The 54,900-nt window shown below is 46.6% G+C and overlaps 1 protein-coding gene across 12 annotated transcripts; it reads left to right on the forward strand.

The window, feature by feature from the left end:
• The first annotated feature begins 15,854 nt into the window (after positions 1-15,854).
• Positions 15,855-53,270, forward strand: SLC6A13 (solute carrier family 6 member 13). 12 transcript variants are annotated; one of them, XR_008663179.1, is made up of 15 exons: positions 15,855-15,946; positions 18,254-18,460; positions 30,369-30,503; positions 33,982-34,122; positions 38,068-38,152; positions 38,810-38,942; positions 39,829-39,963; positions 46,136-46,239; positions 47,146-47,270; positions 49,499-49,611; positions 49,944-50,081; positions 50,858-50,960; positions 51,432-51,532; positions 51,943-52,077; positions 52,443-52,576. XR_008663179.1 is itself a non-coding variant. In XM_055315592.1 (15 exons), the coding sequence occupies exons 2-15, from the start codon at positions 18,259-18,261 to the stop codon at positions 53,034-53,036; spliced, it is 1,809 nt and encodes a 602-aa protein (XP_055171567.1). In that variant the 5' UTR covers positions 15,855-15,946; positions 18,254-18,258; the 3' UTR covers positions 53,037-53,270. The 12 variants fall into 12 exon arrangements, 11 of the variants coding, with proteins under 11 accessions (XP_055171567.1, XP_055171569.1, XP_055171568.1 ...); XM_055315592.1 differs by lacking the exon at positions 51,943-52,077 and adding an exon at positions 52,914-53,270 and having other exon boundaries at positions 52,443-52,613; XM_055315595.1 differs by lacking the exons at positions 15,855-15,946; positions 18,254-18,460; positions 51,943-52,077 and adding exons at positions 19,787-19,919; positions 20,423-20,557; positions 52,914-53,270 and having other exon boundaries at positions 52,443-52,613.
• Positions 53,271-54,900: the final 1,630 nt, after the last annotated feature.

Consider the following 54,900-nt stretch of genomic DNA (forward strand, 5'->3'; position numbering starts at 1 on the left):
CCCTCCTCCATTCAGTGGAACAAATCTTTTCTGCTTCTTAAAGAAATAGAAATTTCCAAATCTTATCACATCTATTTCTATGTGTTCTAAGTTCCTTGACCCTACTGGTAATTCTTTTCTGAACACATTCCAAATTGTTCATATCCTTTTTAATGTCTATGCAAAGCATTCTTTTTAATCTTTATAATTCTGGAGGGAGGAATCAAATTTCCTTGAATTTTCTAATTCAAAAGATTCACAGTATGCATAGCTAAGAGGCTTGGCAAATTTGTTTCCTCTCCATACATTTTCTTGTCTTCTGTAGCTTCATGCTTTTGGAGGCTAGCCAGCAAAAATTGCTGTACTTTCCATTTCTAATTTTCATTCACAAATATGGGAATGTGAGGTTTCCCTCATCATTGAAATTGCACTTTTGTCTTTTCTGTGTATCCTGAGAGTTTCTATTTTGTTTTTAGGGATGTTTTAGTTGGGAGTTTTATAAACTGATTTCTTGATATGTGTTAATAAAAGATAGGAGACAAGGGACTGGAAGCAGAATTCAGAATTTTAAAATTTCCCACCCAAGTTTGTAAATTAATAGTAATTCCTTCCCCAGGTAGTCAGATTTCCATATCTGCTACTGATAGGTGATTCCTATATATTTACTTGCCTATAGACCTTTTTATACCTCAGCAAGGGCATAGTCAGTGCTGGCTCTGTGTGTTGTTTTGCAGTTCTTTTCTGGGGAATATTTAACATTCTGCCTTAAGTTCTAGATATGTTTGCACATATATACATATATCCTAAATCATGTCTCAGAATAACATAGCCCTAACATTTCCAGGCATCCGAATGTCAACTTTTTTATGCTTCTCCTGCCAATACAGTAGCATCTAAATCATTTCTAAAACATGGCTAATGCTTGCATGAAAAATGTGTCTGGAAATATTATGTATAAATAGCCTAGTTCCACTCTTGTTTTTTCTAATATTTCTAATTAAGCTATCATTGTACAGTCAATATTTGTTTACCAAGCAAAGCTTTGTCTGGTTTGTGGGATGTGTTGAGATTGTGGGAGATGATGAATGGACAGGTGAGGGGAGGAGATACTATGGTGAGTTCACATGATATTGCCGGGTTTGAAGGTGTTCTCTGTTAAGCTATGTTTGTCCATAGTTGTATCTGCACCCTCTCTGCTTTGCAGGGGAGGGGAGAGGAAAGAGAAAAAAAAATTGCTTTCATTAAAAAACAGGGATTTGATAACTAAGGTCATGATAAAGAACAGATTTTTTTAAAGATTTTATTTATTCATGAGAGAGAAGCAGAGACATAGGCAGAGAGAGAAGCATGCAGGGAGCCTGATGTGGAACTCGATCCCAGAACAACGGGACCGTGGACCTGAGACAAGGCAGATGCTCAACCGCTTAGCTACCCAGGCGTCCCAAGAACAGTAGATTTTAAAAATAGTGTTAGAGGGATGCCTGGGTGGCTCAGTTGGTTAGACATCTGTGTTCAGCTCAGGTCATGATCTCAGGGTCCTAGGATTGAGTCCTGCATTGGGGCTCCCTGATGCTCATTGAAGAGCCTGCTTCTCCCTCTCTCCCTTCACCCCACTCATGCTCTCTCTCTCTCTCTCTCTCTCTCTCTTTTCCTCTATCTCTTTTTTGCCCAAGATTTTATTTATTTATTCATGACAGACACAGAAAGGCAGAGACAAGAGAAGCAGGCTCCATGCAAGGAGCCCAATATAGGACTCAATCCCAGGACTCCAGTATCACGCCCTGAGCTGAAGGCAGATGCTCAACCACTGAGCCACCCAGGTATCCCTCTTTTTCTCTGTCTCAAATAAATAAATAAAATCTTTAAAAAAAATAGTGTTAGAATATTTTGGTGTGTTTATAGAAGAAGCTGGAATGACATGTGAAAAACTCTGGCATTAGGACCTAACAGAAGCTAAGGTATAAGATGCTCCTCCCTCTTCCCCCCTCACCCCTCTTTTTAAGGTACTCCTTCTAATCAAGAAGCATTGCTTTTCTGGCTACAAAAAGAACTGAAGCCCATTGCCAAAGCAACTGTAGGTTCTGGTCCAGAGAGCAGACTGAAAGAGGCGGCAGGAGGGGCAGAGCAGAGTCATTATCACGGTTCAGGTGCAAATAGAGATCTATGAAACTCAGTATAGGGGGGCATACTACAGGTTGAAACTCAATCTAATAGGCCTACCACAGGGAGAGAGGAAATCCACAGCCTGTCACAAGAGAAGGACACTGTGAGTACAAAATAGAAGTGGAAAAATAATGAGTGATCCATGTTCACAGGGCACAAGGTGAAACCATATGCTATGATATCTTTAAAGTAGCATCAGAGCCTCCTAGAGCAGAAAGCCAGCAAAGATTCTTCTTGAATTCATGTCTAAAAAATGTTCTCAGGTTGAAATTACTAAACAAGATAGTGTTTATGCTAACTTGGGAAGCTGTGTTCAGGGGTTGATGTAAGTTTTGCAGGACCTGACGTTTTGGCAATTGTGGCAGGCCCTCTTTATGAAAAGTAGTGAAAGATTAAGGATTTAAAACTGGGCACAGAGGATTGAAAGGCACCTATGCAAGTGAGGGGCCCTGAAACATTAATTTAATGGCATATCTATCTCTGCTGGGTGAGGCAGAAGGATCCGGGGGAGCCTCGAACTCGAATCCAACTCTGTCACTTAGTAGCTTTGGAATCTTGGGCATTTACTTCTCTCTGAAGCTCTCTGAGGCTTACCTATAAAATGAGAATAATATCAATATCTCTGGTTTATCAGTACAGCCTATATAAGAGACTAGATGTTAAAATGCCTAGCTCAGTGCTATAACTGCTGATATTGATGACAGTGGGTTTGTTTTGTTTTTTTTTCCCTAGCACTTGTAGTTTATTCTTTTTTATGACTCTTTTAATTTTTAAAATATTTTCTTTAAATTCAATTTGCCAACATGTGGTATAACACCCAGTGCTCATCCCGTCAAGTGCCCCCATCAGTACCCGTCACCTAGTCACCCCACGCCCCCGCCCACCTCCCCTTCCACGACCCCTTGTTCGTTTCCCAGAGTTAGGAGTCTCTCATGATTTGTCTCCCTCTCTAATTTTTCCCCACTCATTTTCCCTCCTTTCCCCTTTAATCCCTTTCACTATTTCTTATATTCCGTATGAGTGAAACCATGTGATGATTGTCCTTCTCTGATGGACTGACTTCACTCAGCATAATACCCTCCAGGTCCATCCAAGTCGAAGCAAATGGTGGGTATTTGTCGTTTCTAATGGCTGAGGAATATCCCATTGTATACATAGACCACATCTTCTTTATCCATCATCTTTCGATGGACACCGAGGTTCCTTCCACAGTTTGGCTACTGTGGACATTGCTGCTATAAACCCTGGGGTGCAGGTGTCCTGCCGTTTCACTGCATCTGTATCTTTCGGGTAAGTCCCCAGCAGTGCAATTGCTGGGTCATAGGGCAGATCTATTTTTAACTCTGAGGAACCTCCACACAGTTTTCCAGAGTGGCTGCACCAGTTCACATTCCCACCAACAGTGCAAGAGGGTTCCCCTTTCTCCACATCCTCTCCAACATTTGTTGTTTCCTGTCTTGTTAATTTTCCCCATTCTTACTGGTGTGAGTTGGGATCTCATTGTGGTTTTGACTTGTATTTCCCTGATGGCCAGTGATGTGGGGCATTTTCTCATGTGCTTGTTGGCCATGTCTATGTCTTCCTCTGTGAGATTTCTCTTCATGTTTTTTGCCCATTTCATGATTGGATTGTTTGTTTCTTGGGTGTTGAGTTTAATAAGTTCTTTATAGATCTTGGATACTAGTCCTTCATCTGATACGTCATTTGCAAATATCTTCTCCCATTCTGTAGGTTGTCTTTTAGTTTTGTTGACTGTTTCTTTTGCTGTGCAGAAGCTTCTTATCTTGATGAAGTCCCAATAATTCATTTTTGCTTTTGTTTCCCTTGCCTTCATGTATGTATCTTGTAAGAAGTTGCTGTGGCCAAGTTCAAAAAGGGTGTTGCCTGTTCTTCTCTAGGATTTTGATGGAATCTTGTCTCACATTTAGATCTTTCATCCATTTTGAATTTCTCTTTGTGTCTGGTGCAAGAGAATGGTCTAGTTTCCTTCTTCTGCACATGGCTGTCCAATGTTCCCAGCACCATTTATTGAAGAGACTGTCCTTTTTCCAGTGGATAGTCTTTTTTTTTTTTTTTTTTTTACGATAGTCATACAGAGAGAGAGAGAGAGAGAGGCAGAGACACAGGCAGAGGGAGAAGCAGGCTCCATGCACCGGGAGCCCGACGCGGGATTCGATCCCGGGTCTCCAGGATCGCGCCCTGGGCCAAAGGCAGGCGCCAAACCGCTGCGCCACCCAGGGATCCCTCCAGTGGATAGTCTTTCCTGCTTTGTCAAATATTAGTTGACCATAAAGTTGAGGGTCGGGATCCCTGGGTGGCTCAGCGGTTCAGCACTGCCTTGGGCCCAGAGCCTGATCCTGGAGTCCTAGGATCAAGTCCCACGTCGGGCTCCCTGCATGGAGCCTGCCTCCCCCTCCGCCCGTGTCTCTGCCTCTCTCTCTCTCTCTCTGTATCTCTCACAAATAAATAAATTTTTAAAAAAAGTTGAGGGTCCACTTCTGGATTCTCTATTCTGTTCCATTGATCTATGTGTCTGTTTTTGTGCCAGTACCACACTGTCTTGATTACCACAGCTTTGTAGTACAACCTGAAATCTGGCATTGTGATGCCCCCAGCTCTGGTTTTCTCTTTCAACATTCACCTGGCTATTCGGGGTCTTTTCTGATTCCACACAAATCTTTTATTTTATTTTTTTTAATTTTTATTTATTTATGATAGTCACAGAGAGAGAGAGAGAGAGAGAGAGAGAAGCAGAGACATAGGCAGAGGGAGAAGCAGGCTCCATGCACCGGGAGCCTGACGTGGGATTCGATCCCGGGTCTCCAGGATCATGCCCTGGGCCAAAGGCAGGCGCCAAACCGCTGTGCCACCCAGGGATCCCTGATTCCACACAAATCTTAAGATGATTTGTTCCAACTCTCTGAAGAAAGTCCATGGTATTTTGATAGGGATTGCACTGAACGTGTAAATTGCCCTGGGTAGCATTGACATTTTCACAATATTCTTCCAATCCATGAGCATGTAATATTTTTCCATCTCTTTGTGTCTTCTTCAATTTCTTTCAGAAGTGTTCTATAGTTTTTAGGGTATAGATCCTTTACCTCTTTGGTTAGGTTTATTCCTAGGTATCTTATTGATGACAGTGTTGATGACGAATATTGCTAATATTGATGACCTTGTGGTGCTAAGTTTTGACAGGTACAGTTGTTGATAAAGAGGTGAACACTGATTATTCTGGTCATTCATATTTTAGAGCTCTATTTTTTTTAAAGACTTTATTTATTCATGACAGACACAGAGAGAGAGAGAGGCAGAGACACAGGCAGAGGGAGAAGCAGGCTCCTCGCATGGAGCCCAATGTGGGACTTGATCCTGGTACTCCGGGATCACTCCCTGAGCTGAAGGTGGATGCTCAACCGCTGAGCCACCCAGGCGTCCCTAGAGCTCTAATTCTTAAAGATAGAGGTATGTGTGTCTTTGACTCATTTAAATGTTTCAAGGATTTGCTGAGTTGATTGAGACTGTTTCTATATTTAGGAGATGGCACTGCATTGTCTTAGAAAAGCTGTCTTTCTAATGGTGCTAGGTCTAGACTGTAATCTGTAATCATTGACATCCGAATTGGGAAAATAATATCTCTTGGAATGACTGGAGCTTCCAGGAGAAAGAACTGTGGGCAGATTGGATAGAGAATCACAAAAAAGAAAAAAGAGAAAGAAAAGAAAAGAAAAGAAAGAAAGAAAAAGAAAGAAAAGAAAAGAAAAGAAAAGAAAAGAAAGAAAAGAAAAGAAAAAAAGAAAAGAAAAGAAAAGAAAAGAAAAGAAAAGAAAAAAGAATCATCAGACTGGCTCTCTATTTTCTATTACAGCCTGAGGTCAGCTCTGGAAGATTCAGAGCTGAATTGAAACCTTCAGATGATCCAGTCTTACCATCTGAGTTTACATATGAGCAACTAAATCCTAGAAAGGTGAAGTAGAGCCTTCAAGGCTGTGTGGCTAATTAGAGTCATTTCTAGGACTAGGATCTTGGGACTTTTGGCTTCTAGGTTATCCGTTTTTTCCGTCACACTGAAATGTGTTCTTCCCTCATTCTGCACTTATGCCCTTTCCTTTTGCCTCCTCTGCACACCCACCATTGGTCACCTGGAAGAACGTAACCACCCGATCCTAATAGTCGCTTCAATTGCTGGATTCCTTGATTGGTGGAAACCAAGAATTGAGTCAGCAATGCAGAGCCACTATGGAAGCAAACACAACTGGAACCAGTCAACGGCAATATGGCATGGTGGAATCAGGAGGAAGTTTTGGGCACTCTGGCTTGCAGAGATGTTAAGAGCCTGGAGAGCATCCAGAGGACAGCAGTAAAAACAGTGGGTGGAGTAGAAAGGAGAACTCTTAGAAAAGATAAAAGGAATTGTGATTATTTATCTTGGAGAAGAAAAGGCTAAGCGTGGCTTTGAAAAAGAGTTTCAGGGTGGGCTGGGGCGGGCCTCAGCAGTTTAGTGCTGCCTTCAGCCCGGGGCCTGATCCTGGAGACCTGGGATCGAGTCCCATGTCGGCCTCCCTGCATGGAGCCTGCTTCTCCCTCTGCCTGTGTCTCTGCCTCTCTTGTGTCTCTCATTAATAAATAAGTAAAATTTGTAAAAAATGAAAAAGAGTTTCAAATATAAGGCCAGTTATAGTACATCCTCCCTGAGAATAGAATGAGAAATAAGATGATGGCAGGAAGAGGATTTTGGCTACAGAGGTCTTCAATGTGCGCTGCCCATTAGAATCATCAGGGGAGCTTTTTAAAAAGTCTATGGCCAAGGGACACCTGGGTGGCTCAGTTAAGTGTCTGCCTTTGGCTCAGGTCATGATCCTGGGGTCCTGAGACCGAGCCCATGTGGGGCTCCCTGCTCAGTGGGGAGTCTGCTTCTCTTTCTCCCTCTCCCTCTGCCCCTCCCCCTGCTTCTGTGTACATTCCTTCTCCCAAATAAATAAAATCTGAAAAAAAAAAAAAAAAGCCAATGGCACTTCAGAACAATGAAATCAGGGGATCCCTGGGTGGCGCAGTGGTTTAGCGCCTGCCTTTGGCCCAGGGCGCGATCCTGGAGACCCGGGATCGAATCCCACATCGGGCTCCCAGTGCATGGAGCCTGCTTCTCCCTCTGCCTGTGTCTCTGCCTCTCTCTCTCTCTCTGTGTGACTATCATAAATAAATTTTAAAAAATTAAAAAAAACACAACAATGAAATCAGAATCTTTAGGGTTGGGAGCCAAACGTTAGGAATGTTTGTTTGTTTTTTTTTTAAGATTTTCTATTTATTCATGGGAGACAGAGAAAGAGGCACAGACACAGGCAGAGGGAGAAGCAGGCTCCATGCAGGGAGCCCCACACGGGACTTGACCCCGGGTCTCCAGAATCAGGCCCCAGGCTGAAGGCAGCGCTAAACCACTGAGCCACACAGGTTGCCCCAGGAGTTTTTAAAATGTTTTCCAGATGAGCCCAATGGGGAAACAAGGTTAAAAACGTGGGCTAAGAGTGAAGATAAAAGCTCCTTTCCTGCTAAGGGTGATGTGATTTGGGAGGGGACCCTAAGTGGAGGGTGTGGTCTTCCTACTTGGAAATGCTTTAAATATATAATAGGCCCTTAGCTTCTTGGGGTGTAGATAGATAGACAGCTACATCTGTACAGGTAGCTGTCTATATCTACATCTGTCTCTAAATCCCTTAGAGATAGGTTTTGATGTGGTAGCCTTCTTCAGATGTAGTAGTTCTCAACCCTGGTTGTGCATCAAGTTTATCTTTGTGAGAATCAAGATCATATTGTAGAGCTTTAAAAATACAGAGATCTCTGGGTCCCACCCCAGAAGATTGAATCAAAATCTCTTAGGTGGGACCCAGACTATAAATTTATATATGTTATATATACACACATATATAGTTAAATATAGCTATCTATAAATTTATACAGCTCTATGGGTAATTCTGATGTACAGTCCATGTTGGGAATCACTTTCTAGGGAAGGATCACACCTCCTGATTTCCTAGTTTAGCAGCACCTCTCATTAACATCTGCTCTGAGAAAGACATTGCAGATTTCGATGGCATTAACTTTGCCTTGAAAAACACCCTGGGCTGTGTGCGTGGGAAGAAATGTATGTTCACTTCTGGTTGCCTCTTTCCCAATTAACACACATGCTAACCTGAAGTGGAAGCCTGGCAGCAATCAATCAGTAGACATGCACCAAGAACATCCTATGTGTCTAACACTATGTATTCTCTCTCTCTCTCTTTTTAACACTATGTATTCTTTGAGAATAGAGAAAACTAAGATTTTTTTTCCTCTTGAGTTCACAAACCCTTGCATTGGAAGTGATTAGGAAACACACACAAGAGACTAACCTGAATGAAATGGTATAGACTGCTGAGGTGCTTGTGTGGTGTAGTCGGTTAAGCATCCGATTCTTGTTTCGGCTGAGGTTATGATCTCAGGGTCATGAGATGGAGCCCTGTGTCAGACTCTGTGTTCAGTGGGGACTCTGCTTGAGGTTCTCTCTCTCCCTCTGCCCCTGCCCCTCCCACTCGTGCTCTCTTGCCCCCACACACCCTCTCTCTCAAATCTTTAAATGGTACAGACTGCCCCAGAAGTCCAGTTCTGATGAACACTTTATGGAAAGCGTGGGATTTGAGCTGGCCTTGAACAGGTAGAATTGGGAAAGTGTGGATGAGGGAGAGTAGACCACACGAGGTGGGCACGATAGGACATCTCTGGGGACTTTGAGGGAAAAAACGCTCTGTGATCGTGTTGGAAAAGAGGCAAAGACACGAACAGTGTCCAGATCACAAGAAACGACCACACACCCCCGTGTGCTGGCTAACACACGGCCACCTCCTGGCCAGTTCCAGCTTCACGTCATTCTTCCTGCTTTCTAGATAAAATGTATTAAGGGATCCGATTGTAGAATTATCTCTGCTTCCTAAGAGCACCCAATCCAGAGCAAAGCTCTGCTTCCTGGAGCCTCCTCAAAATCACCTAACACAAATTCATTTTTTAAAAATTTATTTATTCACGAGAGACACAGAGAGGGACGCAGAGAGACAGGCAGAAGGAAAAGCAGGCTCCCTGTGGACAGCCTAATGTGGGACTCGATCCCAGGATCCCAGGGTCACAGCCTGAGCCAAAGGCAGATGCTCAACCACTGAGCCACCCAGGTGTCCCAACCCGAATTCATTTTGTAACGAATCCTTCCTAACCCTGTTGCTGAGACCTCCCACAGTTCCTACAGTGTGTTCCCCCTTCTGCAGTGAGTAGTTGACCTATTTAACTACAGGTGTGTCCTGCTGTCTTTGGCTGGTGGACTTTGAACCAATACCGTTTGAATGGGCCCCGCTCTTTCCTAGTTTGGGGGAACAAGGGCAGAGGAGAGCCGTACCATCATGCTCCCTTTGGGGTCCCCTCTCCCTCTGGACGAGGAAAAGAGTCATCAGCAGTGAGAGACCAGATTCTGGGTGCAGCCTCCAGTTCCGTATCCCATCAGCTAAGTGATCAGTGCATCCATATATATTCTTGCCTGTCAAAATAAACTCCTGTGGTGCTATTCAATAATGTTTAGCATAAAGGACTGTCCAAAGGTTGAAATAGTTCTTTTAACACATGGTCACTCTGCCCTAATCTCTCACCATAGCTCTGGGCTGTATGTAGCATTAGGGTGTGGAAGCCATGTGGAGAATTTCTCCTTTCCTTTCACTCAGAGCCCCTTATCGCTCCCTGTTAATCAGCCTAGAGTTTCCTGCTGAGACTAGTTACATAAATGTTGCAAACTCCCCTCTCTGTGTATTCTGAGGATCAAATGAGAAACCAGGGAAACAGGAATAAGAAGAAACTGGATACAATTGGAAAAGAACAATTTCCTGGGGTGAAAGAGAAAGGTTAGGATTTTTTCCTTCCTTGGTAGGGAAGGCAGAGTAGTGGGGGAGGATTGTAAACACATCTGGATAGAAGACTGCCTCTAATTAGATTGTTAAAAATATTCTTCAGGTCTGATGAAATTTTGGGTGAAGAATTTTTTCTTGTCATTTCATTTCTCACCATTTTTCTAAGAAAGCTGTGTTTAACCCCATGGGCTGGCAATCACCCAAATAAACACAAGCTGTGATTGTTAGCCTTTTTCTTGTCTTTTTTTCTCCTGGAGTTAAAGTGTAGCCTGGTAGTTGGGAAGTAGTGGACTTTGAACTCTTAGAAGCCTGAGTTCAAATTCTGCCTCTACCATTTTCTACTTACCTGACCTTGAGAAAGTCATTTACTTCTCCCTAAGTCTATAGTTTCTCATTTTTGAGAAGTCACACTAGCAATCTCTGTTGTGGTATCTCTCCCGATTGGATGGGGGCCCCCAAATGTGGGGCAACCTGCTTGGATGGAAGCCAGCATGAGGTGAAAGAGTTCATCCGAGGCAGAACAAAGGAGATAGATGATTCGTGAAGACCAAAGATGGGGCAAGGGAGCTGGGGGCAGGCCAGCAGAGGAGAGGATGTGTGGGAAGAGGCCGTGGGTGGGAGCTGTATTTGAGAGGGAAGGGTGAGGAGGTATGGGAATGTATGGCATTCTCCTTTTTTTGGTACCTGTGTCCGTGTGTCAGTAACCCATTGGTGAGCGGGAACTTATGGAGATTTTGAAGTGGGTCCCCTGATGGGCCTGTCTTCAGCCAGGGGATTGGGGTCATTCTAGGCCCTTCTACCTTACTCAGGCTTCCATTTTTCAAGCCTGTTGACCCAAAGCGGCCTCTACATCCACTTCGTAGGATTATTCTGAGGGTAGAATGAGATGGTGCATGTATAATACTTAGCACATTGTGAATGGCACGTTGGAAGTGCCCAATAAAATTAGTAATAGTGATGACTGAGATTAATATTCTCTGTCATAAGTTGTATTTCTTTTAAGACCTTGGGATTGTAGAATTTAGGCTATCCTACCTGGAACCAAACACAGCACAAGAGAAGAGTCATCAGTGTTTTCAGGACACCTGTGTTCCCAGGGCTTTTCCCAACAGGGTCAAGGACATGGACAACAATAGTCAGGGAGCAAATCATGATCTTTGAAAAAAACCTTTTTATTTTAATTAATTTTAGACTTGAGGAAATGTTGCAAAAATAGCGCAGTTTCCATTATACTCCTAATGTTAACATCTTAGCCATCGAATGGTTGTCAGAATAGGAACATAACATAGCACCGTCAACCTAAAGGCTTTCTTCATGTGCCAGCTTTTACACTAATGGCCCTTTTCTGTTCTAGCATCCTGTCTAGGACCCTAGGTAGGATCCCAGGGTACATGAGAGCATTATTTCCCCTCTGTCTTCTGTGGCCTAAAACAGTTCCTGCCTCCTTGTCCTTCATGGCCTTGATGTTTCTGAGGAATAGCAGTCAGTTATTTTGTCCGGGTTTGTCTTAAATTTCTTTATGACTGAACTGCTTTTTTGGCAGAAATGTGGTTGTGTTTTTCTTAGTATATCATCTCCTGTGGTTCATGATATGGATAGTGATATGTCATTTTTTAAAAATATTTATTTATTCATGAGAGACACAGAGAGAGACACAGACACAGGCAGAGGGAGAAGCAGTCTCCCTGCAGGGAGTCCAATGCGGAACTCTATCCCAGGACCCTGGGATCATGCCCTGAGCCAAAGGCAGACGTTCAACCACCAGGCCACCCAGGCACCCTAGTGACACATTTTATTACTAGAGATGGTAGCCTTGGTCACTTGGCTATGGTGGTTTCTATCTGATGTCTACATCATGAAGTTACTATCTCTTTATAATTAATAAATATCTTGGGGGAGATACTTTGAGACCATGTAAACTTCCTACCCACTAATTTTACCATTCATTGGTGGATCTTGTCTCCAACAATCATTACAGTGGTATTTGTCTAATGGTTAGTTTCTATTTCTTGCTTTCCTTCTACTTTTATTAATTGTGAATGTCCTTTCTCCCCCATTTATTTACTTAATTGGTTATTTATTTATATTAGCATGGACCTATGAATATATTTCATTCTTTGGGTTAAAATCTGGTATCATTCTTATTCATTTTGTTGCTCAGATCGTTCCAGTTTTACAAATCATAATTTTAGTTTATTCTACTTGTTCCTTTCCTCCTTTTCAGTGTGATATTTGAAAAGAACTGAAAAAGTCAATAGGAAAAAAAAAGAAAAAAAGAAAAAGTCAATAGGTTCCTCACCCCTGTGGTTAAATAAAACTATGCCTATTAGTTTTTTAAAAGATTTTACTTATTTATTTGAGAAAGAGTGAGTGAGCAAGAGCATGAGTGAGGGTGGGGGCAGGCGATGAAGTGGCAGAAGAGAAGCAGGCTCCCCACTGAGCAGGGAGCCTGATGTGGGGCTTGATCCTGGCACCCTGGGATCATGACCTGAGCTGAAGGCAAACGCTTAACTGACTGAGCCACCCAGGTGCCCCTATGCCTATTAATTTGAAGATCTCCACCAGTTCCTTTACCACCTCATTCCAATGTTGAAACTGGTATTACTCAGAAATACTCTTTTCGAAATGAATCACACTCCTAATATTTATTTGCCCTTGTGCCACCCCTAGTAAAGACAAAATTGCTGGGGGGATTATATTATGGAATATCGGCATCTAAATATGCCTGGGGTCAATTGGATAGAAGCCAAGACCTACCAGACCTGCTTTCTCCATGGTTCACTTTATTTCGTACATCCTTTTTGGGGAGTGCCTCCTTTAGTTATCCTACCAGTCTAGGGTGAGTCTTAAAACTTATGCAGCCTTTTGAGTGAAAACTCTTGAATTAATTCTAATTCTAGTGTTACCTATTCCCAGGTTTCCTGACCGAAGGAAGGCCGAAGGATGATGGTGATGTGAAGTAGAAACAAGGCTAGTCCTGCCTGAGTTGTGCTAAACCCCAGACAGGGAGTTGTGAGGAATTGTCATAAACACTCGTTTACCAGTGGTTCTCAAACTTTTTAAAACTTTGGTCAACCTAAACATGGCAAAAGACCTACAGCATGAAATCCTACTTTACGGAGAAAGAGATTGGGGGTAACAAAGATTTGGAGAGGAATAAAATAGCAATCAAAATGGTAATATGTAGGGGTCCCTGGCAGGCTTGGTCGATGGAGTGCGTGGCTCTTGATCTCGGGGTGTTAAGTTTGAGCTGCCGCATGGTGAGTATAGAGATCACTTGAAAATAAAATCTTAAAAAAAAAAAAAAGTAATGTGTAGGTGGTTATGTAAAAACAATAAGATCAACAAGCAAGACCAAGCATTCCTTAATACAAGGGCAGCAATTCTAAACAACCCTAATACAAGTCTAAACCAACTCAGCGTGCTCCTGACGATGCCCTGATCACTGAGAGTCTTCCCTGGAAGCTGAGAACCCCAATTTTTGCACATAGAGGGCATAAGAGGGGCTGTGCAGCATAGCTAAAGGCTTGAAGGTGTCCTAACTTCGAATACTATACAGATATCTGAGACCTTGGTAAATCCAGTTATCTGGTCATTCCAGAGCAAAATCACTAGAGTTTCTAATGCTTACAGGTCAATTACTAGGTCATTAGTGCCACCTGATGGTAAGTAAAAACAGAAATTAATAGCATTGCCTTTGAAAATAAACTTTTTGACTGAGTTTGTAACCTTTCTCGGAGAACGCTGTTGGTCTCTAGTTTAAATAAAATGGAAGGACTAGAAGGGGAAGCTGAAACACAGTAATAATAATCTCTGCGAGGCTCCCTGGGTGGTCTTTTTTATTTGTTTATTTGTTGTTAAGATTTATTTATTTCAGAGAGAGAGAGGGCAAGCTGAGCTGGGAGCCAGAGGCAGGGCTGTACTCCAGGACTCAGATCTTTACCTGAGTTGAATCCAAGCTGCGGCTTAACCTACAGAGCCCCCCAGGAGCCCCTCTCTGGGTATTATCATGATGTGCTTCCCTGCCCTGGAGGCGGATGAGGGATGAGAGAGATAGAAACTGTTAGAATCAGTGAATTTGCCTTCTTTTCCACTCCTTTGCGTCCTTTCAGGCACATGCATCCACCCCTACCCTCGCCCCCATCCCCTGACTCCGTTTCCGCCCAGCTTTGCTCAGGGGTCTCCCAATCTCATCCTTGCTCTCTGTGAATGATTTTCTAAGGATAAATACCAGCTATTATTCGAAGGCTTGCTATGTGTTAGGCCCTTCACATATACCTATCATCTCCTGAAATCTTACTCAACCCTGCAAGGAAAGGAGTATGTGCTCCTTTTATATAGGTTTCTTGAAAACAACGTTTTTGAGCAAAAAGGCCACAAAGTGAAAAGCCACCGGGGCTGCTGCCTCTATCCTGTCAGCTCTTTCACTTAGGATGAGTCTGGGGCTTTGCTTTGTTTTAAAGCTTAACACTTTCTTTTCCCTATTGGTTTAAAAAAATATTTTTAAAAATCAATTCTAGCACATTATTTAACAATCCAGGGATCCCTGGGTGGCGCAGCGGTTTGGTGCCTGCCTTTGGCCCAGGGCGCGATCCTGGAGACCCGGGATCGAGTCCCACATCGGGCTCCCGGTGCATGGAGCCTGCTTCTCCCTCTGCCTGTGTCTCTGCTTCTCTCTCTCTCTCTCTGTGACTATCATAAATAAATAAAAAAAAAAAAAACAATCCAAACAATCCCAAAGCTTCAAAAGCAGAAGTGAAAAATGTCCCTGACTTCACGTTTTACTTCCTGGCCCCAACACTACGGTCCAAATAGAACACGTATTAATTGTTTAGTGAATACTTTTTCAAAGTTTTCAGCATATATATAAATGTGTGTGCGTGGGGCATCTGGGTGGCTCAGTCAGTTAAGCCTCTGACTTGGGCTTAGGTCATGATCTCAAGGTCGTGGGCCGTGGTCAGTTGTGGGTCATGATCTCAGGATCATGAAATCGAGCCCTAGCTTTGCACCTGCACCGGGGCGAGTCTCCCTGCTCAGTGGGGAGTCTGGTTCTCCCTCTCTCCTCTCCCTACTTGTGCTCTCTCTCTCTCTCTCTCTCAAATAAATGAATAAAATCTGAAAAAAAAATTTTGTGTGTGTATGTGTGCGCCCTAGGAAGTTTTTCTGACTTCTCAGATTTCTGTAATTTATGTATCTTTACTCTTTTTTTCCTGACATGTTTTCTTTTATTGAATTCTGTGCATAATAATCTTGCCAGTGAAACAAAAAGTAAAAAATAAAAAAAAGATAATACATACAACCTGCAAAAATGATTGATATTCTTTCATTCCATTAATGTATCTTTTTATTGAGGTATAGTTGACTCACAACATGACATTAGTTTCAGGTGCCCCCACGTATCTTTATTCTTAATCACAGTCCACACTAAATCGTAAACTGCAAAAGGATAAGAGAAATGTGTGTTCAATCTAAATGGCACCCAACTAAAGGAGCACCTATTCCTGATGGGAGTATAGGAGCCCTGGAACTGGAAAAAGGGTGAAAGATGGGATCCTTCTAGGGAGACCCTGAGGCTGCCAGAGGGAAGAGCTCGTGAACCCTGGGGAAGACAGCTTGCTGCCCAGCCTCACAAGCAACTGGCCTGACCTGCCAGGGTGTGCTCACACTCTCCAGGCTGTGAAATCACTCGCGTGTGAGTTGTCTGGTGCTCAGGGGAGGGAACAGTGGGGTGGGGTGGCAGGAGGCGGAATGTGGGCTGGGCCAAGTTTAGAATTACAAGTGCGGCAGAGGAGTTGGAACCACACTTTAAATAGCCAGCACCTTCCCCTTCCCCCTTAGATAATTCTTCTCCCCCTGACTGGACCTCTGGCAGCAACTGCACTAAGGTTTGTAACATTTTCTTCTCTCTCTCTCTCTTCTGTTTCTAGGTCTCAGACTACAGGTTGGCAAGATCATAGGACTTACAACGAAAGGATTTTTTGACCCTCCTAGAAAATATTTTTCTGCCACTTATGTGTGCATATGCAAAGACTAGATGCTATATTCTTGGGGTTTCTGAAGCTTCAGTGGCTGTTGGCTTGAGGGACCATGTGATTTAGAGGAAGAAAACCCCAGATTGAGAGGAAAGAAAGGAAGGCTTGCTTCTCTGTGAGAAGAGACAATGAACAACTCTTGGCAAGACTGAAAGAAAATAAAAAATTGAGTGCCTGTTGTTCTACTAAGTGCTTTATTATATATACATTGCCTCACTTAGTCCTCACTTTTACAGACGAGTGAACTGAGGCTCAGAGTAGTTAATTCACTTCCCTGGAGTCAGACAGCGAGTGGTACAGCACAGAACTAAGATCTGTGCCCGGTTTGTCTGACTGCATGGCTCATGACCTTTTAACTGCAGTTTCTGAGAAGCAGTACCCTGAGGATGAAGGAGTGGAGGAAAATGGCCTTCCACCATAGGAAGACACCCATCAGATGGTAAAGGGAAGCTCTGAACCAGCATAAGACGTAGACAAGCTTCTTGAAAGGGCTGAAGAACCTTCTTGGGACCAGCTGGTTGGGTTTTCTCCTTTTCAGCTCACAATCTTTGGAGCCTATTCCCCAATGTACCAAATAAGCAAAGGTTCCTACAGTTCCTTGACTTTCTCTGTGACTTTTTAAATCCCTAAGGTAGCCCCTTGGGAGAGGCAGAGCCATAGGAGAGTCTGGCCAGATGGGGCTTGCAGTGAGAAAGTTTGTTAGCATGAATTTTTCTTGAGGCATATGAAAAAGTCCATCTGTCTTCTTCTCCTGTATAAAATCAGGAGAGAATCATCAGAAGATGCTTATTGAGACATGCTGATAAACCTGGGTAGCCAATGTAATGGAGAGATTTAATTGAAAGAGCAGGGACAGAGTGGGTTCAAGTCCTGTCTATGCCTTTGACTTGTTGTATGGCAGTAGACATGTCACTTAGCCTCTCTGAGCTGAAGCTTCCTTATTTACAAAGCAGAATTAATACTGCTTACCTTTCAGGGTGGTTGTGTGGAATAAATGAAACAAATATATGTAAAGCACTTAATAGTAGTTGCTCACTAAGTGTGAACAATACCCAATCTTCTCTTCAATCCCAATAAGAGTCTAGAATAGGGCAGTGAAGCATTTGGAACTATGGCTCTTTATTCATTTCATCTTGCCTTCTCTACCATAATAGATTCCTACATGTGTCATCACCAGAAAAGAAAAAGATCTTTCTCTTATGTTGACTTTAGAGAGACATGAAAGGATAGTGGAAAGATAAGCCTATCTTATTCAGAATTCCAGGGCCCCATTCAGCCTCTCTCATTCCTTTGGAAGGATTTTTTTTTTTAAAGTTGCTTCTATTTTAATATTGCAAAATATATCATGTTCTTTGATGAAAATGTAGAAAATAGAAATAAGGAAAATATTTCTATAATGCAACCACGGAGAGAGAAACATTTTGGTGGATATCCTAATCTTTCAATGTGTACACTTTGCAAAATATTTCCCAAGCATAATCATATCATATATACTATTTTATAACTTCTCACTTCACATATTGTGAACACTTTCATTTCATTACACATTCTTCTGCAACACAATTTTTGATGATTGTGGAATAGTCCACTCTATGCATGTGCCATAATTTACTCACCTATCTACCATTTTGGAACATTTATATACATCCTCATTTTTTGCTGTTGTACACAATGAACATCCTCAATGCCAAATCAGTCACAGTGATTTCCCTAGAGTTAATTCCTATGAGGGAAATTGTTGGCCTCAAGGATCCTTTCAAGTGTCCCCAGCATACAGGACACTGAAACTGAAGCACACACTAATGTACGCAAAGCGAGTCATTGGCCAGCAGGGAGAACTTAGACAACCTGGAGCCATGTGAATTCTTCCACAGCCACAAGCCCCAACCCGAGACGACCTGCCTAGGGGAAGCAGTGTCTGTACCTTGGTATCGATGCTTTCTTCCTAAACAGGAAAGGAATATACATTTTCGGCAGCTCTCACTCAGCCTTTACTAATAAGAGGTGCTAAGTAAGGAGGACACGGGTCTGCAGGCAAGGGGGTTGGAATCTTTTTTCTTCCAGCGCACTTATTCCCTTGGGGAATTTGCTGGTGACGGAAGGGGAAGGCTTTTTTCCCAGGGTTCCAAGCAGTAACCGAGCCCGCTGCTTGTTTTCCAGGTGGGATGGATAGCAGGGTCTCGAGCACCACCAGTAATGGAGAGACAAAGGCCGCGTACCCAGTCATGGAAAAGGCAAAGGGAGAGGGCACTCTGGAGCGGGGACACTGGAACAACAAGATGGAGTTTGTGCTGTCAGTGGCTGGGGAGATCATTGGCCTGGGCAACGTCTGGAGGTTTCCCTATCTCTGCTACAAAAATGGGGGAGGTGAGAGCCACTGCGCCACCCCACCCATCCCTGGAAGGAGGATGTCTCTATCTCCTGCGCTTACTGCCCCTCTGGGGAGTCCTGGGGGTGCATAGAATGCTGGAGTCAGAAAGACCAGTCCAAGTCAGCCAGGACACTGCAGGAGGCTGAGATCTAGACAGATTGCCTGACTTTCCCAGGGGTTTCTCTAGACTGGTATGGCATCATAAGAATATGAACATAGGTTTGGAACCAGATGGATCAGAGTTTGGACTCTGGCTCTGCTACTTAATCTCTGTGTAATCTTGGGCAAATTCTTTAAGCCCCTAGAGCCTCAACTGCTCTTCCTGTAAATTAAGATAGTAGTACCTGCCTTTCAAGTTGTTATAAGGATTAGAGGTATGTATGTAAAGTGCTTAATAAATGGCAGCTATGTGGAAGATGACGTTGCTACTGAACTGTCCTGTGGTCATGAGACTCCTTAATCTGTGTCTTTCTGTGCTCTCCCCCAGGCACCATGATGTTCCGTAAGCCAATCATTACCCAACCCCTCCAGTGTCATAACCTTTGATACTAGTGGCTCTTCCTTAAAAATTTCCCACTGAACGTGTGTGTATATGTGGTATTACCTCTAACTCTTTCCTAGGTCTTTACTGGCTTCTCAATCCCCCCATCCCATTCCAGCCTCCCAGGGTAACTCTGCTCCCCCACAGTAATGGAGTTAATTTCCCACCAGTAACTCACTTTCAGGGCAACCCAGACCTCTGTGGGAGAGCTTGGAGGGATTTCTCAGATACTGAGGCATTCTGGCTGAGTAGTGGGTTAGGATGGGTTTGCTTGTCCATGGGTAAAGCTTATGGGTGTTGGGGATCCCAGATCTGGTTTGGAAGTGAGGCTGCAGTTAGGGTGAAGGAAGGGGAAATGCAGAGGTAGATCACATGGGAAAATGCTAAGGGCAGTAGCTATTTTGTGGGCTGCAAGGATTTGAGTATACCCTAATGTAACACCTACCCTTTTTCAGGGGAGTAGGAGCCTCTAAACACATGGAGCTCTGTCTCCCAGTGGGTTTGGGTGGTGGAGGTGGGAAGGCTGGGTGGGGGCGGGGACAGGGGTGCTCTAAAGCCCTGGAGCCTTATTCTAAGGATTGTGGCAATTGGAGGACTGGCCTTGGAGTTGGAAGTTAATGTGAATATTTCCAGAGGGTTGGGTATGGGCTGGTATGTCCTTTCTCCCCAAGGATTTCTGGCCAGCAGCCTGAAATCACAGGACTTTGTCCCGTGTGCACTATGAGGGAAGGAAGGAGGCCTTCCCACTTCCACCCTAGCATTAGACACTGCACATGCTTCCCTTCAGTGAACTGGCTGGAGGGACAAGGCTGGTCCAAGGCAGAGGAGGAGTCTGGGGCTATGCTCAACACTGGGACTCTGTACCTGGAGCCTAGTAACCAGCTTAGCCCCTCACATGGCAGGAAGATTAGGAGGTGAGCAGCTTTCCCCAAGCCTCTCTGGAATTGGGTAAAGGTTGGTCTGGGTATTAGCCCGAGGGGCATGAAGAGGTGGGAGGGAGTGATTTGTGGGTTTGGCGCAAAACCAGTGGGCTGAGGAAGGGGAAGCAAAGGGAACTGTGATCAGGAGCGGTGGGGGGTGTGGGCTCACCCTTTTGAGGGGAGCTTGTCAGGCAGTGTCTGTATGGATCTGAGCTCTGCCTCAGGGCTCTGTAGTAAATTTGTGCAGGCCCAGAAGTGTGTGACACCGTCTTGGGTGGAAATGCAGACCCAGGAAGAGTATCAGGCCCCTGGCTCTTGCCATGGGTTTGTGAGGGAAGAGATGGGTGTGGCGGCCTGTGGCTGCTTCCTCCCTGGATGAAGCCTGCCTTTCAGCATGCTGATTCTGAGAATGGAGATGTTTTTAGGGGTCCTGGACCCAGTCAAACTTTCTGTTTAACCCCTAACACTGCCACCCATAGTCTCTTCCCTTGATCAAGTGCAGGGCTTTAGGACTCCTCTTTTCCTTGATGGATGACAGCTTTGGAGCTAGAGGCTGGTGCCCAGGTTTGCTCTGAAGGCCATGAGTCACCCAGGGCCACTGAGTGAATTAATGGAAAGCCTCCTCTGCCAAGGTAAGGGGGACTAACCGAGGAAATGTGTAGTCATGAGAGGAACCTAGACATGCCCAGTTTTTGGTGTTTCCAGCAATTTTACCTTTCTGGCCTCACCCAGTTCTCCTTGCCTCCCAGAAAAGCAATCTCCTACAGAGAATGGGCTCCAACGTTGTTTCTTCTTCTTCTTCTTCTTCTTCTTCTTCTTCTTCTTCTTCTTCTTCTTTTTAAAGATTTTATTTATTTATTCATGAGAGACACATAGAGAGAGGCAGAGACACAGGCAGAGGGAGAAGCAGGCTCCATGCAGGGAGCCCAACGTGGGACTTGATCTCAGGTCTCCAGGATCCCACCCTGGACTGAAGGCGGCACTAAACCGCTGAGCCACCGAGGCTGCCCCCCAACGCTTCTTCTTCTCACCTTCTTGTCTGTCAAGGAATAGTGCCTCTTTCTGACAGGACACTTTACTACCAATGGGGGGCAGGAAGGCAGGGAGAATGGAGACCACTTACATTGATTTGACCCTGTTTCCTCCTGGTTTAGTGATCTTATTTAAACCCATGGTTCTCCAACTGGGACTTGGACTCCCAGGTGATCAGAGGAATGTTTTGAGCAAGTTCTGGAGAAGGATGTTGGGTACTCTGGGGTGTACCATGCTCAGGTAATGGACACTATCGGTCTGCTTCTGGGCCCTCTCTTCAACCTCTTAGCCTTAACAGCCACTTCTGTGCTTGGGGCAAGGCGAGAGGATAAAGCAGGCACCTTATTATTATCAATAGTTGTTCAATGGTGAAATCAGAGATGAAAAAGTCCCCAAGACATACTTTTATTTCTAATCTTAAAATACAAATGATGTCTTCTTTGGTTCCTTCCAGCTTTAACATTTGTTAGATCCAATTTGAAGTGAGTTCTAGACCAGAGAAAGGGCTGATGCAAGAATAGGATAGAAAAGCAGGTAAACAATTAAACACTATGGTTGAAAACCAGAGAAGCTAAGAAAGTGGATATAAGAAAGCCCATCTAGGGGATCCCTGGGTGGCGCAGCGGTTTGGCACCTGCCTTTGGCCCAGGGCGCGATCCTGGAGACCCGGGATCGAATCCCACATCGGGCTCCCGATACATGGAGCCTGCTTCTCCCTCTGCCTGTGTCTCTGCCTCTCTGTCTCTGTGACTATCATAAATTAAAATAAAATAAAAAAGAAAGCCCATCTAAAATCAAAAGCAAATAAATAAATAAATAAATAAATAAATAAATAAATAAAAAATAAAATCAAAAGCAACTAGCAGGCTTCTCAGGGAGATGAATGTGAGCCATGCTTGCTTTAGTCATCACCTGGTTGAGTGCCCTCCCTGCTGTCCAGGACCTTAGTGGCCAATCCAACCCCTGAAAAAGCTTTCTGGAGTCTCCAATCTCTGCCAGTTGCCCTAGCACACAGCCCACCAAGCCCCTGCCCTGTGTCATTCAACAGCTACTGGGTACATACCATTTGCCCAGAATTCTTTTAAGTTGTAGGGATATATCTAGAAACAAAACAGAACGATTCCCTGTCCTTGTGGGGCTTACATTCTAGAGGAGGGAGACAGACAGTACAATAAACAAACTGCATAAGAAAATTATACAGTATATCAGAAGTTAATGAGTACTATGGAAAAAGACCAAGTGGAGCTGGGTAAAGGGGACCAGGAGGGAGTGTGTAGGGTGTGGACACCAATAACATTTGAGCAGAGGTTTGCCAGGAGTGAGAGAGTTGGCTGTGTGGATATTGAAGGTAAAAGTGCTCCAAGCAGAGGACACAAAAGATTTAGGAGTCATAGAGCAAGAGGCTGACTGGCTTGTTTGGGGAGTTGCAAGGAGGGGAGTAAATAGAAGCTGAGGTCAGACAAGTAAATAGGACGAGGGTGGCACATCATGTAGGTCCTTGTCAGTTATTGTGAGACTTTGGCTTTTGCTCTAGTGACATGGGGAGACAGGGCAGGGTTTTGAGCAGGAGCAGCATGATCTTACCTTTTAAAATAATCTTTTTGGCTGCTGTTGAGAACTGATTGTACAGGAGTCAGGGCAGAAGCAGACCAGTGACAAGGCTGAAAATTTTAGTCATCCTTGATTCCTTCCCACCCTCACACTCTGTGCCCCACCAAACTGTTGGATCTACCTAAATACTCAGATTCTGAGTGCTTCCGAACATCAGTCTTCAGCTAGGGTCACTGCACCCTGGCTGCCAATGGACTGAGTTCCATAACGTGGGGACCAAAAACCTCCCATGATGTTTGCAGCATCTGACACTTCTTGTCACCTCCACTGCTACTGCCTGGTCTTAGTGGTCTGAGGGTTGTAGCCTGATCGCTGTGAAGGAAAGACTTGCCCTTTACTACAATGTGGAAGGTCATGAGAGGAGCAGGTTTTAGGAAGAAAAGAAGGAGTTGAGTTTGGGGAGCACTGACCTGAGATATCTATTAGGTATCCAAGTGGAGATGTCGACTAGGCAGTAAAACATGTGAGTCCAGAGTCCATGAGAGAGATGTGGACAGGAGATACAAATTTGAGAGTGATTAGCATTTTCATGGTGAGAAGAGAGCATAGGAGTGGGGGGAAGAGGAGGGACCAGCAGGAGACATAGAGGAAGAAACCAGTACAGAAGGGTGACAACCAGGACAGCGAAGTGTTTTGGGAGGCAAGGAAAGAGATGATGTCAGGGAGGCCGGACAGACAATGGCATCACATGCTGCAGGTAGGGTAGAAAGATACAGGGCAGAGTGGGGTGTTGGTGTGGGTGGTGTGGAGGACTTTGGTGACCTTGCAGGAGCAGTTGCAGCGGGATGCCAGGGCAAAGACTGCTTGCAGCCGGTTCAAGATGATGGGGAGGAAAAGACTCAGAAATAGGAAATATGGGTTATTTGGGCAAAACTCGGAAGTAGGTGAAGTACGCATCTGCTCTGTGTTCTCCCTCTGGGCTAGGAAGAAGCCAGTATGAGTGCTGCATGGTAGTGACAGTGCATCCGGTGGTGGTGGGGATGGGGCTCCTGCCGAAGACTCTGCACCTGTGAACTCTTTCTCAAGCTTTCCACCCTCAGCTCCCTGGAGGGAAAAGCAAGCATAGCAAACATGACCTTCCCCCAGGGGCTTGACCCCTAAAGCTCTAGCTTTGAAAAGTCTCTTGATAACCCCAAAGGCCTGATGTTGGGGGAAGGTGGTAGGAAAGGGCTTTGGTAATAGGATTCAAATCTGCCAGGAGGGAATTTAAATTACTTGCCCACCAATCTCAGCCCAGATCAGAACATATCATCTGTCATCCCCTCTATACTTCATTTCTGGTTTTTTTTTTTTTTTAGATTTTATTTATGTATTTGTTTTTAAGATCTTATTTTTAAGTAACCTCTACACCTGACGTGGGGCTTGAACTCATGACCCTGAGATCAAGAGTCACATGCTGCTCCAACTGAGCCAGCCGGGTGCCCCCTTACTTCATTTCATTTCTTTTTTTCTTTTTTTCTTTTTTTTAATTTTTTCCCCTTACTTCATTTCTAAGTCCAAGTTGTTGAAAACCAGGGGCAGAGGTCACCTGTGCTAAGAATCATTGGTTTTTGCTAGTCATAGAACACCTTGTGTGAGGACAGGTGCTTCCTTTTTCCTTGTCCTCCTCTAACCCCTCCCCGTACTGATCTTCAGTCCCCACACACCTAGATCCTGAATGCATCAGAACATGGGCCTTCAGCTGGGGTCTCAACAGCTCCCGGGACCCTGGCTGCTGGCCAACTGAGTTCCTCAATACCTAGAATGCCTGGAGACCCCTCATGAGGCTACGAGGCTACAATAGAATGTCCCGCAGCCAAATCTCTAGGAATAGGGATCTTAAAGGAGCAGGCTGTGGGAGCAGGGCAGCTGAAGACCATAGGGAGAGAGACCAGCAGGACACCAGTGCAGAGAGGATTAAACGGTACCTGGCCTCAGGGAGAACCGATCACCTTGATGTTGATTGTTAGTATAAAGAACAAAGAGAAATAAAGAGCACTTTTTTCTCTATATAAGAATGACAGTAGGTGGCTCAGTGGTTTAGCGCCACCACCTTTGGCCCAGGGTGTGATCCTGGAGACCTGGGATTGAGTCCCACGTCAGGCTCCCTGCATGGAGCCTGCTTCTCCCTCTGCCTGTGTCTCTGCCTCTCTCTCTCTCTCTGTGTCTCTCATGAATAAATAAATAAAAAATCTTAAAAAAAAAAGAATGAGGGCAGCCCGGGTGGCTCAGCGGTTTATCGCTGCCTTTGGCCCAGGGTGTGACCCTGGGGTCCCGGGATCGAGTCCCACGTCGGGCTCCCTGCATGGAGCCTGCTTCTCCCTCTGCCTGTGTCTGTCTCTCTGTGTGTCATGAATAAATAAATAAATAAAATCTTTTTTTTTTTTAAAAGAATGATAGTTATTCTAGTAGTATGTGATGACTTTTTACCATTGTTACTTAATTACTCAACTCCCAGTAGTGGTTAGATTAATTGTTGACTCCAGCACCTAATGGTACGTGTATGCTCTCTGCTGTGTTACTCCTGTGGCGTCTCACCAGTTTATGTTTTAGATTAGCTGGAACATTACAGATGACACCACAGAATGTGCTCCTTTTGAGAAGGGTGGCCTGCAGAATGATTCCTTTCTAGGTTGAGATGTGGCCTCTCCCATCTTATGGAGAAATATGCCAGGACATTTTAGAATTTGGGCAAGGAGACTAACCTGTGGGAATAGGGGAGCAGGTAACTGAACTCCATCTTCGGCTCTAGAACTAGCTCCATGGTGACTGGGGCTTGGGTGGGGAAAGAGGCAGTGCCCCAGAGGACTCCCCCATTTACACCTGGGTCCCTCTGGGGGCCATTGCTCCCCTGACCCCTCCCTCCTGTAGGGCCAGTGGCTCTACTTGTTGAGTGTGGACCTTGCCCCTTTTGGCCAGCTACCCACGTGCTCAAAGATGCAGAGGGTGAGGGGAGCAGAGCTGACCATGGAACCCACCGTGGTTAAACATTGGCTTGGTGGATTGGGAAAGAGCTGGTAGCATAAAGATGGGGAGGAGGGGCTTGAGCTGGGCTGAAAATTCTGTCTTTCCATCTCTCTCGGTTCTCTCTGTCTACCATGTTTCCAATTCCAAGCAGTAACTGTTCATATCGGCTGAGTTCTCTCTTCCCTAATCTTCCCTTCCTGCTCAACAAGTCTTGGATTAATTTATGGTCTTATTAGGCTGAGGTGCTTATGATCTTTATTGCTTTGTCCTTGTGGTAATCAGATGCTTTCCTCAGTCCCTGACTTACGGGTGTGTAGACTATGAGCCAGAGATTTGGAAGGTGAAGAACTCCAGAAAAGCTATTCCCTGTTAACTTTCATTTTAAGCAGTTATACTGAGATATGACTGACATACAATGACATGTGCATACTTAAAGTGTACAATTTGGTAAGTTTTGACACATACACACCCATGAAACTTCAATCAAGATAATGAACATATTCATTATTCCCTCAAATTTCTTCCTGTCCCTTTCTCCCACCTCTTACCTTTTCTACCCTGTCAGAGAGTAACCACAAACCTGTTTTTTTAAAAATATGTCTTTCCAGTTTTATTGAGATATTGACATAACATAGGTAAGTTTAAGGTGTGCAACGTGATGACTTGATACACATATCTACTGTGAAGTGATTACCACAGTAAGGTTATTTGATGCTTCTGTTCCTTCACATAATTATCTTTTCTTCCTGATAACACTTAAGATCTATTCTCTTAACAATTTTCAAGTATATAATATGGTTTTACTCACTATCGTCACCATGCTGTGAACATTAGATTGCCAGAACATATTCATTTTATAGCTGCAAGTTTGTGTATTCTGAATCACGTGCTCTTCTGATTGAGCCAGCCAGGTGCCCTCCAAATTTGGCTTTTTGAAAACCCACATATAAGTTACAACGTACAGGATTTGCTAGAGTACTAAGTCAATGAGGCCTCTGGTGCTCTGAGCTGCGGTTACTGGTCTGGGTTTGGGACCTTAGGAAAGGGACCCTGGATGGCAGGCAGTAAAGCTGGGCTGTCAGGTCCCTTCTGGACTCCTACTCTACTCCTCACTTTGCTAATGAGAAACATGAAAGAGAAAGGACACTTGCTTAGGATCCCCAAGAAGTTAGAGGCCAAAGCTGGAGGAGAACCCAGGGTTTCCTGCCATCCAGGCCAGCAGGTGGGGAATGCTGCAGTGCTTGAACATACTGTTTTTTATTCTTTCTCTCTGAAAGCATAATGTCCTCAAGATCTGTCCATGTTATCTCTAAAGGCAGGATTACCTTCTTTTTGTGTCTTGATATTTAAAGTGCATTTCTTTTAAGCAACACAGAGCTGAGTCTTTCTAGTTTTTATTTTGAAGCCAATCTGACAATCTCTGCCTTTTATTTGGGATATTTAGACTATTTACATTTAAAGCAATTATGGGGGGGAGGGAAGTTGGGGGGCTGCTGGAGAATGTATTCAAAACATTAAAACTTTGGACCTTTGAAAAAATAAATAAAATAAAGCAATTATCCAATTAATTATACAGTAAAGTTTAAATCAATTATCTTACTATTTGTGTTCTACTTATCCTATCAGTTCTTTGTTCTCCTTTTCCAATCCTTCCCTTTCTTTTTAACAAATTGCATATTTTTTATTATTTCATTGTTGACTTTCTTCTTTTGATGGGTTACTAGCCACAAGTCTTTGTTACGTTAGTTGAATGATTGTTTTAGTTTTTGTAGCATACATCTTTAATTTATCACAGTTCATTTTCATGTGATATTATGCCACTTTACCTATAAGAACCTTACAATAATACATTTCCATCTCTCTCCTCTTGACTTTTGTGCCCTTGTTGTTACCCATTTTACTTTATTCACATGCTATAAACTCCACCTTTATACTGTGTAACTAGATGATTATTATTTTTTTATTTATTTATTTTTATTTACGATAGTCATACAGAGAGAGAGAGAGGCAGAGACACAGGCAGAGGGAGAAGCAGGCTCCATGCACCGGGAGCCCGACGTGGGATTCGATCCCAGGTCTCCAGGATCGCACCCTGGGCCAAAGGCAGGCGCCAAACCGCTGCGCCACCCAGGGATCCCTAGTTGATTATTTTTCAAAGAGATTTGGGTGATAAGAAAAATCCTATATGTTTACCTAGGTATGTAGTTACCATTTCTAACATTCTTTATTCCTTTGTGTAGATCCATACTTCTCTCTGGCATCATTATTTCCCTGTGCCTGAAGGTCTTTCATTAAGATTTATTATAGTGCAGATCTTCTGGTGATGGATTTTTTCAGGTTTTGCTTGTTTTAGGAAGCATACTTCATTTTTATTTTTGAACAGAATCCCAATATTCTAGCTAACAGTTTCTTTTTTCCTTCAGTACTAACTAATGTGCTCTCTTATTGCTGTCTTCTCATTTGCATTGGTTCCAATGAGAAATTTGATGTCATCTGATCTTTGTTTCTCTGTACATATATGTCTTTTTTTCCCTCTAGTTGCTTTTAAGATTTCCTCTTAAAAACTCTTAATCACTGATTTAAATAATTTGATTATGATGAACCTTGGTCTAGTGTTTTTTATGTTTCTTATATTGGGGCTCATAGAGCTTCTTGGATATGAAGATTTATAGTTTCATCAAATTTGGAAAAATTTCATCCATTATTTCTTCAATTTTTTTTTCCTGAGCCTGCACCCCTCCCCCTCCCCCACCCTAGTCTTTTGTCTCTTTTAGGAACTCCACTTATTAGTATATTAAACTATTTGAAATTGTCCCATAGCTCACTGACATTTTTTTTTAAACTTCTTTTCTTTATTTTATTTTGGATAGTTTCTGCTCTGTGGTTCAAAGTTCACTAATCTTTTCTTTTGCTGTTAATCTGCCATAAATCCCATCCAATGTATTTTTTCATCTCAGACATTGTGGTTTTTATCTCTATTTTTTTTTTTTTAAGTAGACTACATGCCCAACATTAGGCTTCAACTCATAACCCTGAGATTGAGAGTCACATGCTCTATTGGCTGAGCCAGCCAGGTGCCTCTGTGGTTTTCATCTCTAGAGATTTGACTTGGGTGTTTTCAATAACTTTCACATCTGTAACATTTTGAATATGTAGGACACAGTTATAATAATCATTTTATTTTTTTAAGAGTTATTTATTTATTTATTTATTTATTTATTTATTTATTTATTTATTTATTTATTTATGATAGAGAGAGAGAGAGGTAGAGACACAGGAGGAGGGAGAAGCAGGCTCCAAGCCGGGAGCCCGACATGGGACTCGATCCTGGGACTCCAGGATCATGCCCTGGGCCAAAGGCAGGCGCTAAACTGCTGAGCCACCCAGGGATCCCCTATAATAATCATTTTAGTGTCCATATCTACTTTTTCTAACATTAGTGTAAGCTAGGGTTGATTTCAGTTGATTGATTTTTTTCAATTGATTGATTTATCTACTCATTATGAGTAATGTTTTTCTGCTTCTTTGTTATCCTGGTAATTTTTTTAAAAGATTGTATGTATGTATGTATGTATTTATGAGAGAGAGAGAGAGAGAGAGAGAGAGAAGCAGACTCTGTGCTGAGTATGGAATCCAATATAGTGATCAATCCCATGACCCTGCAATCATGACCTGAGCCAAAACCAAGAGTTGGAAGCTCAGCCAACTGAGCCACCCAGGCGCCCCTTTCCTGGTAATTTTTGATGGGACACCAGGCCTAGTGATTTTTGCTTTATTGGTTGCTGAGTATTTTTATATGTCTATAAATACTCTTGAGATTTGTTTGGGACCAGTGCAGTTATTTGATACTTTTGGGTTTTACTTCTAAGATTTCTTAGAACCAGAGTTGTGCTCAATCTAGGGCTAATTATTCCCCACTTCTGAGGAAATGCCTTGTCTTCCCAATGCCCTGTGAATTCTGGGACTATCCAGTCTGACTGGATAAAAAAAGAGAATTTTATTTTATTTTAAATATTTTATTCATTTATTCATGAGAGACACACAGAGAAAGGCAGAGACAACCAGGCTCCCCGCAGGGAGCCCAATATAGGACTTGATCCCAGGACCTCGGGACCATGACCTGAGCCAAAGCAGATGCTCAACCACTGGTGGGAGCCAGCACTCTTCCCAGCCATGTGTGAGCACCATTGCTCCCAATCTTTTTGAATGGTTCTTTCCCTTACTTTGGGAAGTTTCCTCATATATGTGCTGACCAGCATTCAGTTGAAAGCTAGAAGGGGACTCCCTGCAGATATTTGGATCTCCCTCTCTGTGCAATTCTCTCTTCTCTGTGGACTCCCCCTGTCTACCTTGGCAACAGAGAAGTCCACAGTGGAGAAAATGCCAGCATATCCAGCATCAGTACATTTGTCTCAGCAGAAAGCTGAGCAGAAAGGATTACTACCAAAGAGAAATCTGGTTTCAGTCTGCTAGAAGTCTCTATCTAGCATTAAAAATAGTCATTCCCTGAAAAGAATTAGAATCTGTGGGCTATGTTAATGCTCTTGGATGTCCATTATTCAAGGAACTGCCGTTGCTACAGTTATGTGTAATTGAGCTAATAATCGAGGTTTGATGGGGAGCAAATCCTGGTAGGTATAGATTGAAACTTTCAGAGTGAAAAAAAAAAGGGTTGGTGGCCACTCTTGGTCTCTGCTATGGTTCCAGATATCTGTAGAGATGTCCCTCACAGTTTTGCATGTCCCACACACCTGGGGATTCTGATGGACAGTACAGGGTGGTAATGGGAGAAGATAAATGTGGACCATGAGGAGGCTCATGCCAGCTAAAGGAAAGCATTTTTCCCACCCACAGGTGCCTTTTTCATCCCCTACCTCATCTTCCTCTTTACCTGTGGCATTCCTGTCTTCCTCTTGGAGACAGCACTGGGCCAGTACACTAGCCAGGGAGGCGTCACAGCCTGGAGGAAGATTTGCCCCATCTTTGAGGGTGAGTAGCCAGGTGCCTGATTCCAGATATCTGCATACATGGTTACAAACCTTATTTGGGGTGACTGGGTGGTTTTGTAGCAGTGCTGATTGACATAAGACTCTGTGTCTTTATGTTAAACCCTCTACTTGTGGGACCAATGCTGAGCTGATCACCCAATCTATCAGAGAATGGAGAACACAGGGATGAGGATGGGAAAAAGGCTTTAGATTAAGTAAGTAGAGTGCAATGCTATTTTAGCTATTTTATATTGTACAAATGTATAACAATGGTTTCGTATTTTTCAGAAGAATTAACTGATTATGAAACCTTTACAAAGAGAATTTTATTTATTTATTTTTTAAAAATTTTTATTTATTTACGATAGTCACAGAGAGACAGAGAAAGAGAGAGAGAGGCAGAGACACAGGCAGATGGAGAAGCAGGCTCCATGCACCGGGAGCCCGACGTCGGATTCGATCTCGGGTCTCCAGGATCGCGCCCTGGGCCAAAGGCAGGCGCTAAACCACTGCGCCACCCAGGGATCCCTACAAAGAGAATTTTAGGGATGCCTGGGTGGCTCAGTGGTTGAGCATCTGCCTTTGGTTCAGGGTGTGATCCTGTGGTCCTAGGATCGAGTCCCACATCGGACTCCCTTCATGGAGCCTGCTTCTTCCTCTACCTGTGTCTCTGCCTCTCTCTGTGTCTCTCATGAATAAATAAATAAAATCTTTAAAAAATAAAAAAATTAAAAGAGAATTTTATTTTATTTTAAATATTTTATTCACTTATGCATGAGAGACACACAGAGAGAGGCAGAGACATAGGCAGAGTGAGAACCAGGCTCCCCACAGGGAGCCCGATGTAGGACTTGATCCCAGGACCCCAGGACCATGACCTGAGCCAAAGGCAAATGCTTAACCACTGAGCCACCCAGGTGCCCCAAAAAGAGAATTTTAAATGATGAAAAATATAATTAATAATTCTACTGTCTTGACATAATAGCGATTTAAACTTTAGGATGTTTCATTTCAATATTTCTCTCTATATAGGATTTTCGTTACGTTATATTAACAGAAAGTTGCAAAAATCATACAGAGAGGTCACATGTACCCTTCACCCAGTTTTCCTCGATGGTAACATTTTACTTAACTATAACAAAATATCAGAACCAGGAAATTGATATTGTTACTATCTACCAACGTTATTCAGATTTCCCTAGTTTTCCATGCACTCATTTGTGTATATGTGTATGTGTATAATTCTATGTGATTTTATTACATGTGTAGACTTATGTAACCATAACCACAATCAGTATATAGACTGTCCCATTATCACAAAGACCTCTGTTAGGGCTGCAGGTCCTGGAGAGGCATCAGGAGGCAACACAGCTCCAGGATCGTGTGCATGCTCTCCAGAAGACAGCTCTTCATAGGTGACCTGCTTGATGGCACTCATTCTACTCATCACCGCCCCCCCTTCCCCCCGCCACCAGCTTTCTTGCCCATGGATCCCCTTTTGAGGATTTAGAACCATAATGACATCTAATGCTTTCTGTTCCTATGCCTAAGACAAGACCTTCAAAGCTCAGTTCCCCCTTTTTGACGCAGTATTATCCAGGCAGGAGAACCAAAGGGAATTTGATGTGGGCCTTCAAATCTTTTTTCCCTCCCCATTAGCAGCTGGTAGTTTTTGATGGGACAGAATAAAGTTTTATTTTTATATTTAAAAAAAAAACAAAGACCTCTGTTATACTACTCCTTTGTAGTTACACTTGTTCCTTTTTTCCTCATCCCTAGCCCTTCCCAACCATTAATTTGTCCTCTATCTCTATAATTTTGTCATTTCGAGGATGTTATATAAATGGAATTGTACAGTCTATAACCTTTTGAGATTAGCTTTTTTAGTTAGCATGATCCCCTTGAGATCCATCCAGGTTTTTGTATAAAGAGTTCATCTTCTTTATTGCTGACTAGTATTCCATGGTATAGATATACCACAGTTCATTGAACCATCACATACTGAAGAACATTTGTGTTGTTTCCAGTTTTGGGGATTCATTTCATTCTTTATTTATCTCTGTATATAGCTTACATTTCTAGTGATCTGGGATATACACAGTTTATGTCTCCACTTTCCAGTTAGTGTTATTTTCCATTTTCTATGCAACAATAATTTAATGATTGCATAAATTTCAATTGAGTATATATATCATAATTTACTTCACAGTTCTCTGTTTGGGGCTTTTTGCTTCTTTTCAATTACTTATAAAATTGTTATATTCTGCTCTCATGTGTATTTGTTGAGATAACTTTGACTCTCTTTTTTGGGAATTATTTCTTTGGGATAACTTTCCAGGATTAGGATCACTGGATGAAATGGACAATCATGGTGATGTCTCTTGATCTGCCTTATTAAATTGTCCAATGTAAGTGCTATACTGACTTGCCATGTCCTTATATTTGAGTAAGCATCTTTCTTCCATATCTTTCACAGCTCTGAGGTATTTGCAGTTCCCAAACCTTTTTTTTAAAAAAGATTTTATTTATTTATTTATTTATTTATTTATTTATTTATTTATTTATTTATTTATGAGAGACACACAGAGAGAGGCAGAGACACAGGCAGAGGGAGAAGCAGGCCCCATGCAGGGAGCCTGATATGGGACTGGATCCCGGGAATCCAGGATCACACCGCAGGCCAAAGGCAGGCGCCAAACTGCTGAGCCACCCAGGGATCCCCTGCGGTTCCCAAACTTGTCTGCACATTGGAGTCACCTGGGGACCTTCAAAACATCCTGAGGCCTGTGTCCCACACCCAGAGATTGTGATTTAATTGGTTTTGGGTCTGGTCTGTGTTTTGAAATTTTAAAAATATTCCCAGGTAATTCTAATACGTGGACAAATTTGGAAACCACTGAGTTGTATCATTTGTAAAAAATTTCACTATGCCTGCCAGTGCAGAATGGTACCTCACCGTGGTTTCCTTTTGCACACCTGCAGTTATTAAGGAGGAGCTAGTCGTATTTTCTCCTATGTGAGTTGTCTGTTCCTGCTCTTTTCTTTCCCGAGTAGGCTCTACACTCAGTGTGAGGCTTGAACTCACAGCCCTGAGATTGAGTCACTTGCTCTACAGACTGAGCTAGCTAGTCACTCCTGTTCCTGTTCTTAACATGTATTTTTATATTGCAGAAATACATCAGCTTAATTCTAGGAAGCATTAACTAATGGAGTCTTTGAGTTAGTCTTACACATTTAAAAAATAACTTTAAATCAGTGAATTTTCAGAACTGATAAAGGTAAAAGTGCACAGTAAGCCAGGGTAGAGAAATGGAAGGCAGGGAGAAAAGCCTCTCCTTACCTGTCAGGGAGGATGATAGGAGAACTGTTTTAGGGCTTTGACAGTGGAGTGAGTACAAACCCCCTCTTAAACTGGGATGGGTGGCATGTGAGAAGTTTGTCCACCATCCCTAGCCCAATTCTGCAGTTTTCCCCTCCAGGCATTGGCTACGCCTCCCAGATGATTGTCATCCTCCTCAACATCTACTACATCATTGTCCTGGCCTGGGCCCTCTTCTACCTCTTTAGCAGCTTCACCATTGACCTTCCCTGGGGAAGCTGCCACCATGAGTGGAACACAGGTAAGGTCATCCCTGGAGACCCCATTTCCTCCTGCTACTCTGCCACATTGACCAGGGCTGGGATTATCATTACATCCTGGACACCCCATCCCAAACTTAACTTGGGACGTACTAGAAACCCACCAAGTAGGTCACTGAAATCTTGTGTCAAAGATCAGTGTGAGAATTCACCAGCATCACAGGCAAAATGCTACAGACTTAGAAAAAGAAACTGTCAGGGATCCCTGGGTGGTGCAGCGGTTTGGCGCCTGCCTTTGGCCTAGGGCACGATCCTGGAGACCCGGGATCAAATCCCACATCGGGCTCCCGGTGCATGGAGCCTGCTTCTCCCTCAGCCTGTGTCTCTGCCCCTCTCTCTCTCTCTCTATCTCTCTCTCTGTGACTATCATAAATAAATAAAAATTTAAAAAAAAGAAAAGAAACTGTCAACTGTACTCAAATTTAAAAAAAATTAATGTATTCAATTCATACATTATGAATTCATGTATTATGCAAATAGAACTGATTTTTAATGTAGTTTAGCCATTTATTTATTTCAATTTGAAGTATGATTACTTTGGTGTATGTATGTATCACTTGTCCATTATCTTTGTTTCTCACGTCTTTCTGATACTGTTTTAGATCTTTTTTTTTAAAGGAATTTATTTATTTATTCATGAGAGACACAGAGAGACAGAGACACAGGCAGAGGTCCACACAGAAGCAGGGTCTCTGTGTGGAGCCCGATGTGGGACTAGATCCCAGGACCCCAGGATCACAACCTGAGCTGAAGGCAGACGCTCAGCCACTGAACCACCCAGGTGCCCCAGTTTTAGATCTTTCTACCTCATAGTCCATTTGAATTTAACCAGGGAATAAACTGTTTTGTGAGTCTTCATTATAATTTATAAGAACACTTGATTTCTCCTGTGCTAATAATACTGCATGTGGCTCTCTTAGAAGACGGCAGGAGCCACTCATGGCCATAGGACTATTACTGGGTCGGTTTGATTGAAAGTAACAAAAATTGAAAGTCCCTAGGATAGTTCCATCCAAGAGGACTTTCTGTGGTGAGGAGAATGTTCTCTGGACTCTCCAACATGGTAGCTGTTAGGTACATGTAGCTATTGAGTGCCTGAAATGTTCCCAGGATGTGTGAAGAACTGAATTTTTCAATTTTTGTTTAATTTTAAGTCATTTAAATGTAAGTAGCCACACGTGGATGGAGGCTACCCTATGGACAGCACAGGCAGAGAGCTGTCCCATGTGGATCCAGGACAACCTCTTATGCTCATTGCCCGAATATTCCTCAGTGCTTGTCAGTGAGGCCCCACCTGTGCCATGATTCATTTCTTTGTTGTTCAGGTGAGGTAGCCAGTTCTCAACTGAAGTTTGAGTCCTTTATTTGACAAGGAGGCACATTTTGCAATATTTAGCAAGGCCCCTCTGGCCTTCCGAGTCTCAATCCCTTTCTGGGCGTTTTGTTTCTGATCTCTGTCCCCTTCCTTCCACATGTCTGCAAGTGAAAAGTCAAATCTTGGAGGTTCTTCCCCTGACAGCCCAGGATTCCTTAGGTTCTTCTTAAATGTATCTGGGCATGCCTGTGCTGAATGAATTCCCACTCTGCCTTGGCTGTTACCTTACTCTCTGGCTGTTGGTCTGGTTTTCCCACAGGTCAGCAAAGGCATCTTTATCTGAGTGTCCTTTGTCCCCTAGCACAGGGCTGGCTACATCATGAATGCTCAAAAAAATATTTTGTTGGATGAGTCTGGTTTTAAAATTGGTTTTCTTCTAATATTTTTTTAATTACGTGTTTTTTTTCTTCCCTTCTCCCTTCTCTCCTCCCTCCCTCCTTCATTTTTTGTACACTGAAATCACCCTCAACAACCAGCCTGTCTGATGGTGATTTGATCCAGATCTCAGGGAACTTCCTTTTGTAAAAATGTTGCAAATTTTTTGTGGCCTAGGGCTTTTGCTTCAGGGCACTGGGGTTGACTGAGGGATCTCTGAGACAATTCCAAGATAAAATTCTGTACTGGTGTCTTTTGTTTCTTGGAATTTTTTGACATTTCTCCTAGTGAGTCTGGTTTTACTCAGAGCCTAACATGCTTCGTAGTATAAGACATCCTGTCCTGTCAAGATGAAAACAAGCTTTTCTGGGTGAGCTGAAGCTTTAAGGGGAGAGAGAGAGAGAGAGAGAGAGAGAGAAAGAGAGAGAGAGAGAGAGAGAGAATGAATACTGGAAAGAATGCTCGATTGGCATTCATTCAGCAGATACTTATTGAGCTCCTACCCTGTGCCAGACTCTGTTCTAAGCGCTGGGGTAATGATAAGGCATGCAAACAAAGATCCTTACCCTCATGAGGTTTTTGTTCTAGTGGTGATACATAGACCATAAATAAAATAAATGTGTAATATGTATTATGTCAGAAAAAGTGCTAGGGAGAGACATAAAGCAGGGAGGACAGATTGGGAATTTTAGGGATGGGAGGTTTAATTTTCAATAGAGTCCTCAGGGAAGGCCTTCCTGAGATGACACAGGAGTCATGCTCTGAAGGAGTGGGGGGAGTCAGTGGCTGAGATTTCAGGGGCAGACTCTAGGTACAAGGAGCAACCAGTGCAAAAGTGCTGATGCAGCCTTGTGCTTACAGTATCCAGGAAGCAGGTGAGTGAGGGAGCACTGAAGGATGAGGTCAAAGGTGACAGGGGTAGACTGAAAAGGGCCTTGGAGGCAATTATAGGGGTTATGGCTTCTTCTCTGCGGGCAGGAAGCAAACTGGAGAGTTTTTAAACTGAGACATGACACAGAGTGACTTAAATTTTTAACAAAATCATTCTGGCTGCTGTGTGGAGATTGGACTAGGAAGACAGGAGTAGAAACTGAAGACTAGTTAAGGAGCCACAAAATGATGGGGATCTTGACCAGGATGCTGGTAGTGGCCATAATAAGAAAGGTCCGATTACAGGTATTTTGAAGGTAAGACATACAATTTGCTGAGCTGGATTCTAGCTCTCACTTAGTCATTTATGAGCTGTGACAGGCCATTTCTAAGAAGATTCCTTTCTTCGTGTGTACAGTGGGGAAAACACATCTGTGTTAATATTTTCTAGTATTATTATGCTAACACAATGTAAAAAAGAATGTGAGCCCCTGTTGTGAAACTCCAAGGTCATATACAGATAATTAAGAGCCACTATTTACTGGGCACTTTTTAGTTAGTCCCCTGTCCATCTCACCACTGCAGATCGCTGTGTACATTCTAGAATCAAGGTAAGTGAAGTCAGAGAACCATGCAGCAAGTAACCAGAGAGTCAGGATTCGAGCCAGAACTTTCTGACCTTGTCTCTGTGCTCTCAGCCACTTTGCAACATGTCATCCCTAGAAAGCATATTTACTATCCTTCAAAGATTATGACTTTATACAAGGCAGTAACCTAGAAATATTTGCCTACTTTGAAGTAGATGGCATGCAGACCATTCTTCCTGATGCCATCTGATCATGCTTTAGCAAGAACGTGTACCCATTTAGAAACCCACATGTAGGGATCCCTGGGTGGCGCAGTGGTTTGGCGCCTGCCTTTGGCCCAGGGCGCGATCCTGGAGACCCGGGATCGAATCCCACGTCGGGCTCCCGGTGCATGGAGCCTGCTTCTCCCTCTGCCTGTGTCTCTGCCTCTCTCTCTCACTGTGTGCCTATCATAAATAAATAAAAATTTAAAAAAAAAAAAAAAAAAAAAAAAAAAAAAAAAAAAAAAAGAAACCCACATGTAGAATCATGTGGAGAAGGTGAAGTAAGCATTTGGAGGTTATTTTGTGTTTGAGGATGTTTTGTATGGACAACTTCAGCCCGGTTCCTTTCAGATACCTTACTTCCCACCGTTCCTACAGTTTCACAGCCCCCCTCTCTGGCCATGTCAAATACTGAAAGATTTTTCTCTTGCTTCCTTCCTTGGGACCCACGGGTAGAATACTGTGTAGAGTTCCAGAGGACCAATGGCTCCCTGAATGTGACCTCTGAGAATGCCACCTCTCCTGTCATCGAGTTCTGGGAGTAAGTGAGGCCCTCTCCCCATCCCAGTGTGGCTGTGTGTTTGAAAGAAGGGCACAGGGATAGGCTCGTGCAGTGTGGACCCTCAGTGGACAGCGAGTAATAGTTTCCTTCTTTGGTGGCCCTGTCACCTAAAGCGGTTTTTTTTTTTTTTTTCTGTTGGGCTTGTATTTGTGGTTAATGCAGAACTAGTTTCAGAGATGAGAATTTTGCCCTCAAGCTGGTCCTGCCTTCCCTCCCCCACGTTAGATAGCGCACATGCATGTGTGTCTATACCCCTGTGTCCGCTCCTTCCTTCAGCTGCCTGTGTGCTGCCTCCTAGCCGCCCCCTCCCTCGTATAGATGTTCACCTAGGACATGATTCCTAGTATCAAAACATCCTGAAGCCCTGGTTGAGAAGATGTGTGTTTGCACCTCCCTCTCTAGGTTAAATTGATACTCAGCCTCCCAGAGCACACTTACCTGGGAACAGTTTATATTTTCCTCACTTTCTATCTACCCCCACCTCTGGGCAAAGGAGAGCCTCACAGATCTGAGCAAAAACAGGTGACAAGCCTTTGGACAAGAGCCTGGAGGCATGTCTTTGCTGCCTGAGACACACAGGCTACAGAACTGAGGCTGGCAGCAAAAGTGGAGCCCCGCTCAACCTTCTTTCCCCAGGAGGCGGGTCCTGAAGATCTCTGATGGCATCCATGACCTGGGGGCCCTGCGCTGGGAGCTGGCCCTATGCCTCCTGGTTGCCTGGGTCATCTGCTACTTCTGCATCTGGAAGGGGGTCAAGTCCACAGGCAAGGTCTGTGTTGGAGAGCTCCTGGCCCCTCTCAGCCCAGGACTCCCTGCCCTCCCCGGGGGGGCCTGGTCACCCAAGAGCTCCCTGAACTGTAACCTGGTCCAAGATGGGAGGGAATGAGCCTGTCAAGATTTCATATGGCTCCCTTCCTTGATTCTGTGCTCTCCCTGATTCGATCCTGTGCACTCTGGTAGGTGGGGATGTGGAATGGAAAGGAGAAGGGAGGGAGACGGGCAGGAAGGACACTTCCAAGGAAAATGGTTCTTGCAATATACCACATGTGTGAGCACATCGCAAATTGAATACAGGTTGTGGCTCCCTGGTGTATTCAATGGTTCTTTGGAAAAGGAATCCATCTCAAAATGATTCTTAACCACCCTGACAACTTGTGGATGGGGGACTCTTTGGCCATAGAGTGTCTGAAGTGTTAGAGGGCATTCTGAGTTCTTCTGGACTCTTGCCCTGGAGGCCTCTGAGAAGGCTTCCTTCCTAATCTGGCTGCCTGGGTGTGCTAAGCTTGTAAGCTCTGTGAGGACAGGGATCATGTGTTAGAGAGCTTTTCATACCTGACAACCCTTGCCATAATTCTAAACACACTGGTTGGGAACATGCCTGGGTTCATTCAGTCACTTCACAAATATTACAGGGTAGGTGTCAGGAGGAGGATGGGAGAGGGACATGGGAGCTTGTGGCTTAAGGCAGGGGGAAGACCGAGTGGAACAGCTGCAAGGGTGAGAGGGAGGGGCAGAGGGAAACTCTCTTGGCCTGCTCTGAGGGTGTGTGGAGTGGGGGGAGCTCCTGCCTCCTGCCTCCTGCCTCTGCGACTGGGTCTCCGGGCCCTTCCTTCCAAACTCACAGCCTCCTTGACTTTCATCCACTCTTTGGCCAGGTGGTGTACTTCACAGCCACATTCCCTTACCTCATGCTGGTGGTCCTGTTAATTCGAGGGGTGACGCTGCCTGGGGCAGCCCAAGGAATTCAGTTTTACCTGTACCCAAACCTCACACGTCTGTGGGATCCCCAGGTAAGAAGCCACAGATGGGGTTGTCCTGTGGCTCTGGAGGCTTTCCCTCTGTGCTGCTGTCAGGAATCCCCGCTCCTGGCCCCAACCCTGAGGTGTCCATGGTGGCGTAGGGGGTCCGGCCATGTGTCAGCAGCTGTCTGTGGTCCCCCGCTTGGTTCACAGCTACCCGGAGGCCCAGGAGTGTTTGTGAGAGGCTGCAGATCCCTCAGTCACAGGCTGCGGCCTGTTCCCCACCACCCACCCTAGTCCCCCTTTCCCATCCTTCCTCCTGATGATCCTATGTCACAGCGACTTCCTCTATTCCTTAGCCATCCACCAGCCCTCTGGTTCCCTGGTTCTGCCCCGAGGCCCCAGGTCCCTGGCCCACACTCAGGCAGCCGGTGGTGTCGAGTTTCCCATCAGTTGTCAGGAGGCCCCTCGGGCTCCAGCCCTTCCTCCGCGCCAGCTCTGCACAGCCAGCTTCCTCCTGGCCTGGGGTGGGGGTGTGCTTGCTCACACGAGGGCCTTGCGAAGCAGGGCCCCAAATAAGCCACCGCCTCTGACCGACTCGTATCTTCTCCGGTTTGGCAGTAGTTTTGAAAGCTGGCAAAGCCAGGAGGTGGACTGGGGGAGCGTGGGTAAGCTCCACCCCAGAGCCCCCCAGGTCTCGTGCCCCAGCTCGGCGCCCCAGCCGGCCTTTCGGGTGATGGGGCAGCTCTGTGTGTCTGGAGGGGGGCCCTGAGGACACGCGGCGCCGCTGCAGGAGACGCCAGCCGTTGGAGGGCTCTGCGGACAGGGCACTGTAGAGGCACCAGCGCGCTCCCTGACGTTGCTGAGCGGGAATGGGAGCAAAGGGACTGGCACACAGTCCCACACTTCCCTCCACCGCTGGAAGCTCAGCCCACGCGCAGGTGGAGGGTCCCTGTAGCTCAGAACTTGGGGGTGGTCCAACAGCTGAATTTTTCTCATGTCTCCTAGTCCCCCTGGCAGAGTTATGTTCTGCTGCCCTGAATTCCACCGGCCCTGCTGCAGCTCCCAGGGGTGGCCAGACCCCCTGTGGAGTCCAGCAGCCTTGTCCTGGGTACAGCTCAAGGATCTGGTGGGATGCGGGCTTACGGTTCCCTCCCCCATTTCTTAGATACAGTGGAGGTGCAGATTGCGGCTGCCTCTTCTCCACCTAGGGCACAGGGACTGTAGTCAGGCTTTGGAGCAAACCGTAGAACTGTACTTGTTGAAGCTAGGAGGAGCCCAGAGGTCATCTAGTACAAAATCCTCACTGAACAGACTAGCAAACAAGGCCCAAGGTCACAGAGCAAGTAAGGAGCTGGCCAAACAAAGTGTACTTTTATTTTGTGTGGCTCATAAGCCCTTTGACTTCTCTGGAACCAGAGTATTGTGGTAGAGAGTCTGTAGCAAGCAGGAGGTTGTCGTGGACAGCTTTGGAGGCCAGTGGGTAGAGGCTGGCTTGGATCTCCTGTGCAGGAGGGCTTCACTGTTGTCCTAGAGCCACAGAGGTGTGAACCAGAGGCCAGCTACAGTCTGCCTTTGTTTAGAGGTCAGGCTGGGAAGGAGGAGCCCTGTTTGGGCAGGGAGACAGGCAGGCAGCCTGAAAGAGAAATTGGAGGGAGGGGTCTGGTATTTCTGGAAGGGATTTAGAGCTTCTGTGATCAATGCCTTGTTTGTCCTGATCAGCTGTTTATAGTCAACAACTATTGAGAGTGCTAACGATGGTCTTGTCATTGTTACACGAAGCATTACAGCTAATCCTCATAGCAGATCAGTGAGGTATCCTCATTTTATAGGAAATGGAGGCCTGGAGAGCTTCACAAATTTTTCATCCTCACATTTGCAACTGGAAGCTGGGTCTGAATGATGACAAGTCCCATTTATGAGACTTTATGATCTCTTGAAGGAAAAGTCCCCATCTGCTCATCTTTGTTTTTCTCAAAGCTCATTCATTCAGCAAAAATCTTACTGAATATCTATTATGGGACCGGTCTGTTCTAGGTGTAGTGGTGGTTAGATGAAGCATCCAGCAAACATGAAGAAGATAGACCAGATAGCTTTCAACTCCAAGCGTTACGAAGGCCACGATTCCATGTCCAGGTTACTGCAGGGAATAAAACCTCTTTTCATCTGCTCTCCAGGATACCACCTTCCAACTCCAGCCAGCTGTAGGTTATGCAGGGAGCATGTGTCTTCCAAGTCCTCTGAAGTGAAGAGGGAGAGGTTTCATGAGCAGAGCTTGGTCTGGGCTTCCCAGAAGCATTCTTGGCCACTGGGTCTTGGTCTCAGGCTGCAGCTAGGCCTTTGTTGTCAGTGAACAGAGCAGCAGCCTGCAGGTGTGACGCTCCTACCAGAGCCCTAATTGAATGTAGTTGGCACTCCCTAGGAAGTGTGAGAATTCCAGCTGGCATTTGCCTGGCACTTTGAGAAAGGTGCAAAATTCCTGCTAGCCAGCACAAAGACCAAAGACATCTCTCTCTGCCAAGCTCTCAGTCTGGAAGCTGGAAGGCAGGCAGAGACAATGCTGGATTTATCTGGCTCCCTCCTCCCTTTCTGCCAGTCTTGCTGTGCTCAGGCAGGCCACTGACTGCCTGGGGCTTGTCTCTTTCCCACTCGAGAGGGGTCCCTGGAGACTCAGGACTCTCCTGGGAGCTTGTTTCTTTCCCTTTCCTGGTCCTTTGTTCTGCTTGCCTTTGTTCAGTAGAGGGATAGAGCAGCTGGCTGGGGGTAGGGTGTCCAAAAAGCCCTTGCAGAACCTTTGAAAGCTCTATGTTAAGCGCTTCTCATGAAGGGTTTGTTTCGGGTGGCAGTTGGAACATTGATTAGAACGGGTCTTTTTATTTTGGCATCTGTGGGACCCATTATCACTGAACATCACTGAAAGGTGAGTTGCCTTTCAAAAGTAACAATAACAACAAACAGCAACAAGAGTTAACGTACCTATTATGCGCTCACTGTGTGCTGGGCACTTGACTGAGTGCACAACACCGGGCAGTCTCCGCATAGCCTCAGGAGCTCCCTATAGCTTCATCTTGCAGACGAAGAGACTCGAGCTTAGGACACTTACGAGATTTGCCCCAGATCCACAAAACTAGCATGTGGGGGAGCTTGGGTTTTATCCTACGTAGTCTTTAGGAGTCTGCTGTCTTGATGACCATGATACACATTTTCTACAGAGTATGAATTTGAGAGATATAAGGGCTGCTTTTTATTATTCCAAGAGGTGGGACAGGGAACTAATATTTAGTATGTGTTAGGTGTTTCACATATATATTATTTTTATTTGTTATTATACCCATTTTTCTGATGAGAAGAGTGAGGTTCAGAGAGGTGAAGTGACTTGCCCAAGATCACACAGCTAGTGATTATAATAGAGTTAAGAGTTGAATCCAATTCAGTGTGACTCCAAAGCCAAAGCTTTTTCCATTACTCACCCTTGCCTTCCTAAAAATAGTAAATATAATCATCCTTGAGATCAAACTCAAAGTTGAAAACACCTTTCCTGGATCTTCTAGAGGTCTCTGCCTTCCTCTACTCCCCCAAAGACCTCTTTTTTTGCCCACACTCCACCAGGTGTTTTTCATGCTTGTTTTATTCTTGAACAGCCTTTTGTCACAGCCAAAGACACATTGGGATTTTGTTTTAGAGACCAGGGCTGCTGGCATGGTCAGGGAGTAGGTTGCCTGTGGTGGGGAACAGAACAGCTTGCTCTGCTTGTTCTTGAAGCCCTTCCTCTGACCCCATTCCTCTCCCCATCCCAGCAGGCTTGTCAGGCCACAGCTGTGCCAAGAGTGGGGTGGGGGCGGGGACTTGGGGGTCCCTTGCCAAGCTCCCCAGGAGGTGGCTTTATCAGAGGCTCCGGCCCTGACCCTCACCCTCTGAACCCTTGGCCCTCCTGCTGCATTCTCCTCTGTTCTCATTAACCTCTGCCCCCAACCCAGTCTTAGTCTGTCCCCCTCAGGGCAGGGGGCAGTTAGGGTGAACTGCCAAGTCACAGTTTTTCTTATTTTTGCTTCCCAAGTCCAAGTTTGTGAAACTTCATCACCATGGGATTTGTGGCCCCTGCCTGCGTGTGGGCAGCCGCAGGATGTCTGAGAGCATCGGATAGTTTCCCTGGCAACTCGTGGGTCAGTCCACAGCCCCTATAGGCACTGCCAGACCCGGGAAGCAAACCTCCAAGATGTGAGGCTGGGCAGGCTCCTGGGCCATCTCCTGGATGGCCTGTTGGGGAGAGATCCCTGGGCTGGTGGCTACCAGCCCCCCAGGCGGATAGGGGTGTCTCCCAGCTGTCCGTCTCTGGGCCTGGGTCAGGCCTCTTTCTTCACAAACTCAGAGCTCCTGGCTGAAGGGCCCTGCCAGGAAGCTGTGGAGTGAGCAGGAATGAAACAGAACAGGGGGACCTGCGGTCACTGACTTTACCCTAGGTGACTCCTCACAGTCTCCATGGGACAGTTTTAGAAGAAAATCTTTGGGACATCTTGAAGGAGCCAACAGATTACCCCAGGCACCCGCTCAAATGTCCATGGCCTCACACAGAATTTCATAAGCACCCCCCTGCAGCTTTCTGGGCCTCAGGTTCTTTCCTCGTATTCCTGCCCTTTCCTTCTTCAGCTTCTGATATAAACCCTGAAACCACCTCTCCTTTCCCCATGATAATTTTCCCACAGGTTTAAAAAGGTTTTCCTGGTATTTCCATCTTTGTGCACTGTTCCTGTTAGCCCTGGCCCCTTCCGGATCTTCCATTGTGCTTCTTGCTGCTGATGTCTTTTCTCTGGTGGCCATTCCTGCCTGGCAGCATAGCTTGGGGATGGGGTTCACAGTGAGCGGAAGAACAGAAGGCTAGAGATGGTCTCCCCTTCTCTTCATTGTCTTTCCCACTCTGCCCCACTTCCCAAAGAAATGGACTTAACGAGAGGAGTGAGTGCCCTGGGTGGGTCCCTGGCACCAGTTCTCAGGGCCTGGGGGGCAGTTGATTCCTACATCTGGCTGATATTAGGATCATTCGGGAAGCTCTGAAAAGAATGCAGATTGCTGAGTTTTTCTTAAGTCCTAGAGATCCAGTATCTCAACTGGGGCTTGCCAATGAGTCCCTGAGACCCACCACCAATGCTGGGGCCAATGGGCACTTTGGCAGAGGCCTGTGTGACAAGACAGCAAGGGAGGTCGGAGGGTGGGGGCGATGGTTAGGGAGCCAGGAAGATGGTTAGGGAAGCAGGGAGAGGCAGGCCAGGGACTGAGGAGCTTTGGAAGCAGAAGCTGAGGCTTTGGTGGATGTGGGCATTGGGAGCTTGATGCTAATGGAAGGAAAGCTGAGCAGGGCTCAGCAAAGACAAGAAATGGGGAACCCAGAGAGGTTAGGCCACCTGCCTGGTGTTTTCTGCGCCCGTAGCTTAGCTCAGAGCCCTTGTGGGGTTCATGTCCTCCGAAGACAGGAGGTGCCTGGGGAGGGTCTGTGGCCCCGGGACCACACCTCCCACAGATCTGCAGGGTTGCCTCGTCCTGTTCTCCTTGATGTGCTCTCTCTCTGGGATGTTATTGTAGCTGTGAAATCTAAATCATAACATGCCTGGGCCGGCTCGGCCAGCTGAGACAATAATGGTCCTAGCTGTGGCCCAGGTTTAGCTGCAGAGCTCTTCCCCCCAAGGAGTACAAAGGCCTTCACAGATGCATTCCGTTCAGCCTCTTGGCCTTGTGAGCTGAGGATTACTCTTCCTGTTTTCCAGACAGCAGATTTTGAGGTGCGAGGGGGCAAAATGATCTTTCTTGCTATGGCACCGATATGTAGGACACCTAGCTCTAGAGATCCTCTCCTGGCATTCCTTCTTAACTGGTCACGCTGGTCACACTGCAAGGAGGGCCCAGGAAGGGAAAAAGTGGAGGCAGAACCAGGGCCTTATTTCTGTTGCAGAAAGTTGGTGTCTGACCTGGCTTAGACCTAGAGCTCCCTCCCAGGCTCCTCTAGCACGGGTCCTTCAGGCCTCTCCCAGTGCCTGATGCCCACGCCATCCCACAAATGCCCGAGATATGCCATCCAAGGGCCCACTGGGATAGCAGGGTGGCAGGCTGGGAGGAGGGTTCTCGCCATTGCTAGTCAGTGCCTGGCTCGGCCATGGGCCTGTGTGCTCCCATGGAGCATGGACAGCCAGGCTTTCCTGGGGTGCAGCATTCTTGCCTTTTCCCTGTGTAGGTGTGGATGGACGCGGGCACCCAGATCTTCTTTTCCTTCGCCATCTGCCTAGGGTGCCTGACTGCCCTGGGCAGCTACAACAAATACCACAACAACTGCTACAGGTGATTGGCTGAGTAGGGCCTGGGCTGCCAACCCACCTCTCTCCCCTGCCCCCCTCCATGCTAGATCAGGGCTGCTTTGGAGGGTCATGGATTTGCCCCCCCCCCCCCCCGCCCCATCTTCACCCTACTTTCCTATGCCCCAGGGCCACCAGTTGCTGAAAGGAGGTGAGTGCAGCATGGGCAGAGGGAGTACTTCTAAAGGCTGGAATGGTTGTGGTTGGCTGGGAAGCCACAGCATGGGCCCAGCCCTCTGACTAACGAGAGGCTAGTGGGCTCAGGCCTGAGAAGTAATTCATCATGCCATGCACAGGAACCTTTGCCTGGTCTGCTTTGTACCTTTGCCCCAGCCAACACTGAACCCTTACCTATTTTTACCTCACTACTCCGCATCTCATGTTCCCCTTCCCAGGGTTCCCTCCAGCCTACTCGGTTCATATCAGAGCATCTCAGCCAAATTCAATTTTAGCTAAAAAATATCACATATTGCCTTTCAAAATCAAATTTGGGGGATGAGAATTATTTGTGGCTTGGGATTGTCATACCCTCTATATTAGCATGCCTAATGAATTGTGTCTAAGTGGTAGTGGCCCAAGAGGTATGCTGGCAACATGGTGGGGAGGGGAGGCTGTGTGGCAGTTTATAATTTTTACATGAATATTCTAGTTCCTTAGAGCCCTTATTCTTTTATGACTACCTTGACTGACTCCAAGTCTGAGCTAACAGAGTGGGGGTGGGTACAGAACCAGCCCCTTGCATGTTCATCTTAATCCTGCCAGGCAGCCCCCCTCTGGCCTGTGTGAAGGGCTGGGGCGAGTGTCTGTCTGTCTGAGGGGCAGCACTCTGGGCCTTCCTGTCAGCATCCTCTTGCTGACGGGGCCTGTCTTTGCCTCCCCGCCCGTCCCATAGGGACTGCATCGCCCTCTGCTTCCTCAACAGCGGTACCAGCTTCGTGGCCGGATTTGCCATCTTCTCTGTCCTGGGCTTCATGTCTCAGGAGCAGGGGGTGCCCATCTCTGAGGTGGCTGAGTCTGGTGAGTGTTGTGGGGCTGGGTGTGAGGGGTGGGTTCTGTGACTTGTGCTTGAAGCTTCGCCAAATGGGATCCGGATGCGTTTCTATTGTCACCTACACTGGGGTGAACCACGGTCACCTTTGAAAGGACATGTCCTGGGAAGGTCTGGGGGAGTCCATCGACACTAAGCCCAGCTTCAAAGGGTGGAGGTGTATACAGTGAGGATTTCCCACACCTGGCCTCCACTCCCTTGCCCTAGAGGCAAGCCATGTGACCAGGTTCATGTTTCTCCTTCCAGAAACACTTTAGGCATCCATGAAAAAAATAGTGCAGATACACACATATACACACTTACATGAACATTCATACTACAGAGCACATATTACTATTTCTATTTCTTACTCCCCTTTAAAAAACCCCAATTTATAATATGCTATATGCACTGTTCTGTGCTTTGCCTTGTTTTGCTCACTTTAAAACGTAAAGGATAAGTCTATGTTGGCACATAGTTTCCTCCTTTACACCATTCAGTGTTGTCGCTTTTATTTTTTTAATTACTTTTTTAGAGATTTATTTATTTATTTTAGGGGGAGAGAGAGAGGGAGAGAGAGAGCATGAGCAGGGGGAGGAACAGAAGACAGAGGGAAAGGGAGAGAGCATCTCAAGCAGACTCCATGCTGATGCGGGGCTGGATCCCAGGACCCTGAGATTACGACCTGAGCTGAAATCAAGGGTTGGTTGCTTAACTGACAGAGCCACCCTGGTGCCCCTGTTGTTGCTTTTATTTTTATTTCTATTTTTAAAAAGATTTTATTTACTTATTCATGAGAGACACAGAGAGAGAGGCAGAGACATAGGCAGAGGGAGAAACATGCTCCATGCAGGAAGCCTGATGTGGGATGTGATCTCCAGACTTGGGATCACATCCTGAGTGAAACTCAGCCGCTGAGCCACCCAGGAGTCCCTTTATTTCTATTTTTAAAAAAGATTTTATCTATTTATTTGAGAGAGAGAGAGAGAGAGAGAGAGAGAGAGACAGAGCAAGGGCAGGGAGAGGGGCAGAGGGAGAAAGAGGTAGAGGGAGAGGGAGAAGCAGACTCCCCCGCACAGCAGGACCCTGAGATCATGCATTGAGCCAACATCAAGAGCCTGAGGCTCAACCCACTGAGCCACCCAGGCATCCTCTGTGTTGCTTTTATGTAAAACCAAGAACCAGTCCCCTACCTGGGTAAACTGTAAATGTCGCTTGCCCTTCCCCTACTCTTGAGGACCACCCATTTGCACTCTGCATCAAGACAGTGTTTTATCATCGCCTTCCCTAGCACACCCTGTTTCACAGAGTGCCAAGCAGTGGGAACTGACATCACTGATCCTTATTAAAAATGATAACATTTCACTTTTATTAAACGTTTGGTATATGCCAGGCACTGTGTGAAGCGTTTTGCCTGCATCATGTGATGGGAAGCTTTGAGGCAGGGACTGGTATGGTGGGGGGTACCCATTCCACCAGTGTGCCAAGTGCGGTTGGAAGAGGTAAAGGATCATCCAAGGTTGCACGGTCATACTCTGTTTCTCAAAGGAAGTTTCCAATGGATGGACCCAGGTGCTGGCATGTGAATCTGTTCCTGTCATTTGAGCCAGCTGAGAGGAACATTAATTTGTTTGAGAGGACGTGTGCCAACGGTATTCTGAAATTGTAGGGTAACAAAAAAGGCTCTGGGCACAGAGGTGGCAGAGTGGTTCAATCTAATCTTGGAGGTATTTTCTTTGGAAGTATTTTCTTTATAGAAGGAACACAGTGATTGCCTTGGTGGGGTCATGAAGGCGGTGGGTCTCATCAAGCCCTACATGCACTTATTTGATGCTGAGTCAGCTGCACAAATGTACCAGTTTGAAACCTCTGGTTTGGGGCAATAGGTCCTGAGAGTGAGCCCTGAGGATTTGAGGATAGAGCTTGCAGAAATGCAGATGATATGCATCCTTTCCATCTTCCAAAGCCCCTTATACCCGCAGCCTCTAGGTTCTGTTCCTGCCAATGAAAACACAGTGGGCGTGCCTTGGAGATTTGGGGACCAGGTGGAGGTTCGAGTGGCTTCTCCTGGGGGAGGTTGGGGGTGATGATGGTAACTTTGGGGTGAGGTTTCCTCTGGCTCCCGTGATTCCATGACCCATACTGGGAAGCCTTGGGATCACACAGGGCCTGGAGCCAGCCCAGGCACTGGGCCATGTTCTTCTGCTCCTTGCTGTAGGCCCCGGCCTTGCTTTCATTGCCTACCCCCGGGCCGTGGTGATGCTGCCCTTCTCTCCTCTCTGGGCCTGCTGCTTCTTCTTCATGGTCGTCCTCCTGGGACTGGACAGCCAGGTATCAAGAGGCTGTCATGCAGAGCCTGGGAGATAAGTGGGTGTGTGCGGGCTGGGGGTGGGGGCAGAGCAGTGGACAGGAGGCTGAGCCTGATGCCCCAAGGGCCCTTAAGGCACATGGGGAATGCGCAGATGTCACAAGTGGATGCCCTTCTAGGGGCTAAGAAGAGCTCTGAGGGGTATGTCCAGACCTAAGCACGCAAGGACGACCCTGGGGACTTGAGACAGGGACAGGGCTGGGCTAAGCCTCGGAGCAAGAAGTCAGAGCTGGCTGATGCAGCAGCATATTTTGGGATCTCTCTTTCTCTCCAATTCTTTTGCCCTCTCATCCAGTTTGTGTGCGTAGAAAGCCTGGTGACAGCGCTGGTGGACATGTACCCCCACATATTCCGCAAGAAGAACCGGAGGGAGCTCCTCATTCTTGGCGTGTCTGTCACCTCCTTCTTTGTCGGGCTGGTCATGCTTACAGAGGTGAGGGACCGGGAAGCTTGAAGGTGGGGATTGGGTGAGGAGGAGAGGCCAAGGTGGCAGGGTCCTATGGAGCAGGTGGAGCAGGTGCAATGGATTCAGGCCTTGGGGCTGGCCTTCCAGGCTTCAGGGCTCTGGGACTCCTTCCTTTCCAGGCCATAGGAAGCACAGAGTAGGTGAGGCCTTCCTCTGGCCCTTGGACATTAACCACCTACCTTTGGGTGTGTCTGAGGGGTGATTTGGCTCCACGGTCAGCTAAGAGGTATGAAAAAATGGTCTGGAAGCCCTGGATTAGGAAAAATGGTCTCTCCGCCAAGTTCCTATGATGTACCAGGCAACTGAGCCAAGTTCTGGGGACAAACTTCAAAGGGAGAGCAGGAGCCCTGGGGATGGGTGCTCTTCTGTGTTTTGTCCCAAGGGAGAAGGAAGGAGCTGGAGTTTGTCAGCTTCACAGTCCTGATGACGGCCCTTATCCTGATCCTCTGCCAAGAAGTACATACTTTGTCTTAGGCTTCTGGGTCAATCTCTAAATGTTCTCAGGGATAAGCTAGCAATAACTGTTTGTTTCATCTATCTTCCTGCTGAAAATAAAAAAAAATTACTGTCTCATATCTGCTTAGTGCCTTGCACCTTACAAACTATATTCTGTTTTAATATCCGTCTCCTCTGATCCTCACCAGGTCTGCTCTGTGTTTGAGGGTGTGAGGCCAGGGGTTATGGGGGACAGTATGTCTGTTTCCTCTGGGTACAGTTCTGTTTTTGCCCTCTTCCCCGGGCAGGGCGGTATGTACGTATTTCAGCTCTTTGACTACTATGCAGCCAGTGGCATGTGCCTCCTGTTTGTGGCCATCTTTGAGTCCCTCTGTGTGGCTTGGGTTTATGGTGAGTGACTCTTCCCCCAGGTCCTAACCCCAGTGCTCTCCACCATCTCAGGGCCCTGAGAAAAGAGTCATCCGCTGCTCTTTCCCACCTTTTCCTGAGACTCCTTCCCTACTCAACCTAAAAAATCTCAAGAATCTGAAACTGCTACCACTGGAAATGCCCTCCAAAGATTGCTTTGTCACCCTCTGGTGATGGCCTCACCCTAACCACCCCAAGGGGGCCCAATCCTGTCCTATCCAAACCTCTTCAGCCCTTAATGACTTTATGATCAGAAAGTCCTTATCTTTGCCTAAGCTGAGTTCTGCCCACTGCTGCATATGCCTGTGAATCCCAGGGAAGAGATTCTCCCAGCAATGATTTGAAAGACTACCATGGTGTCTTCTGTTTATTAATTCTTGCCCATCCTGCCCATGCCTTGGATGCTAAAGAATGTCCTTTCTCCCTGTTCCTTCCTTCTTTTCTTCATGGTAGGAGCCGGGCGCTTCTACAACAACATTGAAGATATGATTGGGTACAGGCCATGGCCTCTTATCAAATATTGCTGGCTGTTCCTCACCCCAGCTGTCTGCACAGTAAGATAATCTTCAATAAAGCTACACAAAGGCAAAGAGAGATGGTGGTGGTAGGAGGCCAGCCAGGCTATTAGCCATAGAAGGGATGCCTCCCACGGGGATTGAAAATCTGGTGGATTCTAGAAAATGATTGGCAAGGTAGATTCTTCCTTTCCAATTCACAGAAGTTAAATTGAGGTCCAGAGCTGCCGGATGGTTTGACTAACACCATAATGTGAGTCAAATGTCACAGGCAGGGCCACAACCTAAGTGCATTGGGCTGCTCATAATAATACTAATCACAGTGATAGTAATAACGCCACTAAGAGGGCTCACTTTGTGCCAGGCATAAGGTGCTTTGCACATTTTAACCCATTTAATCTGCGCAAAAGCCCCATGAAGTAAGAATTACCATTGTATTCATTTTACAGATGAAGTTGAAGCCAGAGACGGGAAGCAATTTACCTGAGTGAGAAAGTGCCAGTGAGCTGGGATTCAAGCCCAGTGGCCTGGCTCGAGTCTGAGCCACAAACCACTAAGTGCTGCCTCCTGGGGCTTTATCTCAGGTGTCAGCAGTTCCTCCAAGCACCCACTGTATGCAGGGCATAAGTGAGGCCCAGGGGGAAGGAGGCACAACCTCTGCCCTTGAGGTCCTCGCAGTCCCCCCCACCCCCATGGGCCCGGAGCCTTAAGCACCGGGAAACACCAGCAGCCATGTGCAGAGGTGCCCAGCGGCACTGGGGAGGCTCCCTGGAAGTTCTACTGGGGGTGTGGATTTGGAGCAGGATGTGGATGGGGGTTAGGGGTTGACTGATCCAAATGGGCCTGGAGGCCAGGTGGGGCTCGCAGGGTGACAGGTCTCTGCCAACTCCCCCAGGGGGCACAAGGGCCCTGCTCTCCCAGCCCCTTCCTCTTCTACTCTCCTCCTCAGGCCACCTTCCTCTTCTCCCTGATCAAGTACACGCCGCTGACCTACAACAAGAAGTACACGTACCCGTGGTGGGGCGATGCCCTGGGCTGGTTCCTGGCTCTGTCCTCCATGGTCTGCATTCCCGCCTGGAGCTTCTATAAACTCGGCACCCTCAAGGGCTCCCTCAAAGAGGTAGGGGGTTAGTGGGGAGGGCGGGAGCCCAAGCCACTGGCTGGTGTAGGGCCCCAGGAGGACAGACAGACACCTGCCTCACTGGGGTAGGAGAGAGTGCCACTGAGCTTGGCGAGGCTCTGGGGAGGGACAGACACTGCTGCCTACAAGACTTGGGCCCGGGGGGTGAGGAGAGGGTTGGCTCCGGGTGGGCATGTGGGTGTGTGTGGCGGGCGGTGCAGGCAGACACTGGTGATGAGGGAAGCTGGCAGCCGTGCCCCTGAGGCCAGCTCATGACAGCCGCCTCCACTTCCCTTGCAGAGAATCGGCCAGCTCATGTGCCCGGCGGAGGACCTGCCTGGATGGAACCGAGCAGAACCCTCTGCCCCTGCCACGCCCAGGACCTCGCTGCTCATTCTCACAGAGCTAGAGTCCCACTGCTAGGGCCCGAGACCTGCGGGGGGGCAGCGGCGGGGGGCAGGGCAGGAGGGCCCTGCTGCGGGCTCTGCCTCCGCCGGGGTGGGTGCAGTCTGCCGTGGGTCCACCTTGGGTTGGGCGCCTCCCCCCAGGGCGTCCCTGCTCCAGGGGTGGCTGCGGGGGGAGACCTGGGGGGCCGCGCGGCGCTGGTGGGTGGACTCGGCCCTGTGCTTCTTGCCCTTCGTCCCATTAAACGCACGTTCTCGCCACCGACGGCCCTGCCTGGTTCCTGCCCCTCTGCTGGGCCGCCGGCAGCACCTCCTCGCCTCAGAGCTGTGGCCCTGGCGCCCTCCACCCCCGGCCGAGTTCCCCTGGGCAGTGGGCGGAGGGGACCGTGGTGCCGAGAAGGGGTCCCGCGGACACCCTCCGCCCCCAGACACTCCCGCCAGAGGGACTGTCACTCCCTGCCGCTGCTGCCCCTTGGCTCCGGAGCGAGCCGGCGACGGCGGGGGGACGAGCCGGGCCTGGGCCCCCGCCCGAGGAAGGAGGCGGAAGGTGTGCTGGGGCTTCTTTCCGCCCACATGCCCCCTCCCGCCTCCCTCCCGACCCCGCCTGCGGACGCTGAGCCCGCGCGAGGGCGACGGGGCAGGCCCGGGGCACCGCGGACGCGAGGCGGCGGGACGAGCACTACCCCGCTGCGCCAGCAGGGGGACCCCGCCCCCGCCCCCAGGACCGCCGCTCTCCCGCTCGGGACGGACGCCGGAGGCGGCACCGCCAGGCGTGGCCGCCAGGGGGCGAACAGGCCCAAGCGGCGCGGGGCTGCTCCCGGGCCCAGGCTGCGCAGAGGGTCGGGTGGGAGGGCCAAGCCCCACAGGTGTGTCTGCAGCGTGTGTGTGTGTGTGTGTGTGTGTGTGTGTGTGTGTGCGTGTGCGTGTCCGTGTGCGTGTGTGTGTGTGTGTGTGTTTGCGCCTGAACACACGCAGCCGCGTTTCTCCCTGGACATGTGGAGGCTGCGGCGTCTGCCTGTGGCCCCGCCTCTGTCCAGATGGTCTTCCTGGTGCTGTCTGGGGGGGCGGCTGGGATTCACTGAGGCCGCAGCATTTTTACAAGTCAGTTAGGGAGAGTGCACTGAGATCCTTGCCAGTCTCCGGGTTTTGATTTGTTGTTGCTGTTTGGAGAATTTAGTGAAGTTAGTGGTGGAGACCCTCCTGTTCATTGGCATTGGCTGCTTCTTCCTGGACTGTGCCTGGCTGGGCATTCCTGAAGTGTGCCAGGCTCAATTACAGTCATAAGGCGGGAAAAAACAAATCTGCTAGGGAAACCTGGCATCTTCATCCAACTGACCTTATTTCCAGAACACCTACTATGTGGTGCTGTGCTGTGCTCCCAAAGCATGCAAAATAGATACGAAATAGACACAACAGTACAAAAATAGGTACAACTTCTTCAATAGCAAATTGTGGCCAATGCAAGGGAGGAAAAGCAAAGTGCTCTGAGAAGGAGTAACTGGGTCTGGGTAAGAAGCTGCTGGTTTAGGTGGGGTGGGCTGGGAAGGCCCTTCAGAGGGCGTGCCTGTCGTCTCTCCAGCCATCCATCTGAGCACAGTTGCAAATACTTGTAAGGCCTGGGAAGGGATGCCTGCCTGCCATTCAGTAATAGTGATTTGAATCCTAGTTAGGAGATCCAGTAATATAGAGTGAAAAGGATCCACTGGCCTGAGCCTCAGGAGATGAGGCATCCTGCCCTGGCCTGTTTCTAACTCTGTCTTTGTGGAAGTCACATGCAATTCAGGTCTTTGCATTTTTGGAGGGACTACTGTGCGCCCACGTACACACAATCTTGTTGTAGGGCTCAAATGAGGTCATGGATGTGAGAGCCCTTTTGGTTCCTC

Source organism: Nyctereutes procyonoides, unplaced genomic scaffold (genome assembly GCF_905146905.1).
Source record: "Nyctereutes procyonoides isolate TBG_1078 unplaced genomic scaffold, NYPRO_anot_genome, whole genome shotgun sequence".
NCBI lineage: Eukaryota > Metazoa > Chordata > Mammalia > Carnivora > Canidae > Nyctereutes > Nyctereutes procyonoides.

Excerpts from the sequence above, each read along its gene's own strand:
- SLC6A13 (XM_055315592.1), top strand. The coding sequence starts at position 18,259 with ATGGATAGCAGGGTCTCGAGCACCACCAGTAATGGAGAGACAAAGGCC. Across the intron at positions 34,123-38,067 it reads CCACCATGAGTGGAACACAG|AATACTGTGTAGAGTTCCAG; the intron begins GTAAGGTCATCC and ends ACCCACGGGTAG. Across the intron at positions 38,943-39,828 it reads GGGTCAAGTCCACAGGCAAG|GTGGTGTACTTCACAGCCAC; the intron begins GTCTGTGTTGGA and ends CTCTTTGGCCAG.